General features: G+C 49.2%; 2 protein-coding genes across 2 annotated transcripts; both read right to left on the reverse strand.

The window, feature by feature from the left end:
* Positions 1-13,819: 13,819 nt before the first annotated feature.
* kti12 (KTI12 chromatin associated homolog) lies at positions 13,820-58,665 on the reverse strand. Its single transcript, XM_072493076.1, has 9 exons — positions 58,458-58,665; positions 49,194-49,245; positions 46,734-46,786; positions 41,748-41,803; positions 38,202-38,281; positions 30,919-31,078; positions 19,146-19,208; positions 16,445-16,515; positions 13,820-14,125 (listed from the first exon to the last, which is right to left on the reverse strand). The coding sequence occupies exons 1-9, from the start codon at positions 58,606-58,608 to the stop codon at positions 13,984-13,986; spliced, it is 828 nt and encodes a 275-aa protein (XP_072349177.1). The 5' UTR covers positions 58,609-58,665; the 3' UTR covers positions 13,820-13,983.
* A 5,645-nt stretch (positions 58,666-64,310) lies between these two features.
* Positions 64,311-69,443, reverse strand: nmba (neuromedin Ba). The gene is made up of 3 exons (XM_072492609.1): positions 69,189-69,443; positions 65,678-65,862; positions 64,311-64,661 (listed from the first exon to the last, which is right to left on the reverse strand). Exons 1-3 carry the CDS (start codon positions 69,352-69,354, stop codon positions 64,605-64,607), a joined length of 408 nt encoding a protein of 135 aa, XP_072348710.1. The 5' UTR covers positions 69,355-69,443; the 3' UTR covers positions 64,311-64,604.
* Positions 69,444-72,089: the final 2,646 nt, after the last annotated feature.

Raw genomic sequence — 72,089 nt, forward strand, 5'->3', positions numbered from 1 at the left:
TTCTTCTCCTCCCCTAAGTATTCCCCTCCATCCCTTGGAACCTCTCAGCGCTATCGCCAGGGGCTCAATCGCCAGTGCAAACAGTAATGGGGACAGAGGACATCCCTGCCTTGTCCCTCTATGGAGCCGAAAATATGCCGATCCCCGTCCATTCGTGACCACACTCGCCACTGGGGCCCTATACAACAGCTGCACCCATCTAACATACCCCTCTCCGAACCCAAATCTCCTCAACACCTCCCACAGATAATCCCACTCCACTCTATCAAATGCTTTCTCGGCATCCATCGCCACTACTATCTCCGTTTCACCCTCTGGTGGGGCCATCATCATTACCCCTAACAACCTCCGTATGTTCGTGTTCAGCTGTCTCCCCTTCACAAACCCAGTTTGGTCCTCATGAACCACCCCCGGGACACATTCCTCTATTCTCATTGCCATTACCTTGGCCAAGACCTTGGCATCTACATTGAGGAGGGAGATTGGTCTGTAGGACCCGCATTGTAGCGGATCCTTTTCCTTCTTTAAAAGAAGCGATATCGTTGCTTCTGACATAGTCGGGGGCAGTTGTCCCCTTTCCTTTGCCTCGTTGAAGGTCCTCGTCAGTAGCGGGGCGAGCAAGTACAAATATTTTCTGTAAAATTCAACTGGGAATCCGTCCGGTCCCGGGGCCTTTCCCGTCTGCATGTTCCTAATTCCTTTCACCACTTCTTCTACCGTGATCTGTGCTCCCAATCCCATCCTTTCCTGCTCTTCCACCTTGGGAATTTCCAGCCGATCCAAAAACTCCATCATTCTCTCCCTCCCATCCGGGGGTTGAGCTTCATACAATTTTTTATAAAATGTCTTAAACACTTCATTCACTCTCTCCGCTCCCCGCTCCGTCTCTCCATCTTCGTCTCTCACCCCCCCTATTTCCCTCGCTGCTCCCCTTTTCCTCAATTGGTGTGCCAGCAATCTGCTCGCCTTCTCTCCATATTCATACTGTACACCCTGCGCCTTCCTCCATTGTGCCTCTGCAGTGCCTGTGGTCAGCAAGTCAAATTCCACATGCAGCCTTTGCCTTTCCCTATACAGTCCCTCCTCCGGTGCTTCCGCATACTGTCTGTCCACCCTCAAAAGTTCTTGCAACAACCGCTCCCGTTCCTTACTCTCCTGCTTCCCTTTATGTGTCCTTATTGATATCAGCTCCCCCCTAACCCCCGCCTTCAACGCCTCCCAGACCACTCCCACCTGAACCTCCCCATTGTCATTGAGTTCCAAGTACTTTTCAATGCATCCCCTCACCCTTAAGCACACCCCCTCATCCGCCATTAGTCCCATATCCATTCTCCAGGGTGGACGCCCTCTTGTTTCCTCCCCTATCTCCAAGTCTACCCAGTGTGGGGCATGATCCGAAATGGCTATAGCCGTATATTCCGTTCCCCTCACCCTCGGGATCAATGCCCTACCCAACACAAAAAAGTCTATGCGTGAATAGACTTTATGGACATAGGAGAAAAACGAGAACTCCTTACTCCTAGGTCTACTGAATCTCCACGGGTCCACCCCTCCCATCTGCTCCATAAAATCCTTAAGCACCTTGGCTGCTGCCGGCCTCCTACCAGTCCTGGATTCGACCTATCCAGCCTTGGTTCCAACACCGTGTTAAAGTCTCCCCCCATTATCAGCTTTCCGGTCTCTAGGTCTGGGATGCGTCCTAGCATTCGCCTCATAAAATTGGCATCGTCCCAATTCGGGGCATACACGTTTACCAACACCACCATCTCTCCCTGTAATTTGCCACTCACCATCACGTATCTGCCCCCGTTATCCGCCACTATAGTCTTTGCCTCGAACATTACCCGCTTCCCCACTAATATAGCCACCCCCCTGTTTTTCGCATCCAGCCCCGAATGGAACACCTGCCCTACCCATCCTTTGCGCAACCTAACCTGATCTATCAGTTTCAGGTGCGTTTCCTGTAACATGACCACATCTGCTTTAAGTTTCTTAAGGTGTGCGAGTACTCGTGCCCTCTTTATCGGCCCGTTAAGCTCCCTCACGTTCCACGTGATCAGCCGAGTTGGGGGGCTTCCCACCCACCCCCCCCCTTGCCGGTTAGCCATCATCTTTTTCCAGCTTCTCGCCCAGTTCCTACGCGGCTGTATTTCTCCCAGACGGTGCCCCCCCGCCCATCCTTTCCCGCACCCAATCCCCCCTTTCCCCAGCAGCAGCAACCCAGTAATTCCCCCCTCCCCCCCCCCCCCCCCGCTAGCGTAATTACTCCCCCCATGTTGCTCCCAGAAGTCAGCAAACTCTGGCTGACCTCGGCTTCCCCCCGTGATCACGGCTCGCCCCGTGCGGCGCCCCCTCCTTCCTGCTTCTCTATTCCCGCCATAATTATCATAGCGCGGGAACCAAGCCCGCGCCTCTCCCTCGGCCCCGCCTCCCATGGCCAACGCCCCATCTCCTCTCCCTCCCCACCTCCCCCCATCACCACCTGTGGGAGAAAGAAAAGTTACCATACCGCAGGATTAATCATACAATCCCTCTTCGCCCCCCCCCCCCCCACTCGTCCCACCACTTTGTCCAAACGTTCATTTTCGTAGTCCAATCATTCCAATTTTTCTTCTACAATAAAAGTCCACGCTTCATCCGCCGTCTCAAAGTAGTGGTGCCTCCCTTGATATGTGACCCACAGTCTTGCCGGTTGCAGCATTCCAAACTTTATCTTTTTTTTGTGAAGTACCGCTTTGGCCCGATTAAAGCTCGCCCTCCTTCTCGCCACCTCCGCACTCCAATCTTGATAGACGCGGATCACCGCGTTCTCCCATTTACTACACCGAGTTTTCTTCGCCCATCTAAGGACCAATTATCTATCCTTAAAACGGCGAAATCTCACCACTATGGCTCTGGGAGCTTCTCCTGCTCTCGGTCCTCGCACCATAACTCGGTATGCTCCCTCCACCTCCAACGGACCCGTCGGGGCCTCCACTCCCATTAACGAGTGCAGCATCGTGCTCACATATGCCCCGACGTCCGCCCCCTCCACACCTTCAGGAAGGCCAAGAATCCTCAAGTTGTTCCTCCTTGCGTTATTTTCCAGTGCCTCCAACCTCTCCACAGATCGTTTCTGGTGTGCCTCCTGTATCTCCGACTTCACCACCAGGCCCTGTATGTCGTTTTCATTCTCTGCTGCTTTCGCCTTCACGACCCGAAGCTCCTGCTCCTGGGTCTTTTGTTCCTCTTTCAGCCCTTCAATCGCCTGTAGTATCGGGGCCAACAACTCTTTCTTCATTTCCTTTTTTATCTCCTCCACGCAGCGTTTCAAAAACTCTTGTTGTTCAGGGCCCCATATGAAACTGCCACCTTCCGACGCCATCTTGGTTTCTGTTTGCCTTCCTTGCTGTTGTTCCAAAGGATCCGCTGCAATCCGGCCACTTTCCTCTCCTTTTTCCATCCGTGTCCAGGGGGAACACCCTTCTGGTTTACCGCACGGTGTTTTCAGCCGTTAAAATTGCCGTTGGGGCTCCTATCAAGAGCCCAAAAGTCCGTTTCACAGGGAGCTGCCGAAACGTGCGACTCAGCTGGTCATCGCCGCACCCGGAAGTATAACATTTATTTACAATAACATATATATATATATAACAGCAGCAGCAACTTCCCTTGCTGCACACTGCTTCCTCCTAACTTGTAACTCTTGAGCGCCCTAACTGAACCTTCATGTCTCATCTTTACATAAGCCTCCTTCTTCCTCTTGACAAGTGTTTCGACAGCTTTAGTAAACCACGGTTCCCTTGCTCGACCACTTCCTCCCTGCCTGACAGGTACATACTTATCAAGGACACGCAGTAGCTGTTCCTTGAACAAGCTCCACATTTCCATTGTGCCCATCCCCTGCAGTTTTCCTCTCCATCCGATGCATCCTAAGTCTTGCCTCATCGCATCATAATTGCCTTTCCCCCAGATATAACTCTTGCCCCGTGGTATATACCTATCCCTTTCCATCACTAAAGTAAACGTAATCGAATTGTGGTCACTATCACCAAAGTGCTCACCTACCTCCAAATCGAACACCTGTCCTGGTTCATTACCCAGTACCAAATCCAATATGGCCTCGCCTCTCGTTGGCCTATCTACATACTGTGTCAGGAAACCCTCCTGCACACATTGGACAAAAACGGACCCATCTAAAGTACTTGGAACTACAGCGTTTCCAGTCAATATTTGGAAAGTTAAAGTCCCCCATAGCAACTACCCTGTTGCTTTCACTCCTATCCAGAATCATCTTTGCAATCCTTTCCTCTACATCTCTGGAACTTTTCGGAGGCCTATAGAAAACCCCTAACAGGGTGACCTCTCCTTTCCTGTTTCTAACCTCAGCCCATACTACCTCAGTAGACGAGTCCTCATCAAACGTCCTTTCTGCCACCGTAATACTGTCCTTGACTAACAATGCCACCCCTCCCCCTCTTTTACCACCTTCCCTGAGCTTACTGAATTATCTAAGCCCCGGCACCTGCAACAACCATTCCTGTCCCTGCTCTATCCATGTCTCCGAAATGGCCACAACATCGAATTCCCAGGTACCAACCCATGCCGCAAGTTCACCCACCTTATTCCAGGTGCTCCTGGCATTGAAGACACACTTTAAACCACCTTCCTGCCTGCCGGTACACTCCTGCAACTTTGAAACCGTACTCATGACCTCACTACTCTCAACCTCCTGTAAAATGGAGCTACAATTCAGGTTCCCAAGCCCCTGCTGAACTAGTTTAAACCCTCCCTAAGAGCATTAGCAAATTTCCCCCCCAGGATATTGGTACCCCTCTGGTCCAGGTGTAGACCATCCCATTTGTAGAGGTCCCACCGACCCCAGAATGAGCCCCAATTATCCAGAAATCTGAAACCCTCCCTCCTACACCATCCCTGTAGCCACGTGTTCAACTCCTCTCTCTCCCTATTCCTCGTCTCGCCAGTACGTGGCACGGGTAACAACCCAGAGATAATAACTCTGTTTGTCCTAGATCTAAGTTTTCACCCTAGCTCCCTGAATTCCTGCCTTACATCCCTATCCCTTTTCATACCTATGTCGTTGGTACCTATGTGGACCACCACTTGGGGCTGCTCTCCCTCCCCCTTAAGGATCCCGAAACACGATCCGAGACATCACGCACCCTGGCACCTGAGAGGCAACACACCAACCGCGAGTCTCTCTCGATCCCACAGAATCTCCTATCTATCCCCCTAACTATGGAGTCTCCAATGACTAATGTTCTACTCCTCTCCCCCCTTCCCTTCTGAGCAACAGGAACAGACTCTGTGCCAGAGACCTGTAACCCATGGCTTACCCCTGGTAAGCCCCCCGCAACAGTATCCAAAGCGGTATACTTGTTACTAAGGGGACCGACCACAGGGGATCCCTGTACTGACTCCCAGCCCCTCTCACTGTCACCCATCTATCTTTATTCTTCGGAGTAACTACATCCCTGAAGCTTCTATCTATGACCACCTCTGTCTCCCGAATGATCCGAAGTTCATCCAGCTCCAGCTCCAGTTCCCTAACGCGGTTTCTGAGGAGCTGGAGATGGGTGCACTTCCCACAGATGAAATCAGCAGGGACACTGACGGCGTCCCTCACCTCAAACATTCTGCAGGAGGAACATTGCACTACCTTTCCTGCCATCCTCTCTAGATAACAAAAGAAAGAGCTTACCTGGTATTCACTCCCCTCCTCAGCAAGCACTCACTCAGCAAACTCTGTGCCCCGCACGATAACACCCGAGGGAAAATAAAAGAAAAACTACTTACCAGTCACCAGCCAGTCCCTTACCTGCAGGCTGTGATGTCACGGTTCAACTTCTTTCGACTTCTACCTGCCCTCGAGCCTTCCTCTTGATCTTTATAGCAGTTGGGGTTTTTTTGGTTAGAGGAGGGGATAGGGAGGGAAACACTGAAGAAGTGTTTTGGGTTTAAGTGTCACTTGACAACAGCTCCTCCACAAACCACCTTCAAGTTAGGGTGAACACAACAGACGTATGCAAATTGCCCCCGCAACAGACAATCAGCAGCTCCGCTCTACTGCCCTCTGCTGGATGCTTGTCTTCACTTGAACAGCTAGGGTCTCTTGCTCAGGTACACCTTCAAGTTAGGGTGAACACAACAGACGTATGCAAATTGCCCCCGCAACAGACAATCAGCAGCTCCGCTCTACTGCCCTCTGCTGGATGCTTGTCTTCACTTGAACAGCTAGGGTCTCTTGCTCAGGTACACCTTCAAGTTAGAGTGAGCACAACAGACGTATGCAAATTGCCCCCGCAACAGCCAATCAGCAGCTCCACTCTACTGGATTCCTGTTCTTTGCCCCTTTGACTTCAGTCTTCCTGGGACTACTCTTTTCAGTCACTCGTTTCTGGAACTTTTTGTTCTTTACCTTCCGTAACTAGCTTTCTGCCTCCCTGTACGGTCAGTTTTTGAGAAAGCTGCTTTCTTCAGGGTTATCTGCTTCCAACTGAACTCTTAACTGCTCTACTTTTCAGTGTGGGTCCCTGGTTGCTAAGCAACAGCTTAGTTTTTACCACCTGCTGGCAATTGCTTGCACATCCTAAATACTTAATTACAATGTAGGCAAAGTTTAAAGTGAAACAAAAACCTATTGTTTAACACAAAGTTAACTGAAGTTTTAATCCTTTCTTGGCACACAAATACAGAAACAAAAATTAAGCTTAAACTTAAGCCTTGTGTTTGGATAATGTAACATGTTTACTCCTTCTCAACAGTCCGAGTGTCAGTTTTCTCCCCACTGTTCACTATTTTTTTTCTCCTTTCCAACTGCACTAAAATACAAGTTATGGTACATGTTTTTTAAATCACCAGTTTCCCAGCACAGAACTCACTTTTCAGATCCTTCCGGATTTTGGGACACCAACATTTGCTAGGATACCGTACAGAAACCCCAGTATTTTCTAATCACAAGGATATGGTATATTCAAACAAACTTTATTGTTAACTCAGTGTTAAAATAACTTTAACTTCATAAAATAAATAGCTTACAATTGCCAGTTAAACAATGCTTACCAATAAAATGAAACACCTTAAATCCTAACTGCTATCTTCTTTATCTCCAATCAAGCAAAACCCACCTCAGATCAACACACACTCTTAAAAGCAGTTAGCAAAGTCAGAATACTTGCTGTATAGAGATGTCTTGTTTGAGAGACATGATATGGAGATGCCGGCGTTGGACTGGGGTGAGCACAGTAAGAAGTCTTACAACACCAGGTTAAAGCCCAACAGGTTTGTTTCGAATCACTAGCTTTCGGAGCACTGCACCTTCCTCAGGTGAATAAAGAGGTATGTTCCAGAAACATATATATAGACAAATTCAAAGGTGCAAGACAATGCTTAGAGAGAGAGCGAGAGAGAGATCCTACAGGAAACAGATTCTTGTCTGTGTCAAACTATTGTTTAACTCCACAGTATTTGGCAAAATGCTTTTTTTCTGTTCACAGCAAAATCTAAACTGAAACTCAACACCTGACTGTTCCTCCACTAATCACATCGTTCCACTCAAATCCAATGACCTGATTACTTCAGTTTATGTCTGTAATTATCTACTCCCCAGAAATCATTTAAAACATCCATTAGGCTTCTCCTTTTAAATATAAGCATATGGTTTGAAATAAGGATGATCTCATTTTTACAATGCGTTAATTACCCCTTCTATAGCCACAGTGTCTGTCTGTCTTTTAAACCAAGATTTTTAAAAACAGCACTGCAGCAGACACTTACACACCCTAACCCAGGCTTTTAACCATTTCTGTGCCAGATATAAATAATACAATATCAGAAATGTCTACATTCATCACAGGTCTGATACCTGTATTCACTCATAATCATTCCATCTTTAGACTAACTGATCAGAGATATTAGTGTCAACAGTGAGAAATTTATAGGGAACATGGCCACGGTAAACTACGTTTTCACTTACCACGGTGCAGTTGGCATCCGGTCCTGCCCTTGCCCTGCTCGTCCTTCAGTCTCTCCCTCTCTCCGAGTTGTTAGTGTCCCTTCCAGTGCCAACACTAGGAACCAAGCTCCATGTGTGACTCCTTGATTTTCCCCTCCCTGACCCCCACCTTCTCTTGATCCCATTGAATCATTTTTTAATAAATGTTTTTATTGTTTTTTTGTTATACATAGCACAATAATAAATACACAGAAAATGACAAGACTTTTGCAGGGGGGGGGGGGGGCACCTGGGTGGTTCCCCCAATGTTATTTACATTTCGGTCATTTTTTGTTATTTACACGAGTTTAGATCGTTTCTTCTTTTTTCTCCTTGCTGCGTTTGTTGTGGCCGTTGTGGTTCCCCTTTCTTTTCTCCATTCTGGTTCCTCCCATAGTTGTTCCTGCCCATGCAATTTACAGTGCAGAAGGAGGCCATTCAGCCCATCGAGTTTGCACCGGCTCTTGGAAAGAGCACCCTACCCAAGGTCCACACCTCCACCCTATCCCCATAACCCAGTAACCCCACCCAACACTAAGGGCAATTTTGGACACTAAGGGCAATTTAGCACGGCCAATCCACCTAACCTGCACATCTTTGGACTGTGGGAGGAAACCGGAGCACCCGGAGGAAACCCACGCACACATGGGGAGGATGTGCAGACTCCGCACAGACAGTGACCCAAGCCGGAATCGAACCTGGGACCCTGGATCTGTGAAGCAATTGTGCTATCCACAATGCTACCGTGCTTTGTCCCTGGCTACCTAGTTGCTGGCCACAAACAGGTCCGGGAACAGTCGGTTGAATGGCTCCCATGTTCTGTGAAAGCCATTTTCCGATCCACGGATGGCGAATTGGATTTTCTCATTTGGAGAATTCCCATTAGGTCGGAGAGCCAGTCTGCAGCTTTGGGTGGTGCTGCTGACTGCCAACCGAGCAAGATCCTACGGCGGGCGATCAGGGAGACAAAGGCAAAGGGGTCCGCCCTCCTCCCCATGAAGAGATCTGGCTGATCTGATACCCTGAAGACCGACACCTTCGGGCATGGCACTCATTGAATCATTTTACTGGACCACGTCTGGTGGCCTTATCCCCAGGAAATTCTCTTATTTTTCACAGGACTGGTTACAAATGTTGCCTGCAGAGCCGCACACGGGTGTGGATATTCAGAACTGATGCCTCACTACAGTGGGCAGCATGGTAGCAGAGTGGTTAGCACTGTTGCTTCACAGCACCAGGGTCCCAGGTTCGATTCCCGGCTTGGATCACTGTGCGGAGTCTGTACGTTCTCCGTGTCTGCGTGGGTTTCCTCCGGCTGCTCCGGTTTCCTCCCACAAGTCCCCAAAGACGTGCTGTTAGGTGAATTGGACATTCTGAATTCTCCCTCTGCGTACCCGAACAGGCGCCGGTGTGGCGACTAGGGGCTTTTCACAGTAACTTCATTGCAGTGTTAATGTAAGCCTACTTGTGACAATAAAGATTATTATTATTACTGTGTGTGGAAAGGGGAGAGGGGCTGATTACAGTGTGTGGGGGGGGGGGAGAAGCAGTAAAAATAGGGTCTTCACTGTCCCAGTTCGGACCAATACTCTTACTTCTCCGTTTTACTGGTATTACATTTTAAAGTCCACAAGACCAGTATTCGGATTCCCCTCCCCGCCTTGCTCCTTTTTCCTTCTGGGGAACGTGGAGAGCAGAGTTGGGACATTAAAGATGCTACAAATGCAAGTTTTTGTTCTATATAACAATTATGTTGTTCATACTTACCCATGGAATTTTTTAATCCCACTTGATCCAGATATTCATTGAGTTCTTTTGGTCCCTGCTGTGGTTTGGTGATACAGTTCTCAGCTCAGAGGGATCCACAGGATGCACTGCAGGAACTCATCAAGGCTCCTTCGGCAGCACCTTCCAAACCCACGGCCGCCACCTTTGAAGGACGAGGGCAGCAGACACATGGGGGCACCACCACCTGGAGGTCCCCAGCCAAGCCACTCACTTGGCAATATAATCGGCCGCTCCTTCACGGTGGCTGGGTCAAAATCCTGGAACTCCCTCCCTGACAGCGCTGTGGGTGTACCTACACAACACAGACTGCAGCGGTTCAAGAAGGCAGCTCAGCACCTCCTTCTCAAGGGCAATTAGGAATGGGTAATAAAACCAGCAAAGCCCAAATCCCATGAATGAATTTTTAAAAGATCTAGCTCTTCAACAATGAATTTTCAGGATTGAGAAATAAATGGCAGTGACTGGGGAGGAAATAGGGTGATTATAGAATCAAATCAGGTACAGAAAATTGAATTAAGGGGGGGGGGTTGAAGAGACAGAAAGGAAAATAGGTTAATTTGAAAAGCTCTCAGAACAATTTTTTATTGTCTGCAAGAATGAGACTTCAGTTTTAATTTATCTTCCCATTTTCATAGAATTTACCGTGCAGAAGGAGGCCATTCAGCCCATCGAGTCTGCACTGGCTCTTGGAAAGAGCACCCTACCCAAGGTCAACACCTCCACCCTATCCCCATAACCCAGTAACCCCACCCAACACCAAGGGCAATTTTGGACACTAAGGGCAATTTATCATGGCCAATCCACCTAACCTGAACATCTTTGGACTGTGGGAGGAAACTGGAGCACCCAGAGGAAACCCACGCACACACGGGGAGGATGTGCAGACTCCGCACAGACAGTGACCCAAGCCGGAATCGAACCTGGGACCCTGGAGCTGTGAAGCAATTGTGCTATCCACAATGCACAATCCACAAAAGGATCAAGTGGTATTTCAGAAACACTATATACCACGATTAAACGAGTACTCACGCTGTCAAGTGCCAGCCCCAACATGTGGGCTCAGCATTTGTGCATCTTCCAGGGACTTTGGCAAGCTCCCCGTTTCTACGGGGCTAACAGCGAAGCAACAGAAAGTGCCCATTCTCAGCGATCCGCAACTCACAGGGAACTGCCTCCTCACGGACTACCGGGATATTTACACAGGAGTTAACAGCAATTGCCATTAAACACCTCACTATCTCATCCGCCAATTCTGCCCCATGATTTCAAAGCCGACTTGTGCCTAACAGAAAGAGCCCTAAAATTCTTCACATTTCATGCCCCAGTTTGAAGCATTGCTGGCTACAAGCCGTGTAAAGCTACTGGAACTCAGACCTCCCCTCTCCAGCTCCAAGGGGGAAATCTCCTTTTAGCAATTTTTAAGCTGTGTTTCTTGAGAATCTCAGCAGTTTTATATTTGATAAGGTGGTGGGTGGCTGTCTTATCCAACCCCCTCGCCCTCCTCCTTGGGAATTCGAAAGCTGCCGCATTGTTTTGATAGTACAAAGCTTGAGTATTGCTGTGGGAAAAAAGACATGCTGCCGAAGCTTTTAATTTTGCACTAATCAGGACAGGTGCAAGAATACCAAATTTCTGAGGGAACAACAATTTATACTGCATGGGAAAAGGGGTACTCATTTGTTGGCAAGTCGACTCTTAATGGCAACGCCTCGACCAACCAGACAAAATATTGGGGACAATAATTCACTGGTGTCCATTGCAATATCGTGGCCAATCAGCACCCTTTCTCATGCAACATAAATGGCTGCTCCCTTTGAAATTTGGCATTCTTGTATCTGCCCCCGATAAGTCCAAGACTAAAAGCTTTGACAGCACGTTTCTTTTTTCATCAATACTGTAGAATGTAGGGTATAAAGCAGCCTTCCCTCTCCACCCCCCCAACCCAACTCCACCCTTTCCTGGTGCCGAGACTCTTGCTGGGGTGGGGGTACGGACCGCAAACTTTAACGTGTACCGAATGCTCCCTGAACCTCCTGTGGAAACAGCCAATCCTTTGGAGTGTAGGCGGTAAGGCAAACGTGTCCAGAAATGACAGCTCCCGGGTACGAGCCAATGTTTCCAGATTGATCTCATTGTGCTCCCCACAAGGTCACCAGTTATGGTCTGAAATGCAGCAGAGGAAAGGGTGAGTAAATTGGGCCTATGTTCTCTGGAGGAGACTGAGAGGAAGCCTCACTGAGACAAAGTTTTTGAAGGTGCTTGAAAGCATGGACATAGAGCTTGTTTCCATTGATTCACATGAACATAAGAATCAGGAGCAGGTCGATCAGGCATCATGCCTGCTCCACCATTTAATAAGATCATGGCTGATCGGATTGTGACCTCTCACCGACTCCCGATAACCTCTCACCCCCCCCCCCCCCCCACTTTGCTCATCAAGAATCCATCTACCTCTGCCGTTAAAAATATTCAAGGATTCTGCTTCCACTGCCTTTTGAGGATGAGTCCCAGAGACTCTCAGCCCTCGGAGAGAAAGAAACTCTCCTCATCTCAGAGTTCATTTTTAATCCAGTTCTGGATTCTCCCACAAGATCACTGATGGCGGGGGGGTGGGGAAATCTAAAACACAGGCGGCACAGACTCAGGATAAGGGGATGATCATTTAGGACCGAGATGGGGAGAAATTACTTCATCTTTGGAATTCTGATTGCTTCTCGGCCTTTTGGCTAGGATGAGCGTGAGGTCAGGTGTGATGCCTGGATCTGGTATGTCTCTCTTGTGGGGACCATGAATTGGATTCAATTTGAATTGGTTTTCGGAGCAGGCGAGGATCTGGATTAGGGGTTCGCCCCTGTCCACACTCTGAGCTCTGGCTTAGTAACTCTGATAAAGTAATAAATAAATAAAAAACTTTGGAATTCTGTACCTCGGAGCGCTGTGAATGCTCCCTGGTTTAAGGCTGGGATAGGCAGACGTTTGGGGAATCTCGGGATACCCGCAGACTGGTCAGGAAAGTGGTGTTGAAACCCAAGTTCAGCCACAATCATAGTGAATGGTGGAGCAGGTTTGACGGGCTGAATGTTCAACTGCTCCCATTCCTCGTGGTGGAAACAGCTTCCGCAGTAACTTGCAATAGGGAATAAATAAGCGGTAAAATCTGCGGGGCGAGTTGGCAGTCGCCTTCAGACGGCCAGCATGAGCTCAATGGGCCAAGCGGCCTCCTCCTGTTCTGTAGCATGCTCCGCAGCAGCAATGTGACCCAGCAGTTTCAGAATCGGAATGTAATGGCATCCGGCTGAAAACAATTGGCTCTTTAAATCAATCCCTCTTTAAAACAGGATTTGTTTCAAGAAGGAGAACCTTGAAAAGCTATTTATTTTCTCCCGCAATGGGCGGGATTTTAACTCCTGCCGCCCGTGCCCTGTGCACGTGTCGGCCTCCCCGAACAGGCGCCGGAATGTGGCGACTAGGGACTTTTCACAGTAACTTCATTGAAGCCTACTTGTGACAATAAGCGATTTATTAAAATCTATCCAGGAACTTCAGCACAATTATCAACGGTGTAAAGCTGCCCTAGTGCGGGGAAAATAATAACCTTGACGCGAGTGTGTCGAGACCCGGGGACCTGTGACACTGACGGAGATTAAATGAAGTAGCAGGTCATGTTGATGCTGTCCCAGCGAGATAGAGAGAGAGAGAGAGAGAGAGAGAGTCAGGCTGTCTGGGGTTTCTGTCACCTATGCAGATGATGGAGTATAGAAGCAAAATAGATTGTCCCGAGAGATGTGTCCAGAGAGCTGCTCCACAGGTTTCCAGGAACATCGGCATGCAGAGCTGATGCTTGTCGTTAAAAATGGTGTGCCAGTCGGAAGGCTGACTCACTGACCACCAACCCGCATTATCAACATTATCAGTGTGGTGAGAACAGAGGCCTGGAATAAAATAAAGTGAACAGAAATGCCAATTCCTCCAGAGACCCCTTCGCACGAAGATTAATTTTAGTCGATGAGTGTAAAGAAAAAAAAACGCTCAAGGCATTCGTCATGCAAAGTCAAATATTAAAACTTCCTCTGACTGGAACAAAACGGCTTGACTTTTTCAATTGGAATGGTGGCTTTGGTTTGGTGGCATGGAAAACGTCTGTGTCTAAAAACATTTTTATTATCAAGAAATCAGAGTCACAAACTGCTGCTTTTCCACGCTGGTCAGTGTAGGCTTCGGTTAATGTACTGCACAAACATGTTTGCTATCTGTCCAATGTCTTCTGTCGGGTGTAGCTTGGTGTAGCTGACAAATTGCCGCTTCAGTTTACGCAGTTCAGCCATGTGGAGGCCTCGAGTTAACTCGATGTGGGGGGATCGGAGGTTAAGGAAACAAACAGCACGGTTCAATTCCCGTACCAGCCTCCCCGAACAGGCGGCGGAATGTGGCGACTAGGGGCTTTTCACTAACTTCATTTGAAGCCTATTTGTGACAATAAGCGATTTTCATTTCATTTCATTTATTCACCTCAAGGTGCCTGTCTGGCCATTCCGTTAAATCAGGACTGATCTGCACCGCATCTACCCAACTTGGCAACAACCCTTTTCCTAAAAGAATCCCATCGCAAAATCATTAAAAACCCATCTGGTTCACCTAGTCCCCTGGGGAAGGAAATCTGCTTGTGGGCGGCACGTTGGCACAGTGGTTAGCACCGCTGCCTCGCGGTGCCGAGGACCCGGGGTCCATCCCGGCCCCGGGTCACTGTCTGTGTGGAGTTTGCACATTCTCCCCGTGTCTGCTTGGGTCTCACCCCCACAACATAACGTTGGCCACACTAAATTGCCCCTTAATTGGAAAGCAAAATGAATTGGGTACTCTAAATTTAAAGAGAAAATCCTCCTTACATCATGCCTGAAAGATCTTGCTCCAATTTTAAGGTTTTGACCCCCCCCCCCACCTCCCAAGCAGAGGAAATGTTTTCTCTCTATTCTTGCAAATACCTGTGACACAGTGAGTAGCGAACGTCCCTGCCTCGGAGTCAGAAACTCCAGGTTCAAGTCACACCCCAGTGTTCATAAACACTTGTGAATCCTTCCACCACAGGCCATTTGCAGGCGGTAAGAGCAGGGGGAGATTCCTGGTCAGCCGTGTGACGGGAAGGAAACTGGAGCCTCAAATGAAATGGCGGTCGCCATAGTCCCCCAGCGGACCATAGGCTGCTTTCCCCTTTTGAGGGGGAGAGCTGACTGGTGGTGATTTAACCCGAGGGTCACCACACCTCAGGCGAGGGGCAGGGTTTGAGAAGGCGGGGCTTTCATGGATATCTATAACAATCTTTATTGTCACAAGTAGGCTTACATTAACACTGCAATTAAGTTTCTGTGAAAAGCCCCTGGTCGCCACATTCCGGCGTCTGTTCGGGGACACGAGGGAGAATTCAGAATGTCCAATTCACCTAATATGGGGATACTAAATAGTGAGCAGCTGCTATGTACAATTGTGGATAGCACATTTGCTGTTTATCACACTGGGCTAAATCGCTGGCTTTGAAAGCAGACCAAGGCAGGCCAGCAGCACGGTTCGATTCCCGTAACAGCCTCCCCGAACAGGTGCCGGAATGTGGCGACTAGGGGCTTTTCACAGTAACTTCATTTGAAGCCTACTTGTGACAATAAGCGATTTTCATTTCAGTTACGTGAAAAGTCCCCTAGTCGCCACATTCCGGCGCCTGTTCGGCTACACAGAGGGAGAATTCAGAATGTCCAATTCACCTAACAGCACGTTTTTCGGGACCTGTGGGAGGAAACCGGAGGACCCGGAGGAAACCCACGCAGACACGGGGAGAACGTGCAGACTCTGCACAGCCAGTGATGCAAGCTGGGAATCGAACCTGGGACGCTGGAGCTATGAAGCAACTGTGCTAACCATTGTGCAACCCAACCCTCAGCCGGTACGGGAATTAAATCCACGCTGTTAGCCTTGCTCCGCATCATGAACCAGCCGTCCAGCCAACTGAACTAAACCGACCCCCCAGCCTCTAACATCCACAGCTCCAGACTACAACATGCATGTGAAAGTTGCCACATCAACTCGGGACTCCCCGAGTGAATAAACCCAACCATAACCCTAAAAATCCCTCTAATCGTCTTAAAGGGGTTATCTAATTGGGTGTATATCTCATATATTCAAGGAAACACAATTCTACCTGTGCAACCTGTCCTCAAAATTTAACTCATGTCTTTGCTACACCAACGACTATATCATCTTTCTCTGGGCGCAATGCCCAGAGCTGAGCGCAGTATTCCACTTGCCGTTTAAAAAAGATAGAATTTCAGTCCCTCTAGGTAATGGCTACATTCCATTAGCCTGTTGAATTTTACTTTCCATCTGTTCAAAGCTTTTAGTGATTTCGGTATTTGGCACCTAACTCTCTCAGCTCCTCACAGCTCCCAGCCTTTGGAAAATTCTCCGACCTAATCTTCCAAGAGCCAAAATGACTGGACATCACACTTCACACATTGAATTCCATCTGCCGCAGTTTTTTCCCCCACTCACTTAATCAAGTGTCAGCCGAGGTTTTGTGCTCAAGTCCCTCGGGTGGGAGTTAAACACACAGCTTCGGAGTCGAGGCAAGACTGCTAACCATTAAAAGGTGATAGATATTTAAACAGGTTAAAAAAGGATATCTTCACATTGGCCCCGGGTACTGTTATCAGGTCTCCTGGTACACTTGTCTTCTGTGCGTTTAATATCGTCTGGGATTTAAAGGAACAGTAGTTTAAAAATACATTTTAGGGCAATTAACTTGGTTTACCGAGAAAGGGGAGCGTAGCTGGGGCACAGAGGGTTAGATCTCCGTCCTATCAATGTAGGCTGTATTTAAATCCAGTCCCCACTCTGTCCATCAATTAGGAGGATTTGTTTTTAAAATTTATTCCTTCATGGTATGCGGCCGTCACAGAAATGAACAGCATTTGTTGCCCGTCCTTAATTGCCCCTTGAACTGAGTGGCTTTGCTTGGCCATTTCAGAGTCAATCACATCGCTGTGGGTCTGGAGTCACGTGTAGGCCAGACCGGGTAAGGACGGCAGATTTCCTTCTCTGGAGGACATTGAGGCCGTAACGACATTCGAGGGTAGTTATGGTGACTATTGCCGAGACTAGCTTTCCATTCCAAATGTTATTAATTCCACCAGCTGCCGTGGTGGGATTAACATATTAATCACCTTTATATGTTAATTTGATTTGAACCCACGTCCCCAGAACGTTATCCTGGATTACTAGCCCCGTGACGTTACCACTGCACACCATCGCCTCCCCAAGTTTGGGCAGTCTCCACGCAGTTCATGGGATATGGCTGCTTTTTCCACATAAAACTACAACAATACATTGCTTGCCTGCTCAGGAGGCAAGCCTATGGGGCACGGCGATGGGAAAGATGGTTGGGGAGGGGGAGAGATTTGCCACATTAGTGCAGTAGGGGGCAGTGTTCTGAGGTTCGGGTGTCAGTGAGAGCAGGAGGCTTTGCTCTGCAGCCATCTTGTACTTACGCTGAGGAGGACATCGATGGGGACACCATGAAATGCAAAGTATTCTGTCCCCTTCTCCCCCAAAACTGAGCACAAAAGAAGAAAATACTGAAGGACCTGCATGCCAATAATAGGTGGAAGCAATGCACGGTCACCCCTTATTACCCAGAGGCGAGAATGAGGCGAAAAATGTCTCGCTCGGTGTCGAGGTGAAAGGAGCCTCAAACCAGCTCCACACAACCGAAGAACATGAGGAATTAAACCAGGGAATGAAGCCACTAGAATGGCTAGAGTGAGAAACAGAAGAGAGTCAATTAAAGCAATGGACCTAAAGCAGACCTGATTGTGTACATCACTGGATGCTTCATCGAACCGGAGATGCACTAAAAGAAATTTTTTTTAAGCATCTGTAGCACTTCATGAGGCCGTACATAGCAAAGTGCTTTACAGCTAATGAACTGCTATTGAAGTGTCGTCACTGTTGTAATGTAGTAAACACAGCGGCCTGTTTGCGCACAGGGAGATCGCACAAACAGCAATGTGATAATGACCAGATAATCTGTTTTTGCGATGTTGGCCGAGGGATTAATATTGGCCGAAACACTGGGGAGAACACTCACCTCAGCCATCTTCCCCACCCCCCCCTTGCCCCTGCCCGAGTGCCATGGGATCTTTTGCATTCGCCCTCAGTTTAATGCCTCGTCGGAAAGATGGCAGTGCCCTTAATCCAACGTGTACTGAGGGGCAGCTTCGAGTTCTGCGCTCGAGCCCCGGAGTGGGACTTGAACTCGGAACCTTGTGACCCAGGGGCAAGAGCTAACACTAAAAAGGAAGAGTCTGATTTACATAGTGCCTCGGGATGGCTCAAGGTGTTTCACGATGAAGTACTTTTTGAAGTGTTTCTCTTTTCATTCTTCGATGGGAGTGTGGGTTGTTGCCCGTCCCTAATTCCCCTTGAACCAAATGGTTTACAGGACTATTTCAGAGTGAACCACATCGCTGTGGGTCTGGAGTCACATATAGGCCAGACCGGGTAAGAATGGCAGATTTCCTTCTCTGAAGGAATATTAGTGAACCAGGTGGGTTTTTAAAACAACCAATGGTGGTTTAATGGTTCCCATTACTGAGATGAGTTTCCAATTTGAATTCAATCCCCACCAGCCGTTGTAGAGGGATTTGAATTTGTGACTGCAGCAATAGGCAGAAGGAGCAGCACGGTAGCATTGTGGATAGCACAATTGCTTCACAGCTCCAGGGTCCCAGGTTCGATTCCAGCTTGGGTCACTGTCTGTGCGGAGTCTGCACATCCTCCCCGTGTGTGCGTGGGTTTCCTGCGGGTGCTCCGGTTTCCTCCCACAGTCCAAAGATGTGCAGGTTAGGTGGATTGACCATGATAAATTGCCCCTTAGTGTCCAAAATTGCCCTTAGTGTTGGGTGGGGTTACTGGGTTATGGGGATAAGATGGAGGTGTGGTCCTTTGGTAGGGTGCTCTTTCCAAGAGCCAATGCAGACTCGATGGGCCGAATGGCCCCTTCTGCACTGTAAAATTCTATGAAATAGCCTGATCCTGTGTGTTACTCATCCTGTGGCATTTTCACCCTCTCCCCTTAAAACACAGCGGCTAGATTCTGATGGTGGTGGCTGAAGGGGACTAATTCCCAACCAATATAGAATCCCTACAGTACAGAAGGAGGCCATTCGGCCCATCGTCTGCACCGAGCCTCTGAAAGAGCGCCCTCCCTAGGCCCACACCCCCACCCTGTCCCCGTAACCCCACCTAACCTGCGAACCTTTGGACACTTGGGGGCAATTTTAGCACGAATGAGCACAATTCCTCGCGGAGACAAATAACTCACCATGACCATCTCCTGCGTAACTCTGTCCAGCTCGAACATGAAGTTGGTCGAGGAGAGCGGTTGCTGAAAATGAACATTAAAGGGCAAACATTAATTGTGGGACTGAAGAGTGAAGAGGTCGTCTCAATCCTCTCCCAGTGCCTCCAGCTGCTCGACAATCTGTGAAAGGATGTGGGTCTTTCAAATCTTCACCCGGAACGTACAACACTTACAGAGACGCCACTCGCGCACATTCTGCTGGCTCTTCCTTGTTTTAAGAAAGTGATCCAATTGGTCCCACTCCCCTACTTGATCCCTGTAGCCCGGCGAATTATTCAGTTGCAAGTGTTTACTCAATTCCCTTTTGCAATTTTATACTGAACACCTTTCCGGATCACACCTCGCTGCGTAAAAAAGAAAATCTTCATCTTCCCCGTGGATTTTTTTTTTGTTGCCAATGATGGATGTTTTTTTAAAAAGTCATTTGGGGGATGCAGGCTTCGCTGGCTAGGCCAGCCTTTACTGCCCATCCCCAACTATCCTCGAGATGGCGGTGAGCTGCTGTGTTGCTGGCCCTCCCGTCACCGGGACATGTTTCTCCTTATCCGCCCTGTCAAAGCCCCTCCAATAAATGAATACCACCACCCCCCTCAACCATCTTCGCTCCCATCAACTCCAATTTTACAAACTCCTTTACCGAATCCACAGTCACTCTTTTTGAACAGAAAGATACAAAAAAAAAACAAAAAAGAGGTTCTGTGGAATTGGGTTGTCCTGGTGCGGTGGCTTGCTCTACTTGAATGTATCCCTGGAGGTTTTCTTCCCTAATGGCCGTTACAGGCAGTCCTGGGGCCTACGACACCAGGAACCAATTGTACGTCGAAACTTTGTAGGTCAGAACCAGTTTCCGCACAGGAACATTGTTAAAAATGGGGGTTCTGACTTCCGGTGGCGGCTATGAAGGAGCAGGTCGCACATTTTAACTCTTATTTAACTTATTAACTTACTTACCTTGCAGGTCAGCTGTTGAGTTCGGGAGTGAGAGCTGGGACCTTAGAATCAGCGCGGGAATTTTGAAAAAGCGCGGGGGCTGCGAGGCAGAGGGGACCATTTAAAAGGTCGCTGTCTGTGGTGAGGTGAGTACAGATTAACTTACTTACCTTGCAGGTCAGCTGTTGAGTTCGGGAGTGAGAGCTGGGACCTTAGAATCAGCGCGGGAATTTTGAAAAAGCGCGGGGGCTGCGAGGCAGAGGGGACCATTTAAAAGGTCGCTGTCTGTGGTGAGGTGAGTACAGATTAACAACTTACTTACTTTGCAGGCCAAGTCGATTTCAGCAGGAGCGGAGCAGGCTAGTCCATTTCAGCGGGGGCAGTGCGGAAGTGATTTCTGGGAGGTAAGTTTCTCCTTTAAATACATTTTTTTAAAAATTCTAGTGTTTAAGGTGGGAACAGGAAGTCGACCCGCGGACTTCTGGGAAGACCCTCACCAATAAATTCTGGTGGAGAGGAAACCCGAGACACTACACATGTAGTGTCTCCCACCCGCCCTCCTCCTCTAACCTAATAATAAAACCCTTTGGTGTGAGGTAAGTACCATATTTTATTATTGTTATTAATAATTTTTTATTTTTTTTTATATATAAAAAAAATTTAATTTAGTTGTTAGCCAGATCTTGGTAGAAAGTTAGAGGAATGGCAGGGAAGGGAGTGCAATGTTCCTCCTGCAGGATGTTTGAGGTGAGGGATGCCATTAGTGTCCCTGCTGATTTTACCTGCAGGAAGTGCTGCCATCTCCAGCTCCTCCAAGACCGAGTTAGGGAACTGGAGCTGGAGTTGGAAGAACTTCGGATCATTCGGGAGGCAGAGGGGGTCATAGATAGCAGCTTCAGGGAATTAGTTACACCAAAGATTGGAGATAGATGGGTAACTGTAAGAGGGACGGGGAAAAAACAGTCAGTGCAGGGATCCCCTGCGGTCGTTCCCCTGAGAAACAAGTATACCGCTTTGGATACTTGTGGGGGGGACGACTTACCAGGGGTAAGCCATGGGGTATGGACCTCTGGCACAGAGTCTGTCCCTGTTGCTCAGAAGGGAAGGGGGGAGCGGAGCAGAGCATTAGTAATTGGGGACTCTATAGTCAGGGGCACAGATAGGAGATTTTGTGGGAGCGTGAGAGACTCACGTTTGGTATGTTGCCTCCCAGGTGCAAGGGTACGTGATGTCTCGGATCGTGTTTTCCGGGTCCTTAAGGGGGAGGGGGAGCAGCCCCAAGTCGTGGTCCACATTGGCACTAACGACATAGGTAGGAAAGGGGATAAGGATGTCAGGCAGGCTTTCAGGGAGCTAGGATGGAAGCTCAGAACTAGAACAAACAGAGTTGTTATCTCTGGGTTGTTGCCCGTGCCACGTGATAGTGAGATGAGGAATAGGGAGAGAGAGCAATTAAACACGTGGCTACAGGGATGGTGCAGGCGGGAGGGATTCAGATTTCTGGATAACTGGGGCTCTTTCTGGGGAAGGTGGGACCTCTACAGACAGGATGGTCTACATCTGAACCTGCGGGGCACAAATATCCTGGGGGGGAGATTTGTTAGTGCTCTTTGGGGGGGTTTAAACTAATGCAGCAGGGGCATGGGAACCTGGATTGTAGTTTTAGGGTAAGGGAGAATGAGAGTATAGAGGTCAGGAGCTCAGATTTGACGTCGCAGGAGGGGGCCAGTGTTCAGGTAGGTGGTTTGAAGTGTGTCTACTTCAATGCCAGGAGTATACGAAATAAGGTAGGGGAACTGGCAGCATGGGTTGGTACCTGGGACTTCGATGTTGTGGCCATTTCGGAGACATGGATAGAGCAGGGACAGGAATGGATGTTGCAGGTTCCGGGGTTTAGGTGTTTTAGTAAGCTCAGAGAAGGAGGCAAAAGAGGGGGAGGTGTGGCGCTGCTAGTCAAGAGCAGTATTACGGTGGCGGAGAGGATGCTAGATGGGGACTCTTCTTCCGAGGTAGTATGGGCTGAGGTTAGAAACAGGAAAGGAGAGGTCACCCTGTTGGGAGTTTTCTATAGGCCTCCAAATAGTTCTAGGGATGTAGAGGAAAGGATGGCGAGGATGATCCTGGATAAGAGCGAAAGTAATAGGGTAGTTATTATGGGAGACTTTAACTTTCCAAATATTGACTGGAAAAGATATAGTTCGAGTACATTAGATGGGTCGTTTTTTGTACAGTGTGTGCAGGAGGGTTTCCTGACACAGTTTGTTGACAGGCCAACAAGAGGCGAGGCCACATTGGATTTGGTTTTGGGTAATGAACCAGGCCAGGTGTTGGATTTGGAGGTAGGTGAGCACTTTGGGGACAGTGACCACAATTCGGTGACGTTTACGTTAAGGATGGAAAGGGATAAGTATACACCGCAGGGCAAGAGTTATAGCTGGGGGAAAGGAAATTATGATGCCATTAGACGTGACTTGGGGGGGATAAGGTGGAGAAGTAGGCTGCAAGTTTTGGACACACTGGATAAGTGGAGCTTGTTCAAGGATCAGCTACTGCGTGTTCTTGATAAGTATGTACCGGTCAGGCAGTGTGGAAGGTGCCAAGCGAGGGAACCGTGGTTTACCAAAGAAGTGGAATCTCTTGTTAAGAGGAAGAAGGAGGCCTATGTGAAGATGAGGTGTGAAGTTTCAGTTGGGGCGATGGATAGTTACAAGGTAGCGAGGAAGGATCTAAAGAGAGAGCTAAGACGAGCAAGGAGGGGACATGAGAAGTATTTGGCAGGAAGGATCAAGGAAAACCCAAAAGCTTTCTATAGGTATGTCAGGAATAAGCGAATGACTAGGGACAGAGTAGGACCAGTCAAGGACAGGGATGGGAAGTTGTGTGTAGAGTCTGAAGAGATAGGCGAGATACTAAATGAATATTTTTCGTCAGTATTCACTCAGGAAAAAGATAATGTTGTGGAGGAGAATGCTGAGCTCCAGGTAAATAGATTAGATGGCATTGAGGTACGTAGGGAAGAGGTGTTGGCAATTCTGGACAGGCTGAAAATAGATAAGTCCCCGGGACCTGATGGGATTTATCCTAGGATTCTCTGGGAGGCCAGGGAAGAGATTGCTGGACCATTGGCTTTGATTTTTATGTCATCATTGGATACAGGAATAGTGCCAGAGGACTGGAGGATAGCAAATGTGGTCCCTTTGTTCAAAAAGGGGAGCAGAGACAACCCCGGCAACTATAGACCGGTGAGCCTCACGTCTGTAGTGGGTAAAGTCTTGGAGGGGATTATAAGAGACAAGATTTATAATCATCTAGATAGGAATAATATGATCAGGGATAGTCAGCATGGCTTTGTGAAGGGTAGGTCATGCCTCACAAACCTTATCGAGTTCTTTGAGAAGGTGACTGAACAGGTAGACGAGGGTAGAGCAGTTGATGTGGTGTATATGGATTTCAGCAAAGCGTTTGATAAGGTTCCCCACGGTAGGCTATTGCAGAAAATACGGAGGCTGGGGATTGAGGGTGATTTAGAGATGTGGATCAGAAATTGGCTCGCTGAAAGAAGACAGAGGGTGGTGGTTGATGGGAAATGTTCAGAATGGAGTTCTGTCACAAGTGGAGTACCACAAGGATCTGTTCTGGGGCCGTTGCTGTTTGTCATTTTTCTCAATGACCTAGAGGAAGGCGCAGAAGGGTGGGTGAGTAAATTTGCAGACGATACTAAAGTCGGTGGTGTTGTCGATAGTGTGGAAGGAAGTAGCAGGTTACAGAGGGATATAGATAAGCTGCAGTGCTGGGCTGAGAGGTGGCAAATGGAGTTTAATGTAGAGAAGTGTGAGGTGATTCACTTTGGAAGGAAAAACAGGAATGTGGAATATTTGGCTAATGGAAAAGTTCTTGAAAGTGTGGATAAGCAGAGGGATCTAGGTGTCCATGTACATAGATCCCTGAAAGTTGCCACCCAGGTTGATAGGGTGGTGAAGAAGGCCTATGGAGTGTTGGCCTTTATTGGTAGAGGGATTGAGTTCCGGAGTCAGGAGGTCATGTTGCAGCTGTACAGAACTCTGGTACGGCCGCATTTGGAGTATTGCGTACAGTTCTGGTCACCGCATTATAGGAAGGACGTGGAGGCTTTGGAACGGGTGCAGAGGAGATTTACCAGGATGTTGCCTGGTATGGAGGGAAAATCTTATGAGGAAAGGCTGATGGACTTGAGGTTGTTTTCGTTAGAGAGAAGGTTAAGAGGAGACTTAATAGAGGCATACAAAATGATCAGAGGGATAGATAGGGTGGACAGTGAGAGCCTTCTCCCGCGGATGGAAATGGCTAGCACGAGGGGACATAGCCTTAAACTGAGGGGTAAAATAGATATAGGACAGAGGTCAGGGGTAGGTTCTTTACGCAAAGAGTAGTGAGGCCGTGAATGCCCTACCTGCTACAGTAGTGAACTCGCCAACATTGAGGGCATTTAAAAGTTTATTGGATAAACATATGGATGATAATGGTATAGTGTAGGTTAGATGGCTTTTGTTTCGGTGCAACATCGTGGGCCGAAGGGCCTGTACTGCGCTGTATTGTTCTATTTGGTGGCTCCCGCTCGGATCAGACCTTCTCCCCCAATTTTCTTATCGGACGTTATTCGGTAAATTGATGGTGGAGGCAATTGTGGAATGAATTCCTACATCAGTGCCATGGAGAGGCGGACCAGGTGTGCTCGCAAAGGAAGAAATAGGCGAACAGAGAAGGCTGGGGCTGAAGCTGCAGCAGGAGAAAGCACGGCGGACCTGGCTGGTCGACCCAGCGGTCAACGGAGCAGCTGGTGCAATTTACTCAGGAGGGCTTCGCCAAGCAGAAACAGGAATGCTTGGACCCGATTAAAGAATCGATTGTGCGGCTGGAACTTAGACTGGATTCCCAAGACCGGGCGATCCAGAAAGGAGAGAAGGTGCCGGCTGAGCAGAGCAGGAGGAACATCAAACAGCGGTGGAGTTGGAGGTGGGGATTGCTGAGAGACCAGCAGAAACGGCTCCTGGAGAAGGTGGAGGAGCAAGGGAATAGGTCCCGGCGGCAGAACCTGGGAATTCTCGGTTTCCCAGAATGGTCCAAAGGAGCAGACGCTGGGGCATACATGGCGGGCATGTTCGATAAGTTACTGAGGGATGGGACATTCTCCCAACCCTTGGGAGGTGGTCAGGGCTCACAGAGCGCTCGCGAGGAAGCCGCGAGTGGGGTCCCCCCCCACCCCCCCCCCACCCCCACCCCCCCCACCCCCACCACCCCCCACCCCCACCCCCCACCATCCCCCCCCCCACCACCCCCACCCGAGGGCAATGGTGGTGAGATTCCACAGGTACTTGGACAAGGAGCGTATTTCACAGTGGGCCTGGCAGACACGGAGTTGTAAATGGGAGAATAGTATCCTGCGGATCTGTCAGGACCTGAGTGCGGAGGTGGCCAGTAGAAGAGCGAGGTTCAATCAGATAAAGTCGACCCTTTTCAAGAAAAAGGTCAAGTTTGGACTGCTATATCCGGCTCGTCTTTGGGTCACGTAAGAGGAGCAACATTTTTATTTTGAGTCGCCCGAGGAAGCGATGGACTTGGCTAGAAGGAAAGGACTGGAGGCGGACTGAGGTCTGTGAACTTTGCTGCAGCACTCATGTTAAAAATGTTTCTTGTTTTGCGGATGTTATCTGCAATGCCTTCTATATTGATTTGGGGCTTGTTGCAGAGCTGAGTGAGTTAAAGTTTACATTTGCATTGATGGGGGATGGAGGTGTGATTATTAGATGTTGGATCTTCTGTTTGATCTTTTCTTTGTTTTTCGTGTTTTATTTTCGGGCAATTTTGTGGGGATTGCTTTTTTTTTTTGCATATGTGTGTCTGAGGGGGGGGGGAAACAATAGGTGAGAGAATGTCTGGCACCATGGACGGGAGTCACCAAGCCAGCTGGGCAGGCTAGCTCACGGATGCACAGTGGGGGGTGAGCAGATGTTATGCTTGTTGAAGAGGTTAGTGCTGTTACTAGGGGGGCGGAGGGGGGGGGAAATGTTCTGCTGACGGGGGAGGTACGTTTGCTGTGGGACAGAAAGGAGGTCGGGGGCATGGGCTGGAGACTGGCCCAAGAAAGGTGATGGCTGATCGGTGAAGGGGGGGGCAATAAGCCCCCCAACCAGGCTGATCACATGGGGCTAAATGGGCCAATTAAGTGGGCATGCGTGTTCACGCATCTGAGGGGACTGAAGGCGGACGTGGTAATGTTACAGGAGACGCACCTTAGAGTAACTGATAAGATTAGATTAAGGAAGGGATGGGTCGGACAAGTTTGTCACTCGCGGCTGGACTCGAAGACTGGAGGGATCGCGATCCTGATTAACAAGCGAGTGTTATATGAGGCGGGAAGAATAGTTTTGGATGTGGGAGGCCGGTACATTATGGTCAGTGGGAAGCTGGAGGGGTTGCCGGTGGTACTAGTGAATGTGTACGCGCCAAATTGGGATGATGTGGAGTTTATAAAGAGGATGTTGGTGAAGATCCCGGACCTGGATTTGCATAGATTGGTCATGGGAGGGGACTTTAACATAGTTATCGACTCTGGATTAGACCGGTCGAGCTCAATGACAGGCATGGTGCCAGCAATGGCGAAGGAGCTAAAGGGATTCATGGAGCAAATGGGGGGGCGTGGACCCATGGAGATTTGGGCGGTTGAGAGTGAAGGAGTTCTCCTTCTACTCACATGTGCATAAAGTGTACTCCCGGATTGACTTTTTTAATTTTGAACAGGGCTCTACTGACGAGGGTAGTGGACACTGGGTATTCAGCGATCACAATCTCAGATCATGCCCTGCACTGGGTTGACCTACAGGTTAGCAAGGAGTGTAGCCAGCGCCCGCACTGGAGGCTGGACGTGGGACTTTTAGCTGATGAGGTATGCGGAGACCCCAGAGGCAGGGCTTCTAAGGAAGCGACAGAGGCTACAGGCGGAGTTCGGCTTGTTAACTACAGGGAAGGCGGTGGAGCAGCTGAGGAAGGCGAGGGGGGCGATTTATGAACATGGGGAGAAGGCCAGCAGAATGCTCTCGCAGCAGCTTAGAAAGAGGGAGGCAGCCAGGGAGATAGGGAAAGTAAAGGACGGGGACGGAAACCTGGTTGGAGACTCAGCAGGGGTTAATAAGGCGTTCAAGGAGTTTTATAGTAGGTTGTATGAGTCGGCACCCCGAGCTGGGCCAGAACGGATGAGGCACCTTTTAGGGGGGCTGAAGTTCCCGAAGGTAGACGGGGGATCGGTAGAAGGGCTGGGGGCCCTGATCGGGTTGGAGGAAACAGCAGAGGGACTGAAGGCCATGCAGTCGGGTAAAGCCCCGGGGCCGGACGGGTACCCAGTGGAGTTCTATAAAAGGTTCTCTGCGATATTGAGGTCGCTGTTGATGAGAACATTCAATGAGGCACGGGAACGTGGTGCTTCCCCCACGATGTCAGAGGCCACTATCCCATTGATCCTGAAGCAGGACAAGGACCCGGTGTTATGCGGGTCCTACAAGCCGATATCCCTACTAAATGTGGACGCCAAACTGCTGGCCAAAATCTTGTCCTCTAGGATTGAAGACTGTGTTCCAGACGTGATTGGGGAGGACCAGAAGGGATTTGTTAAGGGTAGGCAGTTGGCGGCCAACGTAAGAAGGTTGTTCAATGTGATTATGATGCCCCCAGAAGGTATGGACATGGAGGTAGTGGTCACAAAGGCGGCATTTGATAGGGTGGAATGAGAATATCTGTGGGAGGTACTGGGGCGGTTTGGATTTGGGCTGGCTTCATTGATTGGGTCAGGCTGCTGTATCAGGCTCTTGTTGCGAACATACGGACGAACAGGTCAACATCGGACTATTTCAGGCTGCATCGGGGGAAGAGACAGGGATGCCCCCTCTCCCCACTGCTGTTTGCGTTGGCCATAGAGCCGCTGGCAATTGCGCCGAGAGCCTCAAGGGGCTGGTCCGAGGGTGAGTGGAACACAGAGTCTCGCTATACGCAGACGACCTGCTCCTATATGTTTCGGACCCACTAGAGGGGATGGAAGAAATTATGAGGATTCTGGGGGAATTTGGCCGGTTTTCGGGTTATAAACTAAATATGGGGAAAAGTGAGATGTTTGCGATCCAGGCAAGGGGGCAGGAGAGGCGATTGGGGGGAGCTGCCGTTTAGGGTGGTAGGGGGAAGCTTTCGATACCTAGGTATTCAGGTGGCGCGGGAATGGGAATGGCTACACAAGTTAAATTTGGCCCGATTAGTAGACCAAATGAAGGACGATTACCGAAGGTGGGACGCACTTCCGTTGTCACTAGCTGGGAGGTGCAGACAATGAAAATGATGATCCTCCCGAGATTCCTGTTTGTGTTTCAGTGTCTCCCCATCTTTATTCCGTGGTAATTCTTTAAACGGGTCAATAAGGTGATCACTGGCTTTGTATGTGCAGGTAAGACCCTGCAAGTAAAAAAGGGGATGCTTGAGCGGAGCTGTGGGGAAGGCAGGCTGGCGCTGCTGAACTTTAGTAATTATTATTGGGCGGCGAATATAGCCATGATCATGAAGTGGGTGGTGGGGGGAGGGTCGGTATGGGAGCGTGTGGAAGTGGCATCATGCAAGGGCACCAGTTTAGGGGCGTTGGTAACGGCACCTCTGCCGTTCCCGTCGGCACGATACTTCACCAGCCCCGTGGTGGTGGCGGCCCTGAAGGTCTGGGGGCAATGGAGGAGATATGTGGGAGCGGAGGGAGCATCAGTCTGGTCTCCAATCTGTACTAATCACCGGTTTGCCCCAGGAAGGCTGGATGGAGGGTTCCGGAGATGGCAGAGAGCAGGGATTGAGAGGATGGGAGATATGTTTATGGAGGGGAGTTTTTCTAGCCTGAGGGAGCTGGAGGAGAAATTTGGATTGGCGAGGGGAAATGAGTTTAGGTACCTGCAGGTGCGGGACTTCCTATGCAGGCTGGTCCCAACCTTCCCGCTCCTACCACCAAGGGGGATACAGGACAGGGTAGTTTCCAGGATGTGGGTGGGAGAAGGGAGGGTTTCTGACATTTACAAGGAGCTCATGGGGTCAGAGGAGACGCAGACCGAGGAGTTGAAACGCAAGTGGGACGAGGAGTTAGGAGGAAAGATAGAGGATGGTCTCTGGGCGGACGCGTCCACAACATGTGCCAGGCTCAGCCTGATACAATTTAAGGTCGTTCACCGGGCCCTCAGGACAGTGGCCTGGATGAGCAGGTTCTTTGGGGTAGACGACAGGTGCGCAAGGTGTGCGGGAGGGTCAGCGAGCCATGTCCACATGTTCTTGGCACGCCCGAAGCTTAGGGGATTCTGGCAGGGGTTTGCGGACGTCATGTCCAAAGTGTTAAAAACAAAGGTGGCACCGAGTCCAAAGGTGGCGATTTTCTGGGTGTCGGAAGACCCGGGAATCCAGGAGAAAAAGGCAGGCGTTCTCGCCTTTGCTTCCCTGGTAACCCGGAGACGAATACTATTAGCTTGGAGGGACCCAAAGCCCCCGAAGTCGGAGACCTGGCTATCGGACATGGCTAGCTTTCTCTGTCTGGAGAAAATCAAGTTCGCCCTGAGAGGGTCACTGTTAGGGTTCACCCGGAAGTGGCAGCCGTTCGTCGACTTCTTTGGGGAAAATTAACCGTCAGCAGAATGGGGGGGGATAGTTTAGTTTAGAGTAGGGGGTTAGTAAAGGTGGGACCTGTGAGGGAGGAAGACGGCTTTTGCACTATGTTCATATTTTCATGCACATTGTTTATTTTGTTGCTGTTAAACCATAAATACCTCAATAAAATATTTATCAAAAAAAAAAAATATGGGTGTTCTGTAGACGGAATATTTGCTTCCGAAATGTTAACTCTGTTTCTCTCCCCAGATGCTGCCAGACCTGCTGAGTTTATCCAGCATTCTCTGTTTGTATTTCAGACTCCACAGTATGTTTCTTTCATTGGCAGCTGAACAAAGGTACAATACCTTATTTCCACTGAATAGTGAAAGGTTGGAGAGATCCTGCTTCAGTATAATTGCCTTATAGCTGTGAATTCCCTGCGATATAACAGAGCCTACACTTTTTTAAAAAACAGTACTCAATTATCTTTTTCCAATTAAGGGGCAATTTATTGTGGCCAATCCACCTACCCTGCACATCTTTGGGTTTTGGGTGAGAGACCCACATAGACACGGGGAGAATGTGCAAACTCCACACGGACAGTGACCCGGGGCTGGGATCGAACCTGGGACCTCGGCGCCATGAGGCAGCAGGACTAACCACTGCGCTGCACATAGTGCCTACACTTTCAAAGACAATTCCGCACTGTACGAGAGAAGCAGTTTGCCCTTCCTGAGGCTGTGAGCATAAAGTTGGTAAAGATTAACTGTTCACTGACGTGGCGTCAATTTATAAACGATTCCTGGAGATGTCATCGCATGGCCTCCTGCACCCAGCTGCCACGCCCCCACGTTCTCACCATTGCTCACTCAATACCTCCATCCCCGTGACACACCACCCTCGCACAACCAAAGGGAAAGCAGAAACAAAAGACACCATTAGCCAATTGCATGACCATACTCCAACAGCCTTTCTTATCCCATCTTCAATTTCTTTGAAACATAACCAAGAATTAAACATGGAGAAGTAAAAATGCTTTTGATGCCTGGTGATTTGTCCCCGGGCTTTGCGCACAGTGGTGCTCTGGAGATGCACCTTTAATTCCTGAAACCAACCCTGGAGGATTGACATTCCTGGACAAACATTGCACTGTTTTGCTGTCCTCACTCACGCTGAGCGTTGACTGGTTGGGCGGTGGGGCTTTCCGGTGGATGATTGCGTCGACTATCGCCTCAAACGGGAGGGTATCGTCCTTCTGGATGGTGAACAGCGGTCTGTCCCACCGGTTCCGGGACTCTGGCGCCTCGAATCGCATCACCAGCGCGTCGAAGCTGAAGGAATGGCAAAGCAGACACAACAATTACAAACAAATCACAAGGCCCAGAGTCCAAACTACGCGGCAAGATAGACGGAAAGAGTGGCTGGTGGCGGGGGGGGTGGCATGGGTGCATATGGAGGCGGCTTCTTGCAAGGGCACAAGTTTGAGGGCGCTGGTCACTGCGCCTCTGCCATTCCCGCCGGCGCAGTACTCCACCAGCCCCATGGTGGTGGCGGCCTTGAGAGTCTGGGGGCAATGGAGGAGACATGTGGGAGCATTGGTCTGGTCCCCAATCTGCGATAATCACCGGTTTGCCTCGGGGAGGATGGATGGGGGGTTCCGAGTATGGCATAGATCTGGGATGGAGAGGATGGGGGACTTGTTTATAGAGAGGAGCTTTCCGCACATGAGGGCGGTGGAGGAGAAGTTTGCATTGGCGGGGGGGGGAAACAAATTTCGATATCTGCAGGTGCGGGACTTTCTGCGTAGACAGATACCAACCTTCCCACTCCTGCCGCTAAGGGGGATTCAGGACAGGGTAGTTTCCAGAGGATGGATAGGGGAGGGGAGCGTTTCTGACATTTATAAGGAACGTATGGGATCAGAGGAGATGCAGACCGAGGAGCTGAAGCAAAAGTGGGAGGAGCTGGGGGGAGAAATAGAGGAGGGCCTTTGGGCGGACACGTTGAGTAGAGTCAACGTGACTGCAACTTGTGCCAGACTCAGCCTGATTCAATTCAAGGTCGTTCACCGGGCTCACATGACAGTGGCCCGGATGAGCAGATTCTTTGGGGTGGAAGATAGGTGCGCAAAATGTGCGGGGGACCAGCAAACCATGTCCACATGTTCTGGGCATGTTCAAAGCTGAGGGGATTTTGGCAGTGGTTGCTGACGTCATGTCCAAGGTATTAAAAACAAGGGTGGCATTGAATCCGGAGGTGGCGATTTTCGGGGTGGTGCAGGATCTGGGAATCCAGGAGAAAGAGGCAGATGTTCTGGCCTTTGCTTCCATGGTAGCCCGGAGGCGGATATTACTAGCATGGAGGAAGTCGGAGACCTGGCTATCGGACATGGCTAGCTTTCTCTGTCTGGAGAAGGGTCACTGTTCGGGTTCGCCCGGAGGTGGCAACCATTCATCGACTTCTTCGCGGAGAATTAATCGTCAGCAGGGGGGGGGTTAGGTTAGCGTAGATTAGGGTGTTAATTATTGCTGGGACCTGTTGGGGAAGGAGGTGGTATTTGCACTATGTTAATATTTTCATGTACATTGTTTATATTGCTGCTGTTACAATGCCAAAAAATACCTCAATAAAATGTTTATGAAAAAAAGATAGACGGAAAGGTTGACTGGGAGAACCTTAATAGGGTGACCCGACATCTTGAATTCCTTTAACATAGCAAAATTCCCAAGGTACTTCATAGAAATGTTATCAAACTAAATTGTTGTATTGTAGGAAACCAATTTGTGCACAGCAAGCTCCCAGAACAAAAATGAGCATATTTTTCTGATTTTCATTGCGGGTTAAATATTTAACATGGCACAGAACTTGCCCGATCGTCAAAATAAAATCCACCAGATGGCACATCTGGAAACTGCACCTCAGGCAGTGCAGCACTCTCCTAGTACTGGACTGGAGGATCAACCTCGATTTGTGTACTCCAGCCCTGGAGTAGGAATTGAACCTGGAACCTGAAGTTGCAACCTTGGCGACTCTAAGAGGCGAGTGCTGCCAACTGATCCGCAGTTGACATCAGGAGATCTTAGGGCAAATGATCAAAAGCTTGGTCAAAGAAATTGATTTTAAGGAGTGTCTACGGTCAAGCATCAGATCGAGCCCAAGGTGAATGTCTGTTCTGGTCAGCTTGGGTCCAGTATGTCTCTCTTGTGGGGACCACGAATTGGATTCAGTTTGAATTTGAATTTTGGAGCAAGCAATGAGCTGGATTAAGGGTTTTCCGCGCAGGAGGTCAGAAGTGGAGAGCCCTGGAGAGTTGTCGGGTTGGAGGAGATTACAGAGATAATGAGGGTGGAGCCATGGGGTACAACACTCGACTCAAATAGGCCACAAAGCATTGAAGGGGGATATCAGGGCAGCAGCAGAGGAGCACAGAGTCAGTCAGAGAATCTCTACATGCAGGAGGAGGCCATTCGGCCCATCTGGACTTCACCCACCCTCTGAAAGAGCGCCCTAACCTAGGCCCACTCCCCCATCCTATCCCTGTAAACCCACCTAACCTTGGGACACTAATTGGCCATTTAGCATGGCTAATGCACCTTGCTTGCACATCTTTGGACAGTCCTGTTTCAACTGCAAGTGCCAGTGCCTAGGAATTAAATTACCGAATTGTCCCTACCTGTACATATTTAAGGGGAGCGGAATACACGAAGGAAAACTGAGCAGAGGGGATAAGTTGACAGACATAGAAGAAAAGGGCTGGGAGGAGGCGTCCGTGAAGCATCAATACTAGCCCTGTTGGGCTGAACGGTGTTGTAAACATTTGCTGCCAGCACCACACCAGGTGTGGTTGTAGAGTTTTACTCTGTGCCCTCATTGCTAGCGGCAGAGTACATAACTTTACGGATTGGCTCTACGGTAAAAGCCTCCACTCATTAGCGCAAAATAGTCACAACAAAGTAACTGGGACACACCATGGCATCAGGGCAACAAAATCAGGTGATGCCAGGTCAGAACCTGCTCTGCAATGAGGCTCGCAGAACATTAAATGCTGCACAAGCACAGGCAATGAATGGATGCGGACAACCCCGTGTCCAGGGCAACATCTTTAAGTGAGTAATTCCCAGTCACTGCTTCCCCACGGGTCCCATTGTTAACAGTCTGCACAATGCCATCACTGTGGTTGAAGAAATAAAATCCTAATGAGATCCTAAAGGGTCACGCTCATGGTGTTAAATTTCAATCTAAAAAGCTTCCTGGCGGGCAGGGGCGCAGTGAAGTGATGTAACTGGCTTTCTGCACAAACGCGTATCGGTGGCCATTGTGTGTTGACAGGACATAGAACACAGAAAAATACAGCACAGAACAGGCCCTTCGGCCCACGATGTTGTGCCGAACCTTTGTCCTAGCTTAATCATAGATTATCTTAGAATTTACAGTGCAGAAGGAGGCCACCCGGCCCATCGAGTCTGCACCGGCTCTTGGAAAGAGCACCCCACCCAAGGTCCACACCTCCACCCTAGCCCCATAACCCAGTAAACCCCACCCAACACTAAGGGCAATTTTGGACACCAAGGGCAATTTATCACAGCCAATCCGCTTAACCTGCACATCTTTGGACTGTGGGAGGAAACCGGAGCACCCGGAGGAAATCCACGCAGACACGGGGAGGACGTGCAGACTCCACACAGACAGTGACCCAAGCCGGGAATCGAACCTGGGACCCTGGAGCTATGAAGCAATTGTGCTATCCACAATGCTACCGTGCTGCCCTTAAGAACAAATTAATCTACACTATATCATTCTACCGTAATCCATGTACCTATCCAATAGCTGCTTGAAGGTCCCTAATGTTTCCGACTCAACTACTTCCACAGGCAGTGCATTCCATGCCACCACTACTCTCTGGGTAAAGAACCTACCTCTGACATCCCCACTATATCTTCCACCATTCACCTTAAATTTATGTCCTCTTGTAATGGTTTGTTCCACCCGGGGAAAAAGTCTCTGACTGTCTACTCTATCTATTCCCCTGATCATCTTATAAACCTCTGTCAAGTCACCCCTCATCCTTCTCCGTTCTAATGAGAAAAGGCCTAGCACCCTCAACCTTTCCTCGTAAGACCTACTCTCCATTCCAGGCAACATCTTGGTAAATCTCCTTTGCACCTTTTCCAAAGCTTCCACATCCTTCCTAAAATGAGGTGACCAGAACTGTACACAGTACTCCAAATGCGGCCTTACAAAGGTTTTGTACAGCTGCATCATCACCTCACGGCTCTTAAATTCAATCCCTCTGTTAATGAACGCTAGCACAGCATAGGCCTTTCATTAAAACCCACATTCCGCAGCAGATTAGGATCCCCTTATTCGACCATTTGGTGGGTTTTATCTTTAATTATGTGGAGAAAAGTAATAAATTTCAAATCAGGCCGTGCTATTCAGGCAGGCTGAGGACAGCAGAAAAAATAAATGATTGTGGTTCATTGGTTCTTATTAAACATGGGGTGAGCTAAGGGCAGGAACTAGGAGTGCTGATTATTTGCCTTCAAAGGATTTTCAGTAGGTTACTGTACAGATCTGAACGATGGTCGGCCCCAGCCAATTCTCCCATCGTCGAATAGACAGAAGCTAGAACTAGCTCTTCAGAGCTTGAATGAAATTCGAGGTGGACACTCCACCCACACCCCAACTCAAAATAGAGATAAGCCAACAGGAGCGTGGACAAGCACGTGCATGGCTCAAGTTACCCAGGAGAAATTCTTGGCAGCCAAGAATTGTTATTTCCAACAGCCGCAATTCTAACATCCTCAAGAAGCAACGTCAGAACTGTCGCCTCATAATATGCTTAAAATAGGGCGACACGGCAGCGCAGTGGTTAGCGCTGCTGCCTCACGGCGCCAAGGACCTGGGTTCCATCCTGGCCCTGGGTCACTGTCCGGGTGGAGTTTGCACATTCTCCCAGTGTCTGCGTGGGTTCCACCCCCACAACCCAAAGATGTGCAGGGTAGTTGCATTGGCCACAGTAAATTGCCCCTTTATTGGAAAAATAAAAAAATAACATGCTTAACATCGCAAGACAATTGGGACTTCCGATGACGGCGGGCGGGAGGCAGATGCACACTGGAAGGCTCCCGCTCGGGAATAGAAATTTTGGGGTTTTAACGCCCGGTCCGAGGGGCAACCGAGGCTGAAAAAGCTGTAAGAAGGCATCGCTCACAGCAGAAGAAATGACCAAGGTGATGGCTGTGGAACTTGTAAAACAGTTCACAAAGCACATGGAAGCGATGAAGGAGGAGATGGGGGCGGTATTGAAAGTGCTGGTGGAGGAGGCGATTGCCCCGGTGAGGGCGGGGGTATCAAGCGCTGCGGCGGAGGGGCGGGAGCAAGATGAGACACTGAAGGAAGTGGAAGAGGTATTATCGCAGCACAGTGATCAACTCACCTCGATGGGGAAGGAGTTGCGGAAGGTGACAGAGACCAACAAGGGCCTGCGAGCCAAAATGGAAGATCTGGAAAACAGATCCAGGCGACAGAATCTGAGGATTGTGGGTCTACCCGAAAGGGTGGAAGGCCCGAGGCCGACGGAGTATTTTGCCACGATGTTGGCGAAGCTATTGGGGGAGGGGGACAATCCCTCCCGATACGAACTGGATCGGGCTCATTGGTCATGGAGGCTTATACCAAAGGCGAGTGAGCCGCCAAGAGTAGTGACTCTGTGTTTCCGTAGGTACAACATGAAGGAGAAGGTCCTGTGCTGGGCAAAGCAGAAGAGGGTAGTGTAGTGGGCTGCAGCTTTACGTTGGCGCTGGTGAGGAGGCGGGCTTCATTCAGCCGGGTGAAGAAGGCACTGTACATCAGCAAGGTGCAGTGCGGCATAGTATATCCAGCTAAATTGAGGGTGACCTACAAATCCAAGGACTTTTATTTTGGGACGGCGGAAGCGGCAGAGGGTTTGCGAAGGCAGAAGGACTGTGGCAGAATTGAGAAATGGTCATGTACCAATGTAGCCTCATGTAACTTTATTTTTTCACTGCGTCTTGGTGTATGTACTAAATGAGTCAACGCTGTGTATATTTGGACAAGGTGGGACTTTCACTTGCAATGATGGTTCTTTGGGGCTTGGGTGTGTATGCTGGGGTTGTGTGCTAAAGGGGATTTCTTGGTTTTCCTGGGACCGGCAAGGGGCAAGAAGAACTGGGCGGGAGCCTCCATGCTGGCCAGTTTAAGCCAGCCAGTGAACGGGAGTGAGGTGGGGGAGGGGCTGCGGCCATTGGAGCCTGGTAGAACAGGTTTTGGTGAGTCTAGCTGGGGTGAAAAGTTGGAGGAAGGAACAGAGGTTGGGGGGAGGAGTTTACAAGAGGAAGTGGAGGGGAGGAGTCTGGGAGAGGGGGGGTGTCTACAATTCATGGGTGTCATTCACGATACTCTTTTGGGGATTGGATGACATTGAATATTAGTAAGAAGTCTTACAACACCAGGTTAAAGTCGAACAGGTTAGTTTCAAATCACTAGCTTTCGGAGCACTGCACCTTCCTCAGGTGAAGGAGCAGTGCTCCGAAAGCTAGTGATTCGAAACAAACCTGTTGGACTTTAACCTGGTGTTGTAAGACTTCTTACTGTGCTCACCCCAGTCCAACGCCGGCATCTCCACATCATTGAATATTAGGGGAGGGTTGGATTACATATGTCAACGGTGACCAGGGGCGATTCCTGATTTCTTTTTATTTTTTCCACCTTGGGAGCTTTAATTTTATTTGATGCTTATATTGTCAGGTGGGCCGTTATTTGGGGGTTGGTGGGAGGATGGGATCGTTGTTGTTGATAAGGGGGATTGACATTTCATAGTTTTCATAGAATTTACAGTACAGAAGGAGGCCATTCAGCCCATCAAGTCTACACCGGCTCTTGGAAAGAGCACCCTACCCAAGGTCAACACCTCCACCCTATCCCCACAACCCAGTAACCTCACCCAACACTAAGGCCAATTTTGGACACCAAGGGCAATTTATCATGGCCAATCCACCTAACCCGCACATCTTTGGACTGTGGGAGGAAACCGGAGCACCCGGAGGAAACCCACGCAGACACGGGGAGGATGTGCAGACTCCGCACAGACAGTGACCCAAGCCGGAATCGAACCTGGGACCCTGGAGCTGTGAAGCAATTGTGCTATCCACAATGCTACCGTGCTGCCCATTGTATTTGTTACCGTTTACTGTTTGTTGGTGGGGTGTAAATTCTGAAGAAAATGGAGAATAAAAATATTTCCCCCCCCCCCCCAAAAAATCACAAGACAATTAAACCAACATCACAGGTCCAGCCAATGGGTGGGGGAAAGAATCCCGAAGAGTCAAATACGGTGGTTCCCCAGCCGAGACCCTCGCACCAGTCCAGATGTTGGAAAATCACCAGACTGGACTCCAGCTGTTTAGTGCAGGAAGGTAGTGAAGAGCTCACACTTCCTGAGAGTATTGCTCCTCCGGCGCTCTCTGCTGGTTCCACGATGAACAGACGTCGACAGCAGTATCACAGTGAATCTAGAGGCAAACAAAATCACGGTTTAAAAAAAAAACAATCCAATCGTATCCTCAACAGGAGGTGCTTCAAGAAGAAGTTTTAGCTCTTAACAAAGGCAAAATACCGCACACTCTGAAAATCCAAAATAAAAACACAAAGTCGGAAATATTCAGTAGGTCGGGCAACATCTATGGACAGAAAGTGAGAGAGTGGTAATATTTCAGGGATGGGACAGGTTTGAAGCAGGTATATAGAGAGAGAGAGAGAATGAGGGGAAAGAGGGAGGGAGGAACATAAGGAAGATGTGGGAAAGGAAGGAGAGATTAAATGAAAGTAATGATAGCGCAAGGCACGGCAAATAATAATGGGACAAGTAAAGAAATAAAAGACGAGTCTAGAAGAGGTGTGAATGGCAACCTGCGGACTAAAATAGTGGGTGGGAGCAATGATCAGGATCGGAAAGTCTTGAAATTCAGTATCGAACATGGACGGTTGCAAAGAAAAGAGCCTGGTCGAAAGATGAGGCGTCGTTCCTCAAGTTTAGGTGGACATTCTGTCATGAGAATGTCACTTTAAGAAATGTCTGTCTGCTCATGTTACTGCAGTGATGTCAGAGTGTGGGTGGAGCCGAGCTCTGGCTCTGCTTTTTAGTTCCACTTTGAGAAAAGCTAGGGTGTGTGTGTTTTTTGGTTACGTTTTCAGTGTTGGAGCTGAAGCCAGACAAAGCAGGTGTACTGTTCTCTCTGCCATGAAAAGACTATCTCTTGATCATTTGGTGAATTCAGAATTATAAATGTTCTCAGTAGTGAACGGAAACCTGATGTGCTTCTGTTGAAAGGGGTTTCTTTTGTCTCCTGGATGTTGTTTGGGAAGTTATTAAGGATTACTTAGTGTTGTATTCTTTGGGGGTTGTATTTGAATTAATGGTTGCTAAGATGTTCACTGTATGTTTTAAAAAGGTTAACTTGAGTTCATAGAATAAACATTGTTTTGCTTTAAAAAAATACTTTTCCATTTCTGCTGTACCACACCTGTAGAGTGGACCGTGTGCTCCCCATACCACAATCTATTAAAAGTTGTGGGTCAGGTGAACTCCATGATACACTTTGGGGTTCTCTAAACCCTGGCCCATAACAATTCTTTAGAATAAAGAGGCAGAGGACAGACAGATTAGATTGGGACAAAGAATTCAACTGGCAGGCGACCAGAAGCTCATGGTCACACTTTATCATAGAATTTACAGTGCAGAAGGAGGCCATTCGGCCCATCGAGTCAGCACCGGCTCCTGGAAAGAGCACCCTACCCAAGGTCAACACCACCACCCTATCCCCATAACCCAGTAACCCCACCCAACACTAAGGGCAATTTTGGACACTAAGGGCAATTTATCATGGCCAATCCACCTAACCTGCACATCTTTGGACTGTGGGAGGAAACCGGAGCACCCGGAGGAAACCCACGCACACACGGGGAGAACGTGCAGACTCCGCACAGACAGTGACCCAAGCCGGAATCGAACCTGGGACCCTGGCGCTGTGAAGCAATTGTGCTAACCACTATGCTACCATGCTGCCCATAACGGTGTACCGGTGTACATAACGGTAAATATACTTTGTTCAAAAACCCAATAAAAAACATTTATTAAAAAAAAGGATTGCTGTACAGCTGCACATCTCAAAAGGAACGTCGGCCGTGTGCAAACTCGCGGAGTTTGCTACACAGTTTTTTTTTTAATTTAGAGTATCCGATTATTTTTTTCCCCAATTAAAGGGCAATTTAGCGTGGCCAATCCACCCACCCTGCACATCTTTTGGGTTGTGGGGGTGAAGCCCACGCAGACACGGGGAGAATGTGCAAACTCCACATGGACAGTGACCCAGATCCGGGATCGAACCTGGGACCTCGGTGCCACCCAAGATGTTGCACAGCTATGCATGTGCATAGAGGTCTACAGCACAGAAAAGGCCATTCAGCCCATTGCGTCTGCGCTGGTCAAAAACAACCACCTAAAGCGGTTTAAAGATTGGAGCGTTGGGGGTGGGTGTTCAGATGAAATAATAGAATTGGGGCCCCGTCTGCTTGTTAAGATGAATGTAATAAATCCCATGGTACTGCTGTATTCGAAGAAGGGTGGAGCTCCTCTCTCAGGGTCTTGACCAACATTTATTCCACATTCAACCGGCAGCTAGCCATTTTTGATATTGGGACGTTGCCATCCACAAATTGGCTGCCTCACGATGGCAGTGACTACGTCTCCACGCAACGAGCTCAACACAAACTGGAGGAACAACATCTCATCTTCCGGTTAGGCACGCTACAGCCTTCCGGTCTCAACATCAAATTCAACAACTTCAGATGATCAGCTCTACCCACCTCGGCCCATTTGTTTTCATCCCATTTCATTTAAACTGTGTTTTAAACTGTTTGGGGGCTGGTTTCGCACAGGGCTAAACCGCTGGCTTTGAAAGCAGACCAAGGCAGGCCAGCAGCACGGTTCAATTCCCGTACCAGCCTCCCCGAACAGGCGCCGGAATGTGGCGACTAGGGGCTTTTCACAGTAATTTCATTTGAAGCCGACTTGTGACAATTAGCGATTTTCATTTTAATTTTACCATTTCTTTTTCTTTCTTCATATATATTTAATTCCCCCCCCCCAATCTTATCCACCTTTCCTTAACCTTTCTCCCTCTTTGCTTCCCCCTTCCCCTCCCCCCACATCTACAGTTCACCCTCTGATGTTAATTTCTCTGCTTTTTGGCCTTTCACATCTTTTGTTCTCTCTGGGGACTGCCATTAACACTCTTTCCCCTGGGTTTCTGTGGCCATTAGCACCCGGTTTCCCTGGGTTTCTGTGGCCATTAGCACCCGGTTTCCCTGGGTTTCTGTGGCTATGACTCATCTTTCATTCTCACTCCACAGTATAAATATTTCCCACTTTCTCTGTCTGTTAGCTTTGACAAAGAGTCACCGGACTCGAAACGTTCGCTCTTTTCTCTCCCTACAGATGCTGCCAGACCTGCTGAGATTTTCCAGCGTTGTCTCTTTCATGGCAGTGACTACGTTTTGCAATGAGACCAAGTGAAGCGCATATATTGCAGACGAGAAAGGCTTAAATGAATTAATTTGTTTCTTCTTTCTGTACAGGGATTGGACATTACAAAGAAAGGGGAGGGAACGAAAAGGGTTTTATTTTAATGTGACACTAGGAATTTAGCGGAAGTATTAGTCATTCTGTTTTGTTACTGAATACCACTGTCAGGTAAAAAGAACGCAATCAACTCCGGCTTACATTTGTACATGGAAATAGTCTTGTTTCCCAGCTTGGTGTGGTCAGTTTAGAAGGGGAAAGGACAGCAGAAAGACGAGAATCTATGAGGGTCTTGAATTCCACCCCACCCGAGTTAGCAGCTGTACGATAACACAAATGAATTCATATCCTGCAATCTCTCACTTTAGATACCAAAATAGATGCTAATGGCCACTTACCAAACAGTGTGGAGTCTGTGTATGTTTCACCAGACAGAAAAGTTCGTATCTGTAACCTATATTTAAAAAGAGTAACAGTCAGGGAGATGCACATTGTTGTAACAAAATTAGACACGGTGAGTCAATATTTTCACATCCTCAGAAGAAATGTTAGATGAAATGTCACTTTGGTCTGGGCTCCTGATTAGCGGCTCCCATCATCAGCTCAGCTGCTAATTTACTTCAGGATCCCATCTGTCTGACTCATCAGTTAGGACAAGTTAAATTGGCTGCTTCTTCACAAAACATTATTCGGATGTTGCCCTTGTACCATCAATTGCAGCTCCCCCTCCCTCATTACCCCAGCGCATCCAATTGGCGAGCTGTCCCCCTCCTTGTATTCATGGTTAGTGAGGGGAAGAGTGGGATTGTTATAAATGTCATCACATAAAATAAACAGGACTGAAAATATAAACACGTTGCACTAAAGGCACGGCCACTCTCTCTCCTCTTTTGAAGTACGCACACTGAGTCAATCCTCCTCCCTGCATCGACCCTGTCTAGTCCCGTTAGAATTTTATAGGTTTCTATGAGATCCCCAATCATTCAGACTCCTTCTCGAGCAAGTACATCCTTCCTCAGATAAGGAGACCAATACTGCAGACTATATTCCATGTGTGGCCTCACTAAGGCCCTGTATAATTGCAGCAAGACATCCCCTGTACTCTAATCCTCTGCTATGAAGGTCAGCATACTATTTGTCTTACCGCCTGCTGCACTGCATGCTTACCTTCAGTGACTGGTGCACGAGGACACCCAGGTCTCGTTGCTCATTCCCCTCTCCTAATTTATTGCCATTCAGATAATAATTTTGAATATATTAAAATACAGGTTTTAAATTCACGGTGGCAAGGTGGTTAGCACTGCTCACCCATATAGAATCCCCATAATGCAGAAGGCGGCCATCTGGCTCATCGAGACTTCACTGACCCATGTAGAATTTCTACAGTGCAGAAGGAGGTCATTCGGCCCATCGAGTCTGCACCGACCCTCTGAAAGAGCACCGTGCCTAGGGCAATTAACCCTCAAGAGTATTGAAAGTCAAAGAGATCTAGGAGTACAGGTCCACAGGTCATTGAAAGGGGCAACACAGGTGGAGAAGGTAGTCAAGAAGGCATACGGCATGCTTGCCTTCATTGGCCGGGGCATTGAGTATAAGAATTGGCAAGTCATGTTGCAGCTGTATAGAACCTTAGTTAGGCCACACTTGGAGTATAGTGTTCAATTCTGGTCGCCACACTACCAGAAGGATGTGGAGGCTTTAGGGAGGGTGCAGAAGAGATTTACCAGAATGTTGCCTGGTATGGAGGGCATTAGCTATGAGGAGCGGTTGAATAAACTCGGTTTGTTCTCACTGGAACGAAGGAGGTTGAGGGGAGACCTGATAGAGGTATACAAAATTATGAGGGGCATAGACAGAGTGGATAGTCAGAGGCTTTTCCCCAGGGTAGAGGGGTCAATTACTAGGGGGCATAGGTTAAAGGTGAGAGGGGCAAGGTTTAGAGTAGATGTACGTGACAAGTTTTTTACGCAGAGGGTAGTGGGTGCCTGGAACTCGCTGCCGGAGGAGGTGGTGGAAGCAGGGACGATAGTGACATTTAAGGGGCATCTTGACAAATACATGAATAGGATGGGAATAGAGGGATACGGACCCAGGAAGTGTAGAAGATTGTAGTTTAGTCGGGCAGCATGGTCGGCAGGGGCTTGGAGGGCCGAAGGGCCTGTTCCTGTGCTGTACATTTCTTTGTTCTTTGTTTATCCCCGTAACCCCACCTAACCTGTACATCCCCAGACACTAAGGGGCAATTTAGCATAGCCGAGAACAGGCACATCTCTGGACTGTGGGAGGAAATTTATAGGGCAGCACGGTAGCATTGTGGATAGCACAATTGCTTCACAGCTCCAGGGTCCCAGGTTCGATTCCGGCTTGGGTCACTGTCTGTGCGGAGTCTGCACATCCTCCCCATGTGTGCGTGGGTTTCCTCCGGGTGCTCCGGTTTCCTCCCACTGTCCAAAAGATATGCAGGTTAGGTGGATTGGTCGTGATAAATTGCCCTTAGTGTCCAAAATTGCCCTTAGTGTTGGGTGGGGTTACTGGGTTATGGGGATAGGGTGGAGGTGTTGACCTTGGGTAGGGTGCTCTTTCCAAGAGCCGGTGCAGACTCGATGGGCCGAATGGCCTCCTACTGCACTGTGAATTCTATGATTCTATGAAACCAGAACACCCGGAGGAAACCCACACAGACACGGGGGGACACCACCAGAAACCACCAGGTGGATTTTAGTAGCTAGTTTGGGAGACTCTATAATGGTGGGAGGCTCACACTCGCATCAGAGATGATCCGGATCCAAAAACGATGAAATCAAAGCTATGTCAGTCCACCATCGCAGAGAAGCTGCTGGGTGTGAGGTTACCCACCAAAGTCAGTAAACTGATGCTTCTTTTAGCAGGGTTTTTGCAGGTAAACTATCCTTCAGTATAAAATAAGGGATAAAATAATACCCCGCTCTGCAGACTTCTAAAGATATATTAGTAGCCTCTTGAATACAAGCAGCTGGTCACACAGCCCCTGTGGATATAATGGGTGTCGATGGCGCTGCTCCCTCACAGCTTTGATGTTTGGGATAGTCGATGACTGAGACAGCCAACTTAACAATGGGCATTTCACAGCCGCACCTGCACTAAAACACACCAGCAGCTGAAAAGACTAAATTAGCGCAGCAACTCGAGAGTAAATATCCAAATCAATCTTTCTCAATGGGGCCACGGGTTCAAGGGCAGAATTTGATTTCGGCTAATTCTGTACCCCGTGCTCTGTGGCTCCTCCTGCAGATCAGACTTAAATCTGATGGGCCTGTTGGTACTCGAGTGGGTGAGTTCCCCTCATAACCTCCCAGCCAATAATAATCCTTCAAATCGCTAAAGCAGAATCCCTAAATCATTGTGGATAGCACAATTGCTTCACAGCTCCAGGGTCCCAGGTTCGATTCCGGCTTGGGTCACTGTCTGTGCGGAGTCTGCACATCCTCCCCGTGTGTGCGTGGGTTTCCTCCGGGTGCTCCGGTTTCCTCCCACAGTCCAAAGATGTGCGGGTTAGGTGGATTGGCCATGATAAATTGCCCTTGGTGTCCAAATTTGCCCTTAGTGGTGGGTGGGGTTACTGGGTTATGGGGCTAGGGTGGAGGTGTGGACCTTGGGTAGGGTGCTCTTTCCCAGAGCCGGTGCAGACTCGATGGGCCGAATGGCCTCCTTCTGCACTGTAAATTCTATGATCAGAATCAATACCCAGTTAATATTACAATTCGGTTTGCGAAACCTTGCTAATGACGTGGGATATGATACATCCATCCATTGTGACAGTTCCTTATTTGAAGGACGTAAATGCGTTGGAAACAGTTCAGAGAAGGTGTAGCAGACGTATACCTGGAATGGACTGGTTGCCTTATGAAGAAAGGTTGGACACGCCAGGCTTCTATCCATTGGAGTTTGGAAAGTAAGATGTCGTCACATGATTGAAACATGATCCGGAGGGGGTATTCGACAGGGTGGAATTGGAAAGGACGTTTCCTCGTGTGGGTCACTGTTTAAAAATGAGCCTTGCATTTAAGATAGAGTCGAGGAGGATTTTTCTCTCCGAGGGTCGTGTCTCTTTGGAACCCCTCGTCCTCAAAAGGCAGTGGAAACAAAATCTTTGGATGTTGTCGGGGCAGAGCTCGATAGATTCTTGGTAAGAACGGGGGCAAAAGGTTCTCGGGGGTAGGTAGGAACCTGGAGTAGAGGTTGCAATCATAACAGCCATGATCTGCTTGAAAGGGGGTAGCAAGCTCAAGGGGCCAAATAGCCTACTCCTGCTGCCCGTTTCGAATCTCATCAACAAATCTCAGAGTTATAGAACAAAGAGGTCTAGGAGTACAGGTTCATAGCTCCTTGAAGGTGGAGTCACAGGTGGACAGGGTGGTGAAGAAGGCATTCAGCATGCGAGGTTTCATTGGTCAGAACATTGAATACCATAGTTGGGACGTCTTGTTGAAGTTGTACAAGACATTGGTAAGGCCACGCATGGAATACTGTGTTCAGTTCTGGTCACCCTATTGTAGGAAGGATATTGTTAAACTAGAAAGAGTGCAGAAGAGATTTATCAGGATGCTACCAGGACTTGATGGTCCGAGTTATAAGGAGATCCTGGATAGGCTGGGACTTTTTTCCCTGGAGCGTAGGAGGCTTAGGGGTGGTCTTATTGTTACAACCTGCCTGCTTACCACTGGCTGGGGACTAATGGCAATCCCACAATCCTTTGGGAGTATGAGCTTACCCAATGAGGGGGGGGGGGGGGGCGGAGAAATCATTAGCAGATACCCTGCATAAATAAAGCTGGCCAGTTTGGAACGGGCTAGAGGAGAGTGAGCAGCAAGGGAGTTGCTGCTGTTATATATATATATAAAAACATCGTTAATGTAAATAAATGTTATTTCTTTCTATCCTTCAACTCGTGCTGGATTCTTCGTGGCCCTCACAAAACTTAGAGGTCTATAAAATAATCGGGCATAGACAAGGTCAACATCTTTCCCCAAAGGTAGAGGAGTCTAAACCTAGAGGGCAGAGGTTTAAGGTGAGAGAGGAGAGATACAAAAGGGTCCAGAGGGCCAGGTTTTTTCTACACAGAGGGTGGCGAGTGTCTGGAACGAGCTGCCAGAGGCAGTGGTAGAGACGGGTTCAGTTTTGTCTTTTAAAAAGCATTTAGACCGTTATATGGGTAAGATGTGTATAGAGGGATATGGGCCAATTGCAGGCAATTGGGACTGGCTTAGTGATGGAAACTGGGCGACATGGACACGTTGGGACAAAGAGACTGTTTCCACGCTGTAAACCTCTTATAACTCTAATCGTTTGTTCATGTATACATCCCTACACCAAAGAATCAGATTAATAAATTAATTCAGTTGTACCTTTGATGTAATTTAGAGAATCCATAATTACTACATCTTCCTGATTGATTTTCCTGGGGAAGAAAGACAATATGAACATACACATTTTTATGATGATCACTATTATTTGCCATATTATTCAAAATTCCACTTAAACCAGTACCAGCCTAAACACCAAGTATGAAATGGGTTTGCTCAAACTCCTTTCCTCCCCTTCCATCTCCGGCCAAATGAGCTCAAGTCATGTGCACCTTGCACAGTCCTGCTGCGAGAATGGCCTCTTCTTAACTCTTCACCAATGGTATTTTTTAACCTCTTCTTTTTTCGGCCCTTGTGTTTGCAGAGAGTCAGAACCGATAACGGGGGGGGAGAAATACAAACCCAATTCTAAATCGATACTTGTCCCATTTCACAGTGCCTCTGGTTCAATTCGGGTACACAAGAGGGAGAGTTCAGAATGAGGGGGAGAGAGCTGACTGGTGGTGATTTAACCTGAGAATCACCACATCGCAGGTGTGTGGGGGGGGGTTTGAGAAGGCGGGGCCTGCATGGATAACCTCAGCCAGTACGGGAATTGAACCCGCGCTGTTGCCGTTGCTCCACATCACGAACCAGCCTTCCAGCCGACTGAACTAAAGCGGCTCCCGGCTCAAGCAAGGGTGAGGTATCGATTTTGCCTGACAACAGCAATTTCGTAGGGCAACTTGCTTTTCGAATCTAAGAGCACCTTCGCCCTATCCAACAGCAAAAGGCCAAGCTCTCCCAAGGCTCGTAGAACTGTTAAAGTGTCTCTAACACATTGCATCGGACGTCGTCGTCCACCATTAAACTAACGTCCACTCCCAAGGCAAATGATTGAACGCTGCCATCAGACACAGACAGAGTAATGTTCTTTGGTTGTTAAGAGGAGACAATTCGAAGCACAACTACGGAGATGTTTTTCTCCGTTGGTCAGAGTGAATCAATCACCAAAAAGAACTATTTAACCTTTTAAGGGAATGATGGACTACAATCAAACACCAAGCCTGGGAGGAGCATTAAATGACATCTTTGTTCTCGCGCTGTGTCTTTCTGATTCAGATGGAGGTGGTAAAAAATACAGCGTCTGCTGCCCATCCCCAATTGCCCTCGAACTGGGTGGCTAAGAGTCAATCACATTGCTGTGGATCTGTAGTCACGCGTAGGCCAGTCCGGGTAAGGACGGCAGATTTCCTTCCCGAAAGGACATTAGTGAACCAGATGGGTTTTTACAACAACTGACAATGGGTTTCATGGTCAAGACTTCTAACTCCAGGGTTTTATTGCATTCAAACTTCACCATCTGCCGTGGCGAGATTCGAACCCAGATCCCCAGAGCATTACTCTGGCTCTCTGGATTACGAGTCCAGTGACAATATCACAACGCCATCAACCAGGACAAACCTGGAAGAGGGAAAGGAAGTAAAGGAATAATATAATCTTAGATAACCTGAAAGTTTCCTTCCCTCTCCAGTAGAGCAAGAAGAACAATACTGCAAACTATATTTCACATAATAGGATCAATATATTTGTGACAGGAATCTTCAAGTGAGTCATGTGGCATTGCCTTGAAGAGACACAGATTTCAGGAGGCCCTTCCCTGATTCGTATTTTATTGGTCAATGCTGGGTGTGATGGGGAAGAGAGACAGTGATATAGTGGTTATGTCACTGGTCAATAATCTAGGCAAAAGCTCTGGGGACATGGGCTCAACTCCCACCACAATGGAATTTAAATTCACGTAATAAAATCTGGAATTAAAAGCTAATCTCAATAATAAGGAAATCTGCCGTCCTTAACTGTCTGGCCTACATGAAAATCGCTTATTGTCACAAGTAGGCTTCAAATGAAGTTACTATGAAAAGCCCCTAGTTGCCACAGTCCGGCGCCTGTTCGGGGAGGCTGGTACGGGAATCGAACCGTGCATGTGACACCAGACCCACAGCAATGTGGTTGACTCTCAATATAATAATAATCTTTATTAATGTCACAAGTAGGCTTACATTAACACTGCAATGAAGTTACGGTGAAAAGCCCCTCGTCGCCACATTCCTGTTCGGGTACACAGAGGGAGAATTCAGAATGTCCAATTCACCTAACGTCTTTCGGGACTTGTGGGAGGAAATCAGAGTCCACGCAGACACGGGGAGAACGTGCAGACTCCACACAGACAGTGACCCGAGCCGGGAATCGAACCGGGGTCCCTGGCGGAGCAAGTTTGAGGGGTCAAATGGCCTACTCCTGTTTTTATGTTTGCAACATTGACAAGTGGCGAAATGGCAAAGAATCGAAGAAATGGCTTCCTGGCGGAGGGACGGAGCTGTCCGTCAAATACCAAGAGCAAAAACATAAAAACACAAGCTGGTTCAAGATGTAGTTGTTTTTTTAAAAAGCCACCATTTTAAGATTAGACCATTTCTGTGCCCCAGCAGCGAAGAAACAAGGTGCAGCTAAGTATGGTACCTTTCCACTTCTGCTTTCAGTGCTCCCCGCAGTTCCTTCTCTTTCCGAGAGTCTAGAATACAAAAAGTGATCAATAATTCATGATGTTTAGTCGCTCTCCTGTCTATTTAAATTCCAGGCAAGCGCCAAGTCAAGTCAAATTATCAGGTTCTTTCAAGGGATACGCAGAATCGTTACTGAGCAGAGATTCAACAGGATAAGTGTCTGCAGCATGAAAAGGACCCCTGGATCCCGAAATGGGATTAGGCTGAGCAATTTTTCATTTTGACAGGGTCCGTTCAAGTTCTCTCCAACTTATTTACTTTGGTGGGAAGGGTATCCAAAGTTTCGATCACCATGCTTTTGGCACCTCTTTGGGTTGTCGCATTGACCTTGTTTCTCTGGGATGGTTCAGTGGTTACATCCTCCTGAGAGTCTGGTGTCACCTCCCATGAATCCACATGATTACACAGCATTTGTGAGTAATAAAAATAAAAACGAGCCACTCGAGACCTTATTCCGGCTCTGTGGTGTCACACGTGTCTATAGTGGCAATAAGGCACTCGTGCAGCGTTCAGGAATACTGCAACATTGAAGAGTGTTTCAGCTTTGCCCATGAGCAGTGCCAAAGAAAAGGCTTCAGATGAAAAATGGGAGAAAATTTCAAATTGCTTTAATAAAATACTTTTACTTCTCAGGAATAAAATAAAAGAGCAGCAGAAATTGTCTTTCCCATTTCACAGATATTTAAAAACGCTGATTCTATCTCCTCTTTACCTTCCTTGGTCCAATGAAAATAGTCTCAGTACCTCTCCTCATAACTAGTTCATCAAAGTTACTAGTGCATTGTACATTGTACTCTCTCCAAAGATGTACAGGTTCATAGAATTTACAGTGCAGAAGGAGGCCATTCGGCCCATCGAGTCTGCACCGGCTCTTGGAAAGGGCACCCTACCCAAGATCCACATCTCCCCCCTATCCCCGTAATCCCACCCAACACCAAGGGCAATTTTGGACACTAAGGGCAATTTAGCATGGCCAATCCACCTAACCTGCACATCTTTGGACTGTGGGAGGAAACCGGACCCGGAGGAAACCCACGCACACACGGGGAAAACGTACAGACTCCGCACAGACATGGCCTATGCCGGGAATCGAACCTGGGACCCTGGAGCTGAAATTAAATGAAATGAAAATCGCTTGTCACAAGTAGGCTTCAAATGAAGTTACTGTGAAAAGCCCCTAGTCGCCACATTCCGGCGCCTGTTCGGGGAGGCTGTTACGGGAATCGAACCCTGCTGCTGGCCTGCCTTGGTCTGCTTTCAAAGCCAGCGATTTAGCCCAGTGTGCTAAACAGCAATTGTGCTATCCACAATGCCACCAGTTGGGTGGACTGGCCATGGTAAATTGTCCCTTCATGTCCAAAGATGTGCAGGTTAGGCGGGGTTGCGGAAATAGGGCAGGGGAGTGGGCCTAGGTGGGGTGCTCTTTCACCGGATCAGTGCGGACTCAATGGGCCGAATGGCCTCCTTCTGCACTGGAGGGTTTTTTATGTTTAGGGTACACAATTCTTTTTTTTCCCAATTAAGGGGCAATTTTAGCGCGGCCAATCCACCTACCCTGCACATCTTTGGGTTGTGGGGGCGAGACCCATGCAGACACGGGGAGAATGTGCAAACTCAGTGACCCGTGGCCGGGTTTGAACCCGGGTCCTCGGCACCGCGATGCCACCCTCACTGTAGGGGTTCTATGGATTCTTCAATATAAAATAAAAGCTGAAAATGATGGAAAAATTCAACAGTTCTGGCACCATCTGCAGAGAGAGAACCAGAGTCAATCTTTTGCGTCTGTGTAACTCGCCATATTCTCCCTGTATTAAGCAGCCAGACTGCTCACAGTGGCCCAATCATTGCCTTGGAGGAATTGAAACCCTTCCTCATGTGATAATTACATACAAGACAACTCAAGCTTGCAACAAGGAAAAAAAACCTCTTTAAGATGCTACAGTGTACCCACATCGCCAGTCTGCCCCAGAAACCTGGACAAGTCGGGCAGCACGGTGGAGCAGTGGTTAGCACTGCTGCCTCACGGCGCCGAGGTCCCAGGTTCGATCCCGGCTCTGGGTCACTGTCCGTGTGGAGTTTGCACATTCTCCCCGTGTCTGCGTGGGTTTCGCCCCCACAACACAAAGATGTGCAGGGTAGGTGAATTGGCCACGCTAAATTGTCCCTTAATTGGAGAAAATGAATTGGGTAGTCTAAATTTATTTTTAAAAAAGAAACCTGGACAATAACTATCTGCGGGTGTTAAAAATTCCAGATACAGCCAGGATCTTTATTCAATGGCACAGCAGGGCCGAGGGACCAAACAGCCAAGTCCAAATTCCCATGTTCTAAATACCAAAGCGTCCACTCGCTTGGGGCAAAGTAAATATCACTTTACAACAAAGACTTGCATTTGTATAGAACTTTGCACATCCGCAATATATCGCAGAGCGTACAGCAACCAATGCAGCACTGTCATAATACAGGGAATGCAGCTGCCAATCTGGACACAGCAAGCCCCCACAAATAATGATGAATAAACGACCAGATCGCGTTGTGTGTTGGTTGAGCAAATTTCCAGGAATTGACGACGAACCTGCAACCTACTCTTCTGCAAACCCTGTCATGACCCGAGGGAAGCGGCCTCCCTTTAAAAGGTCTGTGTGCTCACGAGAAGCTTCTGACAACCTTCTGGGTCAGAGCGTTACTCGTTAAACCAAGGTTTGTAAACATCAAGCTAAATGGAAGAAGTCACATTCAAAGCACTTTGGTCAGACAAAATCTTGAGTACCAAATACAAAATAAAATCAACAGCCTGTATGGTTTTGAATTGTACGCAAGTTACGGGCGGAAAAAGGCACTCTTGAAGGTTTGGGACAGGGAGGGGGGTGGGGGGTTTATAATTCAGTTATTAAGCCATTCAGTTTTATTAATTTAATTCAAATTCCACCAGTTGCCACTGTGGGATTTGAACCCATCTCCCCCCCCCCCCCAGCATTAGCCTGGGCCGCCTGATTCCCAGTATGCCACCATCTCTGCTTGTCCTATCAAGTGGCATAAAAGAGGGCAGCACGGTGGCGCAGTGGTTAGCACTGCTGCCTCACGGCGCTGAGGACCCGGGTTCGAATCCCGGCCCTGGGTCACTGTCCGTGTGGAGTTTGCACGTTCTCCCCGTGTCTGCGTGGGTTTCGCCCCCACAACCCAAAGATGCGCAGGGTAGGTGGATTGGCCATGCTAAATTGCCCCTTAATTGGATAAAATAATTGGGTACTCTAAATTTAAAAAAAAAAAGTGGGCATAAAAGATTGCTGTGATATTAGTTTGAGGAAGAGCAGTTGTCCCGGACATTATTTATTCCTCAATGAAACTAAGAGAGTATCGCTGAAAACAGGAGACATATTGAAGTTTTTTGTCTCGCGAGGCACTTTGCAAGAATACCAAATGTAAAGGGGAAACAACAATTTATGCTCTATGAGAAGAGAATGCTAATTAGTTGGCAAGTGGATTCTGATTGATAGAGGTGTTGCCATGGAGAATACACCAGTTGAGGGTGGCTGACAGTTAACTGCCAAGCATTGTTTCAAATTCAAACCAGGCAAATTGACCCTGCTTCGTAACGGCATTGCCCTGAGGAATGAGTCAGCCATTCGCTGACCCAACGTCCATGACCGTGACCTATTGCCAAGTCGGGATGGTGGGCGATTTGGATGACATGGGTGTTTTTTTACTGCCCCTGGGTTGAGAGTGGGTGGATGGATGGGGAAAGTAACAAAAAAGCTACCTCCTAGAATCCGGAATAGTGAAGTTCCTGTACAGAGGGGTCAAATCCCCCAAGTTATAGGCTTGAACCTGGGGCTAAGCTCGTAAACCGTGACCAAAGAAATCCTCATCTTCACGCGAATCTCTACTTCCTCAACTGACTCATGCCGGGGGGGGGGGGGGGGGGGGGTTTCCTCCCTCTGACAAACCACCTGAAGTCTCTCATTACCCTCACACCAATTCTAAACACACACCATTCTCTCAAAGGCATTTGCTTCAAGCTGCGAGGAACTGCTGTCAAAGCTGCAGCTCCAACAAACTTCCCAACTCCCCAGTGTCAAGCCCACAGCAACTTTTCACTTCACACGTTTTAGCCTGGCTAACGATAAGAGGTCAAATCTATAAATCAACGGCGGACAGCTTCATCTTCTCCGCTGCACTGGCCTTCCAGCCTCCGCGGGTGTCAGCGTTGGCTTGGCAGGCCGCACTTTCAGCCCGGAGTCAAAAAGGTTGTGGGTTCAACGTCCCAGCTCCGGAGACTCGCTCACAGATCTTGGCTGACACGCCATACAGGTGGCACCTTTTGGAACCCGTTCTAAAGAGGTCCCCACTGCTCTCTCAGCTCAAAAATGTTTCACAATGCCATTTTCACCGAATAATAGTCCAGAAGAGGCCCTTCGGCCCATTGAGCTGGCACTGATGCATGAAAAATACCTGACCTGCCTACCTAATCCCATTTGTCAGCACTTGGCCCATAGCCTTGAATGTTATGACGTGCCCAGTGCTCATCCAGACACTTTTTAAAGGATGTGAGGCAGCACCCCTCTACCACCCTCCCAGGCAGTGCATTCAGGACCATCACCACCATCTGGGTAAAAAGGGTTTTCCTCACATTACCCCTAAACCTCCTGCTCCCCGCCTTGACCTTGTGTCCCCTTGTGGCTGTTGTTGCTAACTTTTGGTTGGTTCTTAATTCGTAATTTGCTCTGCTTTATAACCTTTGCTCTCGAATCGCCAGGTATCTTTATGATACCGCCACGAGGTGCAAGTTCAAGTAATGATCAATAACTCAATACACCAATTAGTAAGATTCAAATCAAAACACATTTATTATACACAGTAAGTCACTACTCATGCATAAACTCTACTTTCTAGGCTATTCCTATCACTAACAGGCCTATACTTAGCTTCGGACTGGCCCACCAGGTCCGGGGAACAAATGGCCTTTCGTTCAGGTCTTGAGTCTGCAGGATTCAAAAGCTGGTATGGACTGGTAGCTAGGAGCGCCTATCTCGTAGCAAACGTTGACTGGAGACTTGGTTGGTGCGGCAGCGAGGCAGGTCACTGTCAAGGGTTGGTTCGAGCTGCTGAGTGACCCTGCCAAAGGAGGACGATTTGAACTTGGGGGCTTTACTTTATAGTCCCCAGGGGCCTACCGCCCTTTGGGGCGGACCCCGTACCTGGTTCCAAGTGATTGGACTACTTTCCGATCACTTGGATCGATTTCTCCAATGCTGGAGCGGTTCCCTGATCGCTGGGCGATCCCTAAGTGTCCGTTGGCCTTCCTGTGTCTTGGCTCCTGCTGGCGCCGAGGAGTCTGGCTTGGCTTTATTCACCTTAACTGTTGCCATTGTGCCTGTGAATCGCTCATTACTATGCAGATGGCTGCTGGTTTCAGTGCTGTCTGGTTGTTTTGCAGGTTTCAATATACATGATCTGCTCCAGTGAAAACAACCCAAGCCTATCCAACCTCTCTTCATAACTTAAATGTTTCATCCCAGGCAACATCCTGGTGAATCTCCTCTGCACCCCCTCCAGTAATCACATCCTTCCTATAATGTGGCGACCTTAATTGCACACAGTGCCCCAGCTGTGGCCTCACCAAAGTTCTATACAACTCCAACAGGACCTCCCTGCTTTTGTAATCTATTCCTCGATTGATCAAGGCAAGTGTCCGATATGCCCTTTTCATTACCCTATTAACCTGCCCTTCTGCCTTCAGAGATCTATGCACAAACACACCAAGGTCCCTTTGTTCCTCAGAACTTCCCAGTGTCAGGCCATTCACTGAATACTTCCTCATCAATTTACTCCTTCCAAAGTGTAGCACCTCACACTTTCAGGGTTAAATTCCATCTGCCACTTTTCTGCCCATTTGACTGTCCCGTCTGTATCCTCCTGTGACCCAAGACACTGTCCACCTCATTGTTAACCACCCGGCCTATCTTGGTGTCATCCGCAAACTTACCGATCCTACTCCCCACAGTCATCTATACTGTTTATATAAATGACAAACAATAGGGGGCCCAGCACAGATCCCTGTGATACCCCACTGGACACTGGCTCCCAGTCACTAAAGCAGCCGTCTGTCATCACCCTCTGTCTCCTACAGCTAGGCCAATTTTGAATCCACCTTATCAAGTTACCCTGTATCCCGTGTGCATTTGCCTTCTTTATATGTCTCCCATGTGGGACCTTGTCAAAGGCTTTGCTGAAATCCATGTAAACTACATCAACTTCACTACCCTCACACACCTGGTCACATGCTCAAAGCATTCAATCAAATTTGTTCGGCATGTCCTCCCTCTGACAAAGCCATGCTGACTATTCCTAATCAAACCGTGCCTCTCCAAGTGGAGATAGATTCTCTCCTTCAGAATTCTCTCCAACAGTTTCGCTACCACGAACATGAGACTCACTGGTCTGTAGACCCCCCCCAATCCCTCACCAAACCCCCATCCCTCACCCCCCAAATCCCTCACCCCCCCAATCCCTCACCCCTCCCCTCACCCCTCCCCAATCCCTCACCCCCCCAATCCCTCACCCCCCCAATCCCTCACCCCTCCCCAAACCCCCATCCCTCACCCCCCAATCCCTCACCCCCCCCAATCCCTCACCCCCCCAATCCCTCACCCCTCCCCAAACCCCCATCCCTCACCCCCCAATCCCTCACCTCTCCCCAATCCCTCACCCCCCCCAATCCCTCACCCCCCCCAAACCCTCACCCCCCCAATCCCTCACCCCTCCCCAAACCCCCCCAACCCCTCACCCCCCCCACCCCTCACCCCCCTCCACTCCCTACGACCTTAAAGAGCACCAAAGGTTTGTGCTGGAAAACACCTCTGACCCCAGGTCCATCAGGCAGTGATCCACAGGTCATGTCCTGGAGGCTCTGGGGGGAAACAAGATGGTGGATCATGTCGGATGGTTCCCAGAGCAGACTGTCAAAATCATTTGGTGGAGTGCCTCATCGCCAGAACTTACAAACAAGTAGCCTGTCTGGTGGTGAGCAGATCCTCCCAGTCAGATCCTCCACGCATGTCCAGAGTCCACTGGAATGCGCCTTGCAAAGCAGATCTGTAAAGAGGTGCAGTGGTGTTTCTGTTGAGATTCACTACGAGCAGCTCCGTGACACAGGACACTGCTCTACAGGCCGTTACCAGGGCCGCACACCGAGATAAACATTAACTACAGCCAGAGGACCATCAACCAGGTGAAAGACGCTCCTTGGTCTGCCCAAAACCTGTAAGCCTTCCAGTGCAGAGAGCTTTCAACGGGTTCTTGGGAGGAGAGGGTTAAAATAAGAGAAGTCAAGTAAAATGTGCAGATATTCTCTGGAGATTAGAGGGATGAGAGATGATCCGATTAAAACGTATAGAATTTTGAGGAAGTTTGACAACTTCAGATGTGGTTTCTTGCTGGCTGGAGATATAACAGGAGGACACGGTCTCAGGAGAATGTGTCAGCGAGTTAGGACTGAGACCCCCTGCTCAGCTCAGAATTACTTGTGTGTCTCGGCCAATACTTAATCCGAGACATCATCGCCAAGTCTCATTGGTTTTCCTCAAAGACACTCCAGTGAGGCAAAGACTGTCGGACTCCACTGCCCAACCTATGTGAGCATTCAACATTATCTCCAACCCCCACCCCGCAAAACCCCGTCCCCCACCCAAACACCACCTCTCCCCGACCATATCCCCCTCATCTCCTCTCCAAACTGCCCTTCCTGCCCAACCCCCTCAACACCTCCCCTAATCCCTTCCCTTCTCCCCTAACCCCCTCTCCCCAATCCTCTTCGCAACCTCCTCCACATCCCCAACCCCCCTCCCCAAACCGCTCCAATACCCCAATCCCCCACGCCTCCCCAATCCCCCACCCCCCCAATCCCTCACCAAACCCCCATCCCTCACCCCCCAATCCCTCACCCCTCCCCAATCCCTCACCCCCCCAATCCTTCACCCCTCCCCAAACCCCCATCCCTCACCCCTCCCCAATCCCTCACCCCCCCAATCCCTCACCCCTCCCCAAACCCCCATCCCTCACCCCCCAATCCCTCACCTCTCCCCAATCCCTCACCCCCCCAATCCCTCACCCCTCCCCAAACCCTCACCCCCCCACCCCTCACCCCCCTTCCCCCTAACCCCTCACCCCCCCCCACCCCTCACCCTTCCCCCCCAACACCCCCCCACCCTTCCCCCCAACCCCTCACCCCCCCCACCCCTCACCCTTCCCCCCAACCCCCCACCCCTCACCCCCCCACCCTTCCCCCCCACCCTTCCCCCCAACCCCTCACACACCCCCCAACCCCTCACCCCCCCAACCCCTCACCCCCCCCAACCCCTCAACCCCCCAACCCCTCAACCCCCCAACCCCTCACCCCCCCCAACCCCTCAACCCCCCAACCCCTCAACCCCCCCCAACCCCTCACCCCCCCCACCAACCCCTCACCCCCCCACCAACCCCTCACCCCCCCCAACAACCCCTCACCCCCCCAACCCCCAACAACCCCTCACCCCCCCCAACCCCCAACAACCCCTCACCCCCCCCAACCCCCAACAACCCCTCACCCCCCCCCAACCCCCAACAACCCCTCACCCCCCCCCAACCCCCAACAACCCCTCACCCCCCCCCAACCCCCAACAACCCCTCACCCCCCCCAACCCCTCACCCCCCCCAACCCCTCACCCCCCCCAACCCCCCCCACCCCCTCACCCCCCCCAACCCCTCACCCCCCCAACCCCCCCTCACCCCCCCCAACAACCCCTCACCCCGCCCAACAACCCCTCAACAACCCCTCACCCCCCCCAACAACCCCTCACCCCCCCCAACAACCCCTCACCCCCCCCAACAACCCCTCACCCCCCCCAACCCCTCACCCCCCCCCAACAACCCCTCACCCCCCCCCAACAACCCCTCACCCCCCCCAACAACCCCTCACCCCCCCCAACAACCCCTCACCCCCCCCAACAACCCCTCACCCCCCCCCAACAACCCCTCACCCCCCCCAACAACCCCTCACCCTCCCCCAACAACCCCTCACCCCCCCCCCCAACAACCCCTCACCCCCCCCAACAACCCCTCACCCCCCCCCAACAACCCCTCACCCCCCCCAACAACCCCTCACCCTCCCCCAACAACCCCTCACCCCCCCCAACAACCCCTCACCCCCCCCAACAATCCCTCACCCCCCCCCCCCTCTCACCGGTATAAAGCGAGTTCCTCTCCGCCCCCGGGCTCTGCTCTCCCACCGCCGCCACTTTCCGCTGCAGCTTCTCCCGGACAAACCGGCCGAGCTCGGCCGCCCGGCGGCTCTTGCCGCTGCAGGGGAAGCCGCACAGGATGACCAGCGGCATCGGGGCGGCGGGAATCCGGGTCGGGGATCCGGGGCCTGCTCCTTAAAGGCGCCGGGGCCGCTTCCCTTTTCCTGTCGGCTCATTAAAGGGAAGGTGCGGCGTCTCACAGCAGCGCCCTCGGGTGGACCGGCGCCGCCACTGCAGCTCCGGATGGTCCTCTGCTGCCCACTTCAAGCCAAGACAATAGAACTGGGAGCTCTTCACATCAGTGCCAATAAAAAAACAAAACAGACAGGTCACTTTCTCAGTTTATATCCTGTTTTATTAAACCAGTTGCTTCAGAAATTGCTGACAAAAGATTGCAAGAAAGAGCACCCTACAAGGCCCGCTCCCCACGTAACCTTTTTTGGACACTAAGGGACAGATTAGCATGGCAAATCCACCTGCACATCTCTGGGCCATGGGAGGAAACCAGAGAGCCCGGAGGAAACCCACGCAGACACGGGAGATATACAAATTCCACACGGTCACCCAGGGTCAGAATTGACCAGGGGCAGCAGGGTGGCGCAGTGGGTTAGCCTCACGGTGCCGAGGTCCCAGGTTCGATCCTAGCGCTGGGTTCACTGTCCGTGTGGAGTTTGCACATTCTCCCCGTGTTTACGTGGGTTTCGCCCCCACAACCCGAAAGATGTGCAGGCTAGGTGGATTGGCCACGCTAAATTGCCCCTTCATTGAAAAAAATAAATTGGGTACTCTAAATTTATAAAAAGAAAAATTGAACCCAGGTCCCTGGTGCTGTGATGTAGCAGCACTGGCCACTGTGCCACCATGCCACACAAAGGCCAGGCCAGGTAAGGGCAGCAGATTACACTCCCTAAATCACAGATGGGTTTTTATTTTATTAATTGAATTCTTTAAATTCCACCGGCTGCCCATGTCCCCGGAGAATTACCTGAACCTGTGCTGTAATACTACCGCACTCCCATTTCCCTCAACTGCATTGCAACATAACATCAACTACCTGCGTTCATGTAGTACCTGCCATGCAATAAAACATCCCAAGTTGTTTCGCAGGACTGATTGCCAAACACATTTTGAGATCAAGGCGATATAATAATCTTCATTACTGTCACAAGTAGGCTTACATTAACACTGCAATGAAGTTACAGTGAAAAGCCCCTAGTCGCCACATTCTGGCGCCTGTTCGGGTACACAGAGGGAGAATTCAGAATGTCCAATTCAGCTAACAGCACGTCTTTCGGGACTTGTGGGTGGAAACCGGAGCACCCGGAGGAAACCCACGCAGACACGGGGAGAACGTGCAGACAGACAGTGACCCAAGCCGGGAATCGAACCTGGGATCCTGGCGCTGTGAAGCAACAGTGCTAACCACTTTGATACCGAGATTAACAGGTGACCAAAAGCTTAGTGAGAGCGGTAGGCTTTAAGGAATATTTTAGATCGGGTGATGAAGAGATTTAGGAAGGGAATTGCACAGTTCAGGACAGAGGCAGTTGAATGTATGGTCACATGATGGAGCAATTAGGGCAGCAGGGTAGCACAAGCGATTAGCACTGTGGCTTCACAGCGCCAGGGTCCCAGGTTCGATTCCCAGCTTGGGTCACTGTCTGTGCGGAGTCTGCACGTTTTCCCCGTGTCTGCGTGAGTTTCCTCCGGGTGCTCCGGTTTCCTCCCACAGTCCAAAGATGTGCAGGTTAGGTGGATTGGCCATGATAAATTGCCCTTAGTGACCAAAAAGGTTAGGAGGGGTTAATGGGTTACGGGGATAGGTTGGAAGTGAGGGCTCAAGTAGGTCGGTGCAGACTCGATGGGCCGAATGGCCTCCTTCTGCACTGTATGTTCTAATTAAATTCAGGGATGTGTGGGTAGCACGGTGGCGCAGTGATTTGCATTGCTGCTTCACGGCGCCGAGGTCCCAGGTTCGATCCCGGCTCTGGGTCACTGTCCGTGTGGAGTTTGCACATTCTCCCCGTGTCTGTGTGGGTTTCGCTCCCACAACCCAAAGATGTGCAGAGTAGGTGGATTGGTCACGCTAAATTGCCCCTTAATTGGAAAAAATGAATTGGGTACTCTAAATTTATTTTTTAAAAATAGAAAAAAAAAAATCAGGGATGTGCTAAAAAGTCAGAATTATTTAAAATTCATTCATGGGATGTGGGCATCATTGGCTATCCCTAATTGCACTCGAGAAATGAGCTACCTTCTTGAACCGCAGCAGACCCCGAGGTGTAGGTACAACCACAGTGCTGTTAGGGAGGGAGTTCCAGGATTTGGACCCAGCCACAGTGACGGAATGACGATATATTTCCAAGTCAGGATGAGCCTGGAGGGGAACTTCCAGCTGGTGGTGCTCCTATTTTTCGACTGACCTTGTCCTTCTAGATGGTAACGATCATGGGTTTGAATGATGCTATCCGAGGAGCCTTGCTGGGTTTGTGTGTTGCATCTTGTAGATGGTACACAAGGCGGCCACAGTGCATTCCTCCTGTGGAGGGAGGGGATGTTTGTGGACACAGTGCCAATCAAGCTTCCTCCTGGATGGTGTCGAGATTCCTGAGTGTTGTTGGAGCTGCACTCATCCAGGCAAGTGGAGAGTATTCCATTACACTCCTGACCTGTGCCATGTAGATGGTGGACAACTTTGAGGAGTCAAGAGGTGAGTTACTCGCCACAGGATCCCCACACATATGATCACTTCCTGTAGCCACAGTATTCATATGGCTAATCCAGTCTAGTTTCTGGTCAATGGTAACCCCCAGGTTGTTGATAGTGGGGGATTTAGCAATGGTAATGCCATTGAACATCAAGGAGCAAGATATTAACAGCAAAAGATATGAAATATGAAAATCGCTTATTGTCACAAGTAGGCTTCAAATGAAGTAACTGTGAAAAGCCCCTAGTCGCCACATTCCGGCACCTGTTCGGGGAGGCTGTTACGGTAATCGAAACATGCTGCTGGCCTGCCTTGGTCTACTTTCAAAGCCAGCGATTTAGCCCTGTGCTAAACAGCCCCTAGGGTAGATAAAGACTTTTTTTTTAATTTAGAGTACACAATTATTTCTTTCCAATTAAGGGGCAATTTAGTGTGGCCAATCCACCTACTCTGCACATCTTTGGGTTGTGGGGGCGAAACCCACGCAAACATGGAAATAATGTGCAAACTCCACACGGACAGTGACCCAGAGCCGGGATTGAACCTGGGACCTCGGCGCTGTGAGACAGCAGTGCTAACCCACTGCGCCACCGTGCTGCCCTGTTGGATTTTCTCTTGATGGGGATGGTCATTGCCTGGCACTTGTGTGGCACAAATGCAACTCGCCACTTGTCAGACACTTATGAATGCTTAGGTTTCAGAGGGCTGTGGTGCTAGAAGGGATTACACAGATAGGGAGGACCGAGGACATGGAGAGATTTAAAAACTAAGGATGAGAATTTAAACATTTTAAAAAAATAAAAATTTAGAGTGCCCAATTATTTTTCTTCCAATTAAGGGGCAATTTAGTGTGGCTAATTCTCCTACCCTGCACATCTTTGGGTTGTGGGGGCGAAACCCACGCAAACACGGGGAGAATGTGCAAACTCCACACGGACAGTGACCCAGAGCCGGGATCGAACCTGGGACCTCGGCGCCGTGACGCAGCAGGGCTAACCCACTGTGCCACTTTCTCCCCGTGTCTGGTGGGTTTCCTCTGGGTGCTCCGGTTTCCTCCCACAGTCCAAAGATGTGCAGGTTAGGTGAGGTTATGGGAATAGGGCGGAGGAGTGGGCCTAGGTAAGGTGTTCTTGCAGAGGGTCGGTGCAGACGCGATGGGCCGAATGGTCTCCTTCTGCACAGTAGGAATCCTATGGTGTCTATGCGAGTTTGCGAGTGGGTCTGTGCATGCGGGTGTATGTGTATGTCTGCGTCTTTGTGTCTGTGTGGGTCTGTGTTTGTATGTTTTAGTGGATGTATGTGCATGTGGCTAGGTGTGTGTGTACGCAGACACGGGGAGAACGTGCGGACTCCCCACAGACAGTGACCCGAGACCGGAATCGAACCTGGGTCTCCCGGCCGCGAGTTTCTCATCAGCGTGCCGTTCGCTGGCTCTGGGGTTCTCTCTTCCCGCCGCTCATCAATGGGATTTCCCGTTGATGCCCCCCCACCCCACCGGGAAACCCACGGGCACAGTGTGCTGCCGGCGGGAACAGGAAATCCCAACATCTGGAGAATTCCGGCCAGCGTTTCCAATCCAATCTGTATTCTTAGGAACCCCAATTCTGAAGAAGAGTCACGTCGGTCTCAAAGCGGGGAAGATGGGAAGAATACTCTTCTGTTATGGCAGTATAGTGCGCAAGTTCATAAATTCATACGATATAGGTTCAGAGTTAGGCCATTCGGCCCATCGGGTCTGCTCCGCAATTCTGTCACTTTCTCCCCGTGCCTGCGTGGGTTTCCTCCGGGTGCTCCGGTTTCGGCTCGGGGGCTAAATTGCCGACTAGGTCATGTGTTCTAGGGAGGAGATGCTCTGGCTGATTTCGCAATCCAGCTCTTGGTCTGTAACATTGTAGGTAACAGGTGGGGAACATGCCAGCGGATACGGGGAGAATGTGCAAACTCCACACGGACAGTGACCCGGATTCTGCAGATTCACAACCCTTTGGGAGAAGTAGTTTCTCCTCAAATCTGTTTAAAATTTGCTACCGCTTATTCTCAGATTATGACCACTCGTTTTAGAATGCCCCACAAGCATCTACTCCATGTCTACTTTATCCACACCTTTCAGCATCTTGTCTACCTCGATTTGATCTGCCCTCATTCTTCTAAACTCTAGAGAGTATCGGCCTAAACTGTTCAGTCTCTCCTCATACATCAATCCCTTCATCTCTGGAATAAATCTCGTGAACCTCCTCTGAGCCGCCTCCAATAATAATCTTTCCTCAAATAAGGGGACCAAAACTGTGCACAATAGATTATCATAGAATTTACAGTGCAGAAGGAGGCCATTCCGCCCATCGAGTCTGTACCGACCCTTGGAAAGAGCACCCTACCCAAGGTCAACACCTGACTCACGGCACCAAGGTCCCAGGTTCGATCCCGGCTCTGGGTCACTGTCCGTGTGGAGTTTGCACATTCTCCCCGTGTCTGCGTGGGTCTCACCCCCACAACCCAAAGATGTGCAGGTTAGGTGGATTGGCCACGCTAAATTGCCGCTTAATTGGGGAAAAAAAAGAATTGGATGCTCTAAATTTATTTTCAAAAATGCTTTCCTCATTATCTGCTGCGCCTGCATGCTCGATTTCTGTGACTCATGCACGAGGACACTCAGATCCCTCTGCATCGGAACACACCAAAGTCTCTCCCCATTTAGGTAAGATGTTGCCTTTCCATTTTTTTTTCGACCAAGATGCATGACCTCGCACTGAAAAGGAGGATAGAGTGTAAACTCAGCGAAACACCAGGCCGTGTGGGTGAGCACAGGGCACAGGCAACTTGCCTCCATTCCCTGGCGGCCACTCACAGGCTGACATTGGCTGGGACCTCAGCCCCAAGTCAATGAATCTGAGGGAGAGCTATGAAAATGAAATGAAATGAAAATCGCTTATTGTCACAAGCAGGCTTCAAATGATGTTACTGTGAAAAGCCCCTCGTCGCCACATTCCGCTGCCTGGAAAGGGAATTTCATGAATGAAATGGAAAGTCAGCCTCTGGTTCCACATCCTGGTGCACAAGTCCTTGGGATTAAACTAGAAATACTAGTTGCTTAAACAATATATTTTTTATTCACCGCAAATAACTTTCTGGTTACATTAAAAGTGGTTTAACAATGCAAAAACATCAGAAAAATATAGAATAATCCTTGCTGCCTCTTTACTATATCGATAAGACAATTGTACAGTAAAAATTAATACATAAAGTAAGGTAACGGGAATACATCATTGTTACAATATAATGTCCACATTCACCAGCCCTCCATTCTAAATACAATCCTTAGGCTCTCGTGCAACCTCGATCACATGTTTGCAAATGTTGATATTCTTTCGGAGTTTGATGTTCGTCACTTCTCGCTATTTTTAACATATCTCTCGATAATCTTCATTAATAACTCCGTTCCCTGAGGGGGCAGTAAATAAAGGAAACATGTCAGATACAATTTACAATCTACACTCCTTCCATGTACAATATATGAGCAGAGTACGAGGGATAATTTGTTTTTTGTATCCAGTTATCGAACGCACGGGGGTTCAAGCGAAGTGCATGCAGGTAGAGCGGATGCATTTGGGGTGGAACATATATACTTCGGGAAGAGACTAAGGACTCGTGGTCAAAATTGAATGAGCTGTGGTTCAGTCACTGGGTGTTTCTGAAGGGGATTGAATAGGTTGGGTCAGTCACTGGTTGTTTCTGAAGGGGCGGCGCGGTGGCACAGCGGTTAGCACTGCTGCCTCACAGCGTCAGAGATCCGGGTTCGATTCCGGTCTCAGGTGACTGTCTGTGCGGAGTCTGCACGTTCTCCCCGTGTCTGCGTGGGTTTCCTCCGGGTGCTCCGAGTTCCCTCCCACAGTCCAAAGATGTGCCGGTTAGGTGGACTGGCCATGTTAAATTGACCCTTCATGTCCAAAAGGTTAAGTAGGGTACAGGGATAAGTTGGAGGCGTGGGCTTAAGTAGGGTGCTCTTTCTAAGGGCCGGCGCAGACTCGATGGGCCAAATGGCCTCCTTCTGCACTGTAGGGATTCTATGATTCTATGATTGAATGGTTTGGGTAAGTCACTGAGTGTTTCTGATGGGGGTTGAATGGGTTGGGTCAGTTTCTGGGTGTCTCTGAGGGAATCAGAATTGGGCAGCAAATCGATACAGGGTTTAGACGAACAGAGTTTTAAGTGCCAACTCAGGATGTCTGAGAATACACAGTGTAGATATTTGGACAGTCAGCAAAACCCGAACAGAAAAAAACCATACTGTATCAATCTTAAAAAATATATATTGCACTGGAGATAGATAACAGGCAAGGTAGATTAGGGTGGTCACTCATGTTTTCCAAACCGCCCATCCCACCCTTTCCCCCCATCCCCGCATCCCATCCACCCCTCCCCATCTATTTTGACAAATCTTAATCGTTGCTGTTTTACCTCAGTGACAGAGTTGTACCTCTCACGCCTTCCCTCGGCCTGATCTAGGGCAGCATCCACCATCTTCTGGGTGAACAGGTTCTTCAGGCCCTTGGCAACTTCAGGGGAGCTCAGGGGAAGTCTCGCTGCGTTAAGCTCATGCCCATCTGGGTAATCAAACAGGCTCTTCTTGCCCATGAAGTGCCCTAAAGAACAACAGAAGTGGCATCACCAGTCCCCTTGCTAGTTTCACACAGGATGACCAGTTTCCCCCCAACACACACTTGGAGGGTTGTCCCCGAATGGTTACATCGCGGAGAAGACCATTCGAATGGCCCACTATGTTCCTACCAGCACACCGTCAGGGTAACTCACCTCGTCTCACTGACCCAAGTATTCCCCCACCTCCTGCGATTTCATTTTAATTTTCAGATAATCCTTCAATTCCTCTTTGAAAGCCACACCCAGTGGCTCCCTGCTGTTGTCTTTTAGGGAATCAGACATTCACATCCATGGCTGGACAGGGTAGTGTTGGCACCATCACCCCATTCACCAGCCTTACCATCCAGCCAAACTGCGCAGCAATATTCATTCGTGATCGATCTTACTGAGGGAATGAAGCTCGAGGAAATATCCGGGAAGAGGTGGGAATGAATGAACAATAACAATGGGAGACAAAGGAGGAGACAAGGTTGTGGGTCCGAAGGGAAGTAACCAGCTGTATTGTTTTCAAACTGATTTTAATATCGATTGGAAAAAAAATTCTACATTTACAAAACCTTTGAAGTGATCCTAATCCTGATTTTGGTGGTGTCAACCTTTGAAATTACATCCAATTCCCCCCCCCCCCCACAAACAATTCCACCCCCCCCCCTCCGCACTCTCAAACCACCACCATTTCAAATGTTGATATCTGGTTAAATACTTGTACTTGGTATCGACCGTGACTCTGTCCGGTTCACCAGCCCAACCACATACAGTTACACACTCAAGGAGAGCGGCTTCTGAAGGAGCCTCTGAGACCGTGGACACCATGAGAGCACACCGACTGACACACACCGACACAGACACACACGCCGACTGACACACACCGACACAGACACACACGCCGACTGACACACACCGACACAGACACACACGCCGACTGACACACACCGACACAGACACACACGCCGACTGACACACACCGACACAGACACACACGCCGACTGACACACACCGACACAGACACACACGCCGACTGACACACACCGACACAGACACACACGCCGACTGACACACACCGACACAGACACACACGCCGACTGACACACACCGACACAGACACACACACCGACTGACACACACCGACACAGACACACACACCGACTGACACACACCGACACAGACACACACGCCGACTGACACACACCGACACAGACACACACACCGACTGACACACACCGACACAGACACACACGCCGACTGACACACACGCCGACTGACACACACCGACACAGACACACACACCGACTGACACACACCGACACAGACACACACACCGGCTGACACACACCGACACAGACACACACGCCGACTGACACACACCGACACAGACACACACGCCGACTGACACACACCGACACAGACACACACGCCGACTGACACACACCGACACAGACACACACGCCGACTGACACACACCGACACAGACACACACACCGACTGACACACACCGACACAGACACACACACCGACTGACACACACCGACACAGACACACACACCGACTGACACACACCGACACAGACACACACACCGACTGACACACACCGACACAGACACACACACCGGCTGACACACACCGACACAGACACACACACCGACTGACACACACCGACACAGACACACACACCGACTGACACACACCGACACAGACACACACACCGACTGACACACACCGACACAGACACACACAGCTGCTGTCACAGTCTCACACACATACAGTCACACACACAGACATAGCTACACACAGTCTCTCTATCTCACACACACAGACAATCTCACTCATACATAGTCTCACATATACACAGATAGACACAGAGACTCACATACACATACAGAGAAACAGACACTCTCACATACACACATACAGACACAGCCTCACAGTCACACACACAAAGATACACATATAGTCTCACACACACATACAGACAGTATCTCACAAACACATAGACAGATACACAGTCTCACACACACAGATGTACAAACATATAGATACAGACTCATACATACAGTCTCACACACAGATACACATACACAACCTCACACACAGATATACATACACAACCTCACACACAGATACACATACACAATCTCTCACACAGATACACATACACAATCTCACACACAGATACACATACACAGTCTCACACACAGATACACATACACAACCTCTCACACAGATACACATACACAATCTCTCACACAGATACACATACACAATCTCTCACACAGATACACATACACAATCTCACACACAGATACACATACACAATCTCTCACACAGATGCACATACACAATCTCTCACACAGATACACATACACAATCTCTCACACAGATACACATACACAATCTCACACACAGATACACATACACAATCTCTCACACAGATACACATACACAGTCTCACACACAGATACACATACACAACCTCTCACAAAGATACACATACACAATCTCTCACACAGATACACATACACAATCTCTCACACAGATACACATACACAATCGCACACACAGATAAACAGACACAATCTCACACACAGATACACATACACAATCTCACACACAGATACACATACACAATCTCACACACAGATACACATACACAATCTCGCACATAGATACACATACACAGCCTCACACACAGATACACATACACAATCTCACACACAGATACACATACACAATCTCACACACAGATACACATACACAATCTCACACACAGATACATATACACAACCTCTCACACAGATACACATACACAACCTCTCACACAGATACACATACACAATCTCACACACACAGATACACATACACAGTCTCACACACAGATACATACACAATCTCACACACAGATACACATACACAATCTCACACACAGATACACATACACAATCTCTCACACAGATACACATACACAATCTCTCACACAGATACACATACACAGTCTCACACACAGATACATACACAATCTCACACACAGATACATACACAATCTCACACACAGATACACATACACAATCTCTCACACAGATACACATACACAATCTCTCACACAGATACACATACACAATCTCACACACAGATACACATACACAATCTCACACACAGATACACATACACAATCGCACACACAGATACACATACACAATCTCACACACAGATACACATACACAATCGCACACACAGATACACATACACAATCGCACACACAGATACACATACACAATCGCACACACAGTCTCTCTCTCACACACACACCTCTCACCTGTCGCCCACAGATTCCCCCTGGGGTTAACTTTAATCTTGGAAACTTTGTTTCTGAGTTCAGTGAGATCCAGGCTGACCGAGGTGGTGACAGACAGGTAGGAGAATACAGCCAGGTAAGCGAGGAAGCTGAGCTGCCCCATCCTGGGGAGGGAATATGCAGACATGGTGAGAGATCTCTCTCTCTCTCTCTCTCTGTATCGGTGCTAACGCCTCTCCCGGTTACTCCAGCTCTGTCTCACCGCCTCATTTCACAGCTCCCTTTTTATATCTCCAGCCAGCTGACGGCACCAGTGGGCGGCGCTGGTTGGGCTCAGCGCAGCCACCAAGCTCTGGTCTGTAACAGTGTATATCCATCACTGCACCGGGGAAACAGAGAGAGAGAGAGGGGGGGAAAGAGACACTGAATATGATGGAGAGAGAGTGAGAGAGGGTCAGTGAGAAAGAACAAATCCAGAAACGCAGAGAGGGAACTCAGTGAGGGAGGGAAGATGATTCCCCTTTGCATCTGAATGTCCCTGAGGAGTTGGGTGGGTTCCCTTGACCCTTTTAAGCCCCTGAGGATAACCTCAGTTACACCCCACTCCCTTGCCTCTTGCATTAACTCCAAAAACAATCCCAATTTTTGACCATGAGCCAAACAAAAACTCAATAAATCTGCTAACGAAATTCAGGCTTAACGAGGAAATTGCAGGCTTATGTTTGGGAGGTGGGGAGACGAGTTTGAAGAGCTCTGTCAGAGGGGCTAGCACGGGCAGGGCGGACCGAGTGGCCCTCCCTTTCAGTGGCATGACCCATTTGAGCCGTCCAGCCTCGAAATGTTAGCCTCCTTCTCTCTCCACAGAGGCTGTCAGACCTGCTGAGGTTGTCCAGCATTTTCTCTTGTTGCAGATTCCAGCAGTAATTTGCTTTTAATTTTTTTTTTACATTATATTCATTCTGTGGTCCTCTGTGCTGTGAATTTACATAGAACATACAGTGCAGAAGGAGGCCATTCGGCCCATCGAGTCGGCACCGACCCACTTAAGCCCTCACTTCCACCCTATCCCTGCAACCCAATAACCCCTCCTAACCTTTTTGGACACTAAGGGCAATTTATCCTGGCCAAATGACCTAACCTGCACGTCTTTGGACAGTGGGAGGAAACCGGTTTACTCCCACAATCCAGAGATGTGCAGGTTAAGTGGATTGGCCAGGATAAAATTGTCCCTTAGTGTCCAGAGATGTGCGGGTATTTTGGGGATAGGGCAGGGGAGTGGGCCGAAGTGGGTTGCTCTTTCGGAGGGTTGATGCAGATTCGATGGGCCGAAAGGCCTCCTTTCTGCACTGTAGGGGTTCTGTGGACTGAAATTGATCCTAAAGTAAATCCCTGGGGTTTTGGTGATGGGACCTTTCCTGCACTTAGGGGGTGGGGGAAGGGTGGGGGGTTGGGGAGAGTATCAGGTTGACTACAGAATTAGGGTGGGGGTAGCCATCACCCCCTCCCTCCAAACCCACCCCCTAACAAAGCTCCTCCACACCCCTTTACCCGGAGACAGGTTGCAGCCTTAACAGCAAGGATCATTCCTCTTCGCCCATCTATGGCAGGTTGAGCTGATAGTTGGTACCACCTCCCATTACACGGTTAATTAAAAGAAAAGTGCATTTCACTTTGAAAATGGTCAGCTATAGCAGACATTTAAAAGATATCTTCAGTGATTGAAAGATTAGCAGATGAAAAGCATCATTAAATGGACAGCGGGTAAATCAGTTTGACAACTGCATAATGTTTGTTGTATTGTTCCATGAACGAGATTTACAGAATGGTGTTCTTATTTTCAGTTGTGGAGGGGTCTTTGTGGTTTACTTGATGTGTGTGAACAGAACAGTTTACCTGGTGCACTTCTTGATGTACCTTAGATATCAGTTAAAGCCACAGTGTTAAACTCTCTGATGTTAACCCTTAGCCTGCAAACAGCACCAGAGATATTGCTGGCTCCCTCGGCCTGAATTTTCTGCTTTTATCCTGAACATATCAGACAGCAGGAATTGGGGAGACTAAAAAACGCAGAAAATTGATCCCGACATGATCACCCACCAGAGTGCCGTCCAAACCTGCGACCTCAGCCCCCTAGACGGACAAGGACATCGGATACCTGGGTGCACCACCACCTGGAGGTCCCCCTTCCAGTCACCCAACATTAGACTTGGAAATATATCGGCCGTTCCTTCCCTGTCGCTGGGTCAAAATCCTGGAACTCCCTCCCTAGCAGCACAGTGGGTGTACCTACACCTCAGGGGCTGCAGCGGGTTCAAGAAGGCAGCTCACCACCACCTTCTCAAGAGCCCAGTTGGCTGGCCAGTTGATTGTGAAGTGGATCGGCGCCAACATCGTGGGTTGAATTCTGTACCGATTGGGGTTATTCATGAAGCCTTCTCACGCTTCGCCCTCACATGAGGTGTGGCGACCCTCAGGTTGAATAACCACCAGTCCGCTCTCTCTCAAAATGGGAGAGCAACCTGTGGTCCTTGGGGCCTATGGTGGATTTCATACCTCTAACGTCAACTGTCAAATCTGCAGGGAAAAATGACTTCCTTAAATCAAATGGAAACCTGTGGGATTAATGGGTCAGTCTGGATAAGGACAGAAAGGAGGAAGGTGTGGTGAATGGGTGGTAGGTTGGAGGGATATACACTGGTATTCTCCAGGAACCAGTGTTGCTCTTATTCGTTCATTCTTTGATGGGACATGGATGGAGCTAGCAAAGCCAGCATCTGTTGTTCACCCCTCGCTGCCCTCGAACTGATTGGCTTGCTAATCCATTTCAGAGGACACATTGACGGGGGAGGCTGGAGTCACATGTAGGCCAGACCAGGTAAGGATGGCAAGAAGTTATGGACGTTTGCAGATGTAAAAATCTTT

The sequence above is a fragment of the Scyliorhinus torazame genome, chromosome 30 (genome assembly GCF_047496885.1).
Source record: "Scyliorhinus torazame isolate Kashiwa2021f chromosome 30, sScyTor2.1, whole genome shotgun sequence".
Lineage (NCBI taxonomy): Eukaryota > Metazoa > Chordata > Chondrichthyes > Carcharhiniformes > Scyliorhinidae > Scyliorhinus > Scyliorhinus torazame.

Excerpts from the sequence above, each read along its gene's own strand:
- nmba (XM_072492609.1), bottom strand. The coding sequence starts at position 69,354 with ATGTCTGCATATTCCCTCCCCAGGATGGGGCAGCTCAGCTTCCTCGCT. Across the intron at positions 65,863-69,188 it reads GGGGAATCTGTGGGCGACAG|GGCACTTCATGGGCAAGAAG; the intron begins GTGAGAGGTGTG and ends GTTGTTCTTTAG. Across the intron at positions 64,662-65,677 it reads GGTACAACTCTGTCACTGAG|GGAACGGAGTTATTAATGAA; the intron begins GTAAAACAGCAA and ends CTGCCCCCTCAG.
- kti12 (XM_072493076.1), bottom strand. The coding sequence starts at position 58,608 with ATGCCGCTGGTCATCCTGTGCGGCTTCCCCTGCAGCGGCAAGAGCCGC. Across the intron at positions 31,079-38,201 it reads GAGCAATACTCTCAGGAAGT|CTTCGACGCGCTGGTGATGC; the intron begins GTGAGCTCTTCA and ends CCATTCCTTCAG. Across the intron at positions 16,516-19,145 it reads TTACGCAGGAGATGGTCATG|ACGATATTAAACGCACAGAA; the intron begins GTGAGTTATTTG and ends TTTAAATCCCAG.